At 40.7% G+C, this 71,428-nt stretch overlaps 5 protein-coding genes across 9 annotated transcripts in view; 4 read left to right on the top strand and 1 right to left on the bottom strand.

Annotated features, from left to right (window-relative positions):
- The window catches only part of si:ch211-158d24.2 (multiple epidermal growth factor-like domains protein 9), a 31,497-nt gene extending 14,183 nt beyond the window's left edge, over positions 1–17,314 (bottom strand). The window contains exons 1-3 of the mRNA XM_054611049.1: positions 16,602–17,314; positions 11,612–11,816; positions 667–806 (exon numbers count right to left, since the gene is read on the bottom strand). Coding sequence (XP_054467024.1) covers positions 667–806; positions 11,612–11,816; positions 16,602–17,172 — 916 coding nt within the window. The 5' untranslated portion in view covers positions 17,173–17,314. The remainder of the gene's footprint in view (positions 1–666; positions 807–11,611; positions 11,817–16,601) is intronic.
- A 1,753-nt stretch (positions 17,315–19,067) lies between these two features.
- On the top strand, positions 19,068–24,445 carry LOC129100705 (serine/threonine-protein phosphatase 6 catalytic subunit). The gene is made up of 7 exons (XM_054610145.1): positions 19,068–19,264; positions 20,807–20,902; positions 21,015–21,080; positions 21,188–21,329; positions 21,443–21,522; positions 22,468–22,677; positions 23,699–24,445. Exons 1-7 carry the CDS (start codon positions 19,190–19,192, stop codon positions 23,945–23,947), a joined length of 918 nt encoding a protein of 305 aa, XP_054466120.1. The 5' UTR covers positions 19,068–19,189; the 3' UTR covers positions 23,948–24,445.
- A 2,699-nt stretch (positions 24,446–27,144) lies between these two features.
- Positions 27,145–51,483, top strand: golga1 (golgin A1). Of its 5 annotated transcripts, none has more exons than XM_054610609.1 (24): positions 27,145–27,358; positions 28,179–28,477; positions 32,645–32,735; positions 34,712–34,786; positions 36,050–36,147; positions 36,228–36,260; positions 38,101–38,229; positions 38,519–38,688; positions 38,953–39,064; positions 39,192–39,275; positions 39,797–39,922; positions 40,528–40,623; positions 41,782–41,877; positions 42,111–42,206; positions 43,080–43,220; positions 43,379–43,453; positions 44,192–44,281; positions 44,426–44,528; positions 45,051–45,211; positions 45,911–46,069; positions 46,720–46,779; positions 47,222–47,446; positions 47,603–47,689; positions 48,329–51,483. In XM_054610609.1, the coding sequence occupies exons 2-24, from the start codon at positions 28,349–28,351 to the stop codon at positions 48,407–48,409; spliced, it is 2,517 nt and encodes an 838-aa protein (XP_054466584.1). In that variant the 5' UTR covers positions 27,145–27,358; positions 28,179–28,348; the 3' UTR covers positions 48,410–51,483. The 5 variants fall into 5 exon arrangements, with proteins under 5 accessions (XP_054466584.1, XP_054466585.1, XP_054466583.1 ...); XM_054610610.1 differs by having other exon boundaries at positions 28,176–28,477; positions 40,531–40,623; XM_054610608.1 differs by having other exon boundaries at positions 28,176–28,477.
- On the top strand, positions 51,202–55,890 carry LOC129100651 (60S ribosomal protein L35-like). The gene is made up of 4 exons (XM_054610089.1): positions 51,202–51,209; positions 54,331–54,342; positions 55,196–55,277; positions 55,704–55,890. Exons 1-4 carry the CDS (start codon positions 51,202–51,204, stop codon positions 55,851–55,853), a joined length of 252 nt encoding a protein of 83 aa, XP_054466064.1. The 3' UTR covers positions 55,854–55,890.
- Positions 55,891–57,099: 1,209 nt separating this feature from the next.
- On the top strand, positions 57,100–59,417 carry LOC129101363 (60S ribosomal protein L35). Its single transcript, XM_054611150.1, has 4 exons — positions 57,100–57,207; positions 57,720–57,856; positions 58,426–58,507; positions 59,225–59,417. Exons 1-4 carry the CDS (start codon positions 57,205–57,207, stop codon positions 59,372–59,374), a joined length of 372 nt encoding a protein of 123 aa, XP_054467125.1. The 5' UTR covers positions 57,100–57,204; the 3' UTR covers positions 59,375–59,417.
- The last annotated feature ends 12,011 nt before the right edge of the window (positions 59,418–71,428 follow it).

Genomic DNA, 71,428 nt, shown 5'->3' with positions numbered 1-71,428 from the left:
CTGTGCTTAAAGGGGAAATATGATGCTCAATTTCAGGTTCATGCTTGTATTTTAGGGTTTCTACTAGAACATGTTCACATGCTTTAATGTTTAAAATCACCTTATGTTTATCACACAGTCCTTCTGAATATACCTGAACTCACTCTTTCTCTGAAACGCTCTGTTTTAGTGCCTGTCTCTTTAAGCCCCCCTCCTCCTGAAGAAAAGCCCAGTCTGCTCTGATTGTCTTGCGATCAAAATACCTTTGCAAAGGTAGTTGTAAAGAGCCTACATGTGACATAGGAAAGGACACCAAATCTCCTTTAAGTCCCTTTTAGGAAGCTCTGAGTTACTTTCCAACCCTTATTTTAGAGGTGGTCTTCCTGGATTTGAACCCATGATATATTATTTCCTAGACAGGTGCTTTTGCCAATTAAACACGTTGCCTCCTTGACAATTACCATTCACAAAAAAAGTTTGATACGAAAATGAAAGCTTTTTTTGGGAGACTCTGAGCTTAAATTGAGGACACAAATGAAGGTAATATGTATGTTTTTTACTGGAACTCCTGCAACATTATTTATTTATTTGTATTAATCCTGTAACAAGTATTATGGAACACATTCTAAAAAAAAGCAGCCAGCCTGTTATATGGGCAAAACAACATTCCTCTATCCTCAGACTCACCGGACTGCGGGTGGCAGTAGTTGGTGTGGTTCTGACACTGGCAGGGCCGGCAGCCAGTGCTGCTGAAGTGGAAGAAACCCGGGTGGCATTCATCACACTTTGGTCCATACACTCCTGTCTTGCACACACATATCCCTGAGCTGTAGGGGCAGAACAGAAGAGAAGCAATCAGAAAATACAGTTCCAGACAACATTTCAGAACTCCAAGACAGAGATGTGATGTCATGGCAGCTGATGTCCAGACTGTTGTGGTGATTCCACACTTGACTTCCTGGAGGTTCTCCTATTCACCCATCTGCTTTCTAGAACTCGGTTCCAGGTATGAAGCATGTGGGGAGCACCTTGCATCACTTACAGTTCAGAGTCGTGCACACTGTTCATATCAGTGTCTCCGCTAACATGTGTTGAACATGGTGTCCAGCACCACACTGTATAAAGTATTAAAAAGTTTTCCACCTTGTGCTTCTTCAAAAAGAAAAATTGTCTGTAAAGGGTCGGTACTGGATAATACAAAAACCACGCTATGCACAGTCTTCATTTGTCCTTTCTAGAGAAGAAATACAGCCCATCAACCAACGCATGCATCTTGATCAGACGGCTTGTGAGGAGCTAAAAGGAACCACCAATCTGTCTCCATAGGAGGTATGTGAAGTATGTATTGTGGTCAGAATTCTTTAAAAAAAAAAAAAAAACCTGTCATCTTCGCCAGGAGATTATGTGTTCGCTCTGTGTCTGTCCATAGCTAATCTCACACAGCCTAATATATTTGGTGCTCATTCATGATTGTATGCTCATGGACCTCTTGTGGTTGCAGTGAATTTTTAAAGCAAATTGAGTTGACTGTTTTATAGCGTCACTGACTACGGACTCCTCACTTCTCTGAGCCGACCGGTAGCTGCTGCAAGTGATCAACAACTGCGTCAGTTTGGACACTTGCTACTTGCTACTTACAATAATTGTTCCTCTCTTGATTTGAAAGACAGCTGCACAGATTAAAATGAGAGTGTATCTGTTGTGTGAGACGGGTGAGGTGAGGGGTTAGAAAATCCTGGTTTGTATTTATTCAATCAGACATTATAGCAGGGGTTGATGCCGACCCACCTGGACATCTGCACTCTAGTGAGTTCACTCATTTTTTTTTTTTCCATTTTAAAAAAACATTTCCATGGGAAATTTAGATCAACGATTTATCTACAATTTCACATTTTGATGAGTATCTTTATCAGCATTTCAATTCATATGTTTTACATAACAGTATTATTGCTTTCAGCTGAGAAGATCTCAGGACGCTCCAGAAAAGTTAAAGCCAATGATATTTGAGGTCTTCAGCAATAATGCACACATTAATAACTTGTTTCATTTAGGAATGTGTCTTCCTCAGGTTGGATCTGAACTCTCAGCCCCCTGTATGTGGCTGTTAAACCCAGTAGATGCATGCTCATTTATACATGAGGGAGTAGTGAGTAGCAGTGAGAGGCTTTATTTCTTCCCAGTGAGAAATCAACCATAGCTCTCTGATCTCAAGGTAATCTCCTAGGAGAAGGACAGCACTCAGTCAAGCCCGATCAGCCTCGAACCCAGACAATGGACTCAGAAACATAATCTGAGGACAATAACTTCAAAACAATTGAAGCAAATCAAGAGTGACTGGGAGCACTGTCCATGAGCGTGTGCGTGGGTCTACATACAATCCTGGCTTTGTTAAAACAACTGCACTTAATGCAAATGAAGAGGCCCAAGGCGATGCTTAGTGTGGCGTGGGACAAGGCTGGGAGATCAACAGTCCTTGTTCTTCCAGCGCGCGCGCGCACGCACACACACACACACACACACACACACACAGAGACAGAGACAGAGACAGAGAGAGAGAGAGAGAGAGAGAGAGAGAGAGAGAGAGAAATAACAAAAAATATCCACATGCAGCATCATGACCCTAATGCAATCAGTCAGTCAGAGAGAAAATGTCCTACTGTCACAGAGAAAGTGAGCAATAACTCCACCCTCTCCCAGTAAAGAGTTTGATTTCAAAATGCCAACGTAACATAAATTCAGTTATATGCGGCTGCAGATGATTATCTAACGGGAAGGTCTTGAGATCAGATCCATTTAGCAATATTAATCAGCATACGTTTCACTTTGCTTAGTCCTTCTTCAATAAATTCACGACATTCTAAAATAATTAACAATGAAAAGGATGAAGTGGATATCAGAATTTTATTTTGATATTAAAAAGCCTCTATTGTCTTATTCTATTCAAGGCCGTGGGAGGGCTGGAGCTGATCCCAGCTGTCATTGGACGAAGGCAGGGTAACCCTACTCAGTCTCCTGGCTATCACAGGGCTGACATATATGGACAGACAACCATTCAAACCAACGGGACATTTACAGTCACCAATTAACCTAACCTGCATGTCTTGGACTGTGGGAGGAAGCCGGAGCCGGCCACACAGAACACGGGCCCCTCTTGCTGTTAGGGGCGGTGCTAACCCCTACTAGCGCCCCTCTACTGGTCTATCATAACTAAAAACCTTGTCTTCAATATTGGACAGATCCTTATTCGATAACATTTGGATTTGTATAACTCCACCTCATCCTTTAAACTGAAATTAAATGTGTATTTACATTGCCATTCAGCACTACACTCATTCCCACTGTTAACCAAAGTATGGCACTATAAATATAATATATAAATATACATTGTACATACTTTCTGTTTGTAAGGTATATATGTATACAAGTGTATGTTGTGTAATTTTATTTAACTTGTATTAATGTTCTAGGTATGTGTAGCGTGATGATGACCTGACCTGCCAGATGGTTTGTTACACAGAACCAACTGAGAAGCCCTTGTTGGAAACCATTTGGAAAACGACTGGCAATTTCAAGAAATACTTGGCAGTTGATTGGATGAACCATCTGTCAATCAAGCTCTGGCCAAGCCAGTGGGGAGAAGACAGAAAACCTGAGAGAAAAACCTTCAGTGATGTTGTTTGTTCTTACATGAAGAAATAGTCTCCAGCTCTGATTGAAGCGATGCTATTGCAGCCTCTATGCCAAACTCTTCAGGAGCCACCATTGTTGTTTAAATCGAACAGCTTTAACAACGTCACACCTACACCACGCCCCTAGCTGCCAGTAGCTCTGCACAGGAAGCTGCAAGCATGAAGTGCAATTTATTAGGAAATTTCAGTATCCGTAACCGCTTATCCTGTTAGGAATATGCTCAAGCCATATTCTAGTCTATTTAAATGAAATACAACTGGCCATTTTAAAGTAGGGGCCAATGCCTGGATACCCCAGAGTACAACATCTCCATCTTTGTTAACAAAGATGTCTTTTGTGAAAAAGAATGACTGGTGCAGGACGATGTAACATTTCAGCTGCTTTTAGCAGTTTGCAGCTGCACTGATGTCTACTACATCAAAATGATAATAATAATGTCAATAGTATTGACAGTGACTCTGTCTATAATGCTTACTTTTTTCTAGTTTAACGACACACTGCAATGAGGAGTGTATAATACTAGAGGTAACTTGTTTTCAGATTTTTATAGAAAGTTGTTGTTCACTAAAGTGTACGTGTTGATAAGTCCTCACAAAGTGATTGGTTGTTGCCTTAATTCACCGTGCAATTGCTCAGAAAAGTCACTTTTTTGACTCGTAATATTGGTGTTCTGTGTGAAAGTATTCATGACAAAAACAACAGTTTGAAATATACATTGACTTGCAAATTAATGGCAGACAAAGAAAACCTCCCCCGATGTGTCCATACACCAAATCATGCAGCACATCCGCAGTGAGATGTGCTGCAAGTTTGTCATCCAATATGCTGCCAGCAAACCCAGCAAGTCCAGCAGTAAACCTGCTGTTCATTTGTGCCGTCTTGGCCAGGAGGAGGGGGTTGTTATTGTTTGGTGTGATTATACTGCACTGGCCCAGCCGCTTTGCATCAGATCTGCATGTTAAGTAGGTCAGTATTACATGGGCGACAAAGCTTAACCCAATTCTGCGGCTGCCGCAGAAACGCTGGCCATCGGCTACAACATGTGTCGGATAAGAGCAGACGGTCTCAAACATCCTCCCTGTAAAAGGGAAGTGATCACCAGTTCACTTAGCAGGAGGAAAATGTTTGGCAAAAATAAACAGAGCTACACAGAGCCGGTTTGGTTGCATTGCTGGGTGTGCAGACACATCCTGACAGAGTGTGTTAAGCAACACAGCAGCACAACTTGTGATCTCTTCTCCACTGTCCTGCTGGTCCAGGACACATGCACGGACACATCCACATAGTTTTCAGTTTTCAGACAAAATGCTAACATTCCAAGTCTTGTAGTCAATAGTAATATCTGGAATGTGTCTGGTTTGCTCATTCTATAATAGATTTTTTTGGAGAAGCTTTGTCAAACATCAAGTACAGTGCAGGTAACAGGTTAGTGCTGTGTTTGAGAAATGATGATGGGACACTGAAAAACTACAAAAATGGTTCTTCAAATGAACAAATCAAAAGGTTTGGGAAAAAGGCTTGTTTAACATCTGAGCCAGAGTCAGCAGTTACGGCTTAAATTATGTGTCAACTTTCATGTTTGAAGTCTACACCACAGTGATGAAAAATGATAAATGAAAAAGATCTGGTCAGTTTCATCTCTCTTCCTCCAGTGCCTAGCCTCGCTCAGCACACAGACTGGAGGTAATGGGGAACTGCTAAGTGGATTGAACTCCATTCAAGAGTCAGTTGGGTTTAGTTGAGTTATAACAGGTGTGTGATGCTGCATTCAGTCATTGCTTGTTGGTCAATAAGTATTTCCAGTGTTACCTCCTCAACCCTTTCATCTTGTCTTTTCAGTTCATAAAAGTTAATTTTGGTCACCAAGAATGTCTTTTACAGCATTCAGTGTTACCTAGCTCCACTCTTGAGTCCTCGAGTCCACAAACCAATGGGTGACGTCCACTGACTCTGTCCTCTTCTTATATACAGTCTATGTAGCATACAAACTCATTTTCCACAATGTCACACTATTCCTTAAGGCAGAGTGAAAGCATGTTCAATGGTAGAATGCCACTAAATGAATTTACAAAAACATGACTGAATAACCACGAGGCCTTTAATCTAAGTATCGGCCCTGTTCATCTGATCACTGACACAGATGGGGCAGTAGAGTGAAGAACTGACTGCAGGTCCCCTGAGTGTGACCTTCAGTCTGGACACAGACACGTGCCTCGAAACCCCCCGCAGTCCTACAGTCCACTGCTGCTGTCGGATGACAGCAGGATGCTGCAAAGGAGCTCACTGCTTCCATTCGATCAGGCAGCAACTCACGTTCCTCAAATGAATGAATGAAAACAGGTACTGATGCTTCACAGTTTAGTTTAAAATGGCAAACCATTACTGTTCTGCAAATCAAATGAACAGACATCGTGATTAAAAATGCATTGTTGGGAATGATGCATCCACTTCAGTGACACATGATGCAGAGGCGGAAACATCTGCACCCAAAATCAATATTTCATTACATACCGTATTGTAAAAAGGAATGCCTTACAGGCAATGCCCACAGGAGCTGCCCCATATACAGTGCTGACACACATGTTATGACAGATTGAAGTGGTGAATACAGCTCTTTGGTCAAATATTGTGCGCACCGAATAGTGTGTGTCCATTTTACATCACATGATTTACAGAGGGACTGCAGGCAGAATGCCACATTATCAGCAAACAAAGAGGAGACATCTCATTACGGTTGTTAAGAACATTGAATATTGATGCAGTTACATTTCATTCATAGTGATAATGCTTATTAATTAACATATCTGTAAATGTGCTAGTCATGTTATAAGGCTTTTTAAAAGGTTAACATCTGAAATGTCTTGAAGTTGCTCAATTAAAAATTCCAAGCATAGCCATTGCCTCCACATGGCTCTAACTGTGGCAGCAGCTGAGCCAGTGGCTCGCAGCTAACAGTGCTAACAGCGCTAACAGAGCAAACAAAAACAACCTCAGGGGGAATGGGGGGGCTGGTCCTACACCTCCCCGACAACGTGTTATCAGCTGTGACAGCCATATGAGAGCGGTGTAGAAGCTCTGATAACTACTACACACAGAGAGACTTCATCCTCTGCTCAGGTAGACAATACTAATATATTTAAACATAGGTATTAGTTGTTTGCTGCTTTGAAAATGACCATGTACTGGACTACCATGGAATTCTGTTCATGGTCCCCAGACGACGAATCCTAATTACTTTGTTGACATAACATCCCCAACATCTGGGCAAAATTACAACGTGTCTGATACCTGAAACATCAGCATGGTAACTTTGTCATTCATAGCATCTTAATATGCTGCCTCAATGTTATTTTTATTTGTTTATCTTGCTTTTATTGTCTTATGAAGCACTTTAAACATTGATTTTAAACGTATATTGTACTATAACATATACATTAAAACTACATTATTATTATTATCATTATTATTATTAAGGCACCAGTATACTCCATCAGAAAAGCTTGTCAGATGGCCATACTTTGGAAGGACCCTCCCCTCACACCTTTCCATCATCAGAATTGGGGAGGGGTTGTGTCTATCAGACAATCCCACATTCACAGCCACATCAAACAGTGATAGGTCAGGAGGGGAATTAGCAAGCAGGGTTCGAATTTCAACCCTGTTTTTTTCATCCATTATACATGTATATCGAATACATTGTCTGAAAATGTATGCCCCATATCCCCATAGAGAAAATATGTGTCTTCGCCTCTCAATCCCAGCTGTTTTTCACTCTGCCTTTGTGTGTGGACTTTTGAGTTCGAGTGTGGTCAGAAAACATGTACAAACTAGTTAGTTTCTAACATTACCCGGCCCTTATTCTTATTCTGTATTTGTATGTATTCCATTCACTTAATTAGCATGTGTGCCGCAAGAAATAGACAAAAAATCAACACACATGGACCGCCAAAAGTATTTGTCCCAGAGAAAAGGCTATATATACTGGTTTTTGCAACTGCCAAAACGCAGTTTCTGAAACTAGTTGTTTGCAAACCTTATAATGTTCAAGCTCTGACTTCTAATTGATTACAGGTGTTTTCACAGGTGCATTCTGGATGCAGGTGATTGATAGTTTAGCAAACAACACACACAGGCTTTTGGTTTTGGATGATGTGTCCAAGGTAGATAACCATGTTTAGTTACTTGCAAAAAGGGTGTTTTAGGATTTCAAACTTAGTGTGAAGCAGACAATGGATGAGCTACAGGAGTTGTACCAGTTTTGGTGTCTTGGCAATTTCAAAAAACTGCTAAGTGTATTCATAACACAAGCTTGTCTTTGCCAGATGCTCAGTACATTCCCCCTATGGCACAGCTGACAGCATTATCTTGTGAAAGGTTAGTTAATAAACAACCTGAAGTGAGCTTAGTGCTTGTTTGTTCTGATGCGTGGCTGTTTCCCCGCTTGATGTTTCCACTGGAACCTCTGCTGTTAAAGAACCTCAATTTCATATTCTAACACTCAGCAGAACTGGTGGTCAGGGCAAAGCAGAGTACAAATGCAAAGTGGGTTTTATTATTAAGTGAATCAAGTCTGATAGTTTGGGGAAATTGTGTGATCCTGACTGATCTTTGAGGCTATGAGGACAAATTGAGCTTTTGGGCATTTATTCTTGTATGATATTGATGAATGACTATGCTTAATATTTCCTCCAGAGAGAAGGTGTCGCTCTTTGATCCTGATGTAAACATAGATGTTTTAGATAGCTGAAAATAAGTATTCTGGAAATATCTCCTTGTGATGTGATGTCATGTCATCTATATTTGGCCAGCTATCCAGACAGTTGCACCACCACACTACAACAGAGACTTCAAAATGGAAGGGACAGTCTTAACAGTGCTCAGTACGTGCAGCACAGTTGGAGTCACGTCATAACAAGCTATCCACAAATCCAGATCTTGGGTTTTCACAACACAAGAGAGCCTTTGGAGCGGAGCTCTGTCTGGCTTTGAGCTATATATTGTATTGTAGTTAAGTAATGCTGCCTCAGACAATCACAGCAGACTGAGTTGCACATGGGGATTGATGGTGTTTTGTGAATAAACTCTCCAGCCTTTCCCTCATGCTGCGCTGTCAGTCAGCAGTCAGGTTTGTGGGAGTGAACTTGCTTGTATTGTGAGTCAACCAACGCTCCTGACATCATAACTGGTTGTAAATGAGAATGATGGAGAGAAATCATGACAGCACACTGGCCCAGTCAGCTCTTCTCGGAGAATAAACTAGAGGGTCTGTCGCTCATCCTATGACATGAGCAAAACCGCAGCCAAAGTGCAAATGAGCAGATAGGTGCAGCTAAAGGCTATGGATGCTGCTGCTATAAACCTGCAGAGTACACTCTATTATATAAATAAGTCATTCAGCATGAAATAAGCATAAAAGACGACTAATCCAATTAAGAAAAATCTAAGACGACTAAGCCTAAACAGTTGATTAGTCCACCAACCAACTAAGAAGGAGCAGTCCTCGTCCACATACTTCTGGCCACGTTGTGCATCATGTCTTATGTTCATTGTTTTCATAGTTCTTGTCTTAGCCACAGTATCTTAAATGGATTATGGACTGTTAACATAAAAAATGAGAGCTGACCTAGAAAGTTCACCAGGTATGACGAGATGTCATGATGAAACATGCTCGTCTATACCTAGTGTGCATCTCTCTGGCAGGATGACCACAGTTAAACTCACTGTGTTCTATTTCTCAAGTACCAAGATGTCTGCAGCTGGTTGGCTCTATACAAATCACTGTATGGTTGGTTCCATTTTCCACTGTCATTGCATCAAGTTCCCGTAAGTGTGGACACAACTCAAGCACTGGGACTGGCTCAACCTCGGCTGGCTGGCTCATTACTTAATGGGAAAGAAACCTAAGCAGCAGGCCGGGGGGTATGAAAGCTGGCTAATCTGTATAACTCACGGTGATAAGCTCCAGAAGGGGCTGCGCTAGGCTAGCAGGGTTAGCAGTGGCCAGGCTGGGCTTAGAGTAGACTGTCTGAGAAGGACTGTATTAGGTGTGTCACTGTGTCAAAGCTGCCTGCACCTTCACCTACATCACACTGCGCTCCAGACACAGCATTTCAGGCTTCATAAACATGAAAAAGGACATCCTGTGTTTGCAGCGAAGGACTACACCTATTAGGTTTGAGCTTATGTAAGCTACACAGTGACGTATTCTTTCCAGAGCATGACAAAACAAATCCTCCACACATTGGACATTGACTCAAGCTTTTGAAAAGCTGCAGCATTCCTTTTCATGGTTAGAGGCAGAAGTACTGCTGCTATTTTTACCATGTTCCTAACCCACACACGCAGCTTCTTTTCCAAGTCACAGCTCTTGGGACTTCCGGAGAAACTGCATGCAAGGTCTGCTGTGTGTTTTCTGGCTTGGAATTTGAGGAGTAAGCAGGGTCTGAAGTTCATTTTGCTGCCTTCAGGGAGGCCTGCAGGATGATGGCCTCGCTCCATTGGCAGAATTAGGTTTCTGCAGGGCTAGGGTGTTATGATGAACATACAGTCTGAGCAAAGCTGAGCCCCAGAACATTTAGTCTCAGTCTTCATGAGATAACAAACACTAATTCACAGTAGACAGTCTGTTTGGCCTTGGTAGACCACAGCACCTGCTGCTAAAGATAGTCCTTCTGTCAGAAGCTGCAGACACTTTGCAGGTACATCACATATCTTCCGGAGCCTTTGTAATGAAAATCCACTGCACATATACAACCAGGCTTTACAGGAGAGATACCTGAAAATGTTCAGCAAATGCTCAAAATAAATCTTAACAGTTTGCCAAACAGGATTTGTTTCCAAGTTTAGATCACAGTGATACAATTAGCTGTCTGTTTTTCCCACGCTCTGCAGAATGCTGTGGTGGGCTGTCAGCCTGTGGTCAACCCAGTGATTCTCATTTACTGAATGCTAGGTGAACAGTTAGTGTTTGTGCGCCTGTGTTCTGTGTTGTCCAATCATCGCCTGCATTTAAATAAATCCAAAGACCTGCTTTTTATGAAACCAAGTCCAAGTTCAACCAGTGTCTTGGGTTCCAGTAAAACACTTGAATCGAAATACAGAAATAACACACAACAATGTATTAAGCTTAGCTACCATAACCATCTGTAACTGTATATCTATACATGCCTTATTCGAACTTCTATCATCTTAATCTATGCAGTTTGTTGATTCCATTTAACCACATGGTTTTTCAGCAGAGTTGTAGGGGACCCACATGCAACTACTGTCCACAGCTAATGCTAATGCAGGTGGATGGCAGGTCCTCCAAGTACTGGCTGGTTTGAAATATAATCAAAAATACCAACTTGCTTCTCAAAATAAAAAGTAATTTTCCCTCACAGACACAGATTGTGTTTTTTCAATCTCATTTGTTGTCAGATTTCATTGAAATTGGTGGAAGGTTAGGCCATATGCCAGGATCAAGCTTTATTCGTTTTTGATGTGGTGCCAGGAAAAAAATAGCATTGATGTAGTATTATATTATTATATATGTATAGTTATGTTAGCAGACAGTTTTCTATTTACACAGTATACCATAAGCATGTATTTGTATTTATTTATGTTTCAGGCCACTAAAAGGATACAGGTCCAATATTCACTCTACCTTTAGCTCCGTTATAGACTCCGCCATCTCCTGAGAATAATATCCATCTCATATGACCTAATCTCATTTATTAAATGTATAACTCTGGGCTCAGGTCAACGCGGGGTAACACTGTGGGTGTGAAAAGTGGCTAAGGATAGCCCGGGCCTAGGAACAAGCAGTGTGAGGAGCCTACAAACTAGCAAACAAATGACCTTTACCAAATACAAATTCAATCCACGAACTTTAGTATGTTGACAAAACAAATACACCTCTCCAACATGGCTACCAGAGTGTGTAGCAGGGAGAGCAGCTGACCTGTCACAGAGTTGGTTCACTGCGCCGAAGGAGTCGCAGGCGCAGGGCAGGCAGCCGCTGGTGCCGTTGGTGAAGTGTCCGTCCTCGCAGTCCTCGCACTGTAGCCCGGAGTAGCCCAACAGACATGAACACTGACCGGTGCTCGGATCACACTCGTCCGGATCCAGAATCCCCTCACCACCACTGCTGCAGTTACAAAGACCCTCTGGTGGATGGATGGGCGTGTCACAGTAAACGGGAGAGACAGGAAATGAGAAATACTGCAGAGGAAGTCTGAACAATATATGATTAGTTACATTTGATTCTACTCTGCTTCTTTTAGTATCCTCGTTTTAGTATTCTTATGCATATTTTTTGCTCAAATATTTTGCTCTTTCCTTTAAATTCAAGACTTTGTTCTTGTTTTGCATTCTACCAGCTTTATTGTAGTTTTTCTCTTAACCACATCATACTTAATTAAATATGAACCTAATTCTTATAATTGTCACTTGCACGTTTATCTGTTTATGTATGGGCGCAGCACTGGCTGATCTATGTGCTTTCATGTACTTAATTATTTGATGTCATAGAAGGGCTTACATTTATTTATTTATTGGATTATTTAGTAGGGACAGAGCACATTAATAAAACATCCCTGTAGTATGCCAGAGTTAGCCAAGAGGCTAATTTTCATCCTTAGTAGTCTGTAGGGTTTCTGATTTTTTTAAATATTAATAAGTAGCCTTTGTGCTTAAGCTTGAAAAAGTTCTGTATAAATATAACAATAGTGGTTATTAAAATAAAGGCTTGATTTATGGCACAGAGAAAGTACGTAAACCATTGAACAACCAAGGGGAAGGGGAAAGTGATCCTGTAGTCTTAGCGACAGCGGCGCCAACAATAATGACACTTGTAAACAAAACAGGGGGAAATGTTAAAAACTTGTCTATTAACACTTTAATTAGACCCATCTAACAGGGAGAGTTAACACAGCTCAGTATTCTGTTCCAGTGGTGTTTAAATGGTTAGAATGTGTTTCACATTAGTATCAATGTAATTTCACATTAACCAGTACGCCTAAACCAACACAGTTTCCTGTTTTGGTGTTGCATTCAGGCTTGTTTACCTTTGCCCTTTGAATTTGCGTAATAGAATAAGAGCTGCACTGTGTTTGGAAATGGAGAAGTCATTATGCTTCTCTAAAGTACAAGACTACACTATCATACTAGAAACTGCAGCAATGGTCCCATAGACACATGCTTACAGTCACTCAATATGTGTAATGTCAAGTCTTCGCCTGAATTGTGACATAACATACACTTTCAGGGCTGAGTGAAGAGAAATGTCATTAGACGGTGGGCTACTGTGACCATACCAAGGAACGGTGACGCTAGGAGCAAGCAGCCTTCCACTATCATTGGCTTAAAGATGCCGGGTCCATTCACAGTCTTCTTGTATCATCGGCCCCTGGGAGCTGCCTAATACAAAGTGAGAGTTGCTAATTATCTTTCCTTGTCCATATTCCTCTCACCAACCAAGGAATTTAAAAAGGTGTCATGAGCCTGCTTCTAGGCCTTTATCCTCGGTTGTACATGATAAAAGGGGACATATGACGCTCATTTTCAGATTCATACCTGTGTTGGGTTTCTAAAAGAACATCTTTTTATGTTTTAATGTTCAAAAACACTTTTTTATTTCTCACACTGTGTCTGAATATACCTGTATTCACCCTTTGTCTGAATCGCTCCATTTTAGTGCCCGTTTCTTTAAGCACCCCTCCCAATAAAGCCCAGTCTGCTCTGATTGGCTTGCGGGAAAAATATGACACACCTTTTCGAAGGTAGTCAAAATGAGGCCTCATGTGACATAGGAAGGAGAGCCAAATCTGAGTAGCTGGTTGAATCACATGTTTCCTGATTCAGGAAGTTCATAACAAACTACCTGGGTTATTTTACGTCACAGTTTGTGGGTTGGTAGGGACTCGTGATTACAAATGTATGTGCACAAGGAATGCACAAATGAGTTCTTAATCATATGTCGTCTTTAATGCTTTTGAAAGGTCCACACTGGCATCAGCTCTGTCTTATACTATTTAAGACGGTAAAGTCTAGCTGAGTTGTCAATGGAGGATTTTGTACAGTTCAAACTGGTGCACTCAAAGAAACCAGACGATATAATGACAGACATGGATGACCCGTAGAGTACAGAGTGGCTATCTATTATTCATCTGATCTCAGGTTAGGTGTGGTGCGTGACGACTGAGCGCCTGACTGTTTCCACTCTGAACCCAGCAGTCAGACAGATAAGAGCTGCGAGGGCAAAATAAGAACGCTTGTCATATACGGATACAGATAGATTAGAGAAAAGGACGGCTGAATGTTAAAGCATTTCTGTCCTGGCGTCCCACTCAGATTAATCTCCTCTTTCACTGCTGCTTGGAATTTTATGTAACTGAGAAAGGCCTATGATTATGCAGGCCTGTGGAGTTTACTGTCAGGCCCTTCGCTACGGCCACGTCCACTGAAGAAGTGTCGACCCCGATCACGCCTGAGAATGTGTGAGATGAGGTGAATGCATATCACCTCACGCAATGCAGTCAGGCCTCCTCTAGGTGTGGGATATGGGCCCTATGGGCTGATCTGTTCAGCCACACAACAGGTTTGATGTGGATTGGACTGGAACTGTGCGTAGTGGAGAGAGGAGGGGGGGGAAACTGAGTTCACCTCTCTCCGATCTATGTGACTGCTGTAAAGCGGTGTGACAGCGTGGCTGGTGTTCAGACACAGGCAGCGGCAGGCTGTACAGAACAAGCCATGTCTCAAAACTCTTCTCTTGCCCAATCCGATGTCGCCTGTCTGAGCTGGTGCAGAGAAAACCACCGCGGAGGAAGCCAGCACGCAAACAATCCCTGTACCTATAATTCTGTTTGGGCGTCAAACCACATTATCAACTTTCAGTAAATATAGAGAGATGTTTGTAAGGCCCTCTGAGGCAAATTTGTAATTTTGGGCTTAACTTGAAATGTTAAAGTAAGGAGAGCACGTGAAAACACAACTTATGTCTGCCCTGCCAGAGAATGTATACTGGTAGCTGGGCGAGGCGTTGGACCAGGTGAAGCCTTTGTTGATGTGGTTTTACTGTGGGTGGCCTTCACACTCAAACAATGGAGGTTGCTGAGGTTCCTGGAGATGCTTTCAATGAGCTATGGTGAAGCTTGTTTGTATGATCTCACACAAGAGTGCAGATTTCATTGTGACTTCGGGGTCCAAATGAATGCTCATAAATAACACTGACAGATTTACGAAGGGAACTGCCTGAACACGCCGCCATTTTAGCTCAATTCATCTGCAATACTGACCCAAGACACTAACTCCTGTATGTAGATTGATAGCAACGGTTATTATCATTATTGATTAATTTGCCTCGTTTCCTTGTTTGGTCCATTAAATGGTCGAAACAACCACCACAATTTCCTAAAGCCCATTGTTTTCTTGTTCCTTGTCAGTCCAAACCCCAAACATATTGAGTTCACTGTCACGTTAAGACAAAGAAATCTTCACAACTGAATAGCTGGAAACGATGTTTTTCCAACCAGCAATTTATGATTGTAGCACCAAAAACTAATCCTCCTCCAAACACTGAGATTAATGCTGTCAGTAAGGAAGGACACAGTGGGGAGAACAAAGGGTCATTGTCAAAACATGACTGGATTGAGGGGCCAGCATCAGTGAGAAAAAATAAAAAAAACAGACTTTATTTTTTTTTTTTTTTAAAAAGAACATGAACTAGTACATGGCCTTTTAAGGGAGGAAATAGATTTTGCAAAAATGATATTGCCAACTGTGGCCAGCTGCTCGCTTGTAAATGGCACAAGGAGAATTTTCAAAAATAAACTAGAATATGGCTTGAGTGTACCTTCAATTAATTGCACTTAATGTTAATTACACATTTTAGACTAAACACTTGACTTCAACTGAATTCAGTCAAATTATCTGTCTTGGCACAGAAACCAATATCTTACCATTTCTGCCTGTTCTGCTTGTTACATCTTAATATTTTAGATTTACGTTTGCGTCATCATTTTTGAAGTGAAACAATATCTGGACATGTCTGCCTGTTTTTAGCTGTTCTAATTCACAGACTCAACATTGTAATTATATATATTTTTAATGTATATGGCCCACACTCCCCACCGTTTGGCCAACCCTGGTTTAAAACATGTTGTTTAGGATGAATGAATAAGCTCCATTTTGGACCACAGAGGCAGAGCTGCTGTGTCGGCCTGAGAACAACACATCCACATGGATACCCTGATGTGTGAGGTGTGAGAGGAGGGGCTCCTCTGTCATTGCTCATTCATGGCTTGGCCTGCCTGGCCATTTTGGTTGAAGGGCCTTGTTCTGTGTATGCCATGCAAACAACAATAGCGGATAGAGGGGAAGCAGCTATTTGAGCAGCTCCTTGTAATTCCCCTGTCAATATCAAACCCGTGTGGTGTAACACAAGAGGACCACGGCCCTGTGTGTGCGCTCCGTGCACCGACGGATCGGATACATTGTCTGAACAACAACAGGATCCACCGTGCATCCCTTCATAGCCCCCCCCTCTCCCAGCCCACTGTAATATGTGGCACACTCGTCCTATAATAAAAGCGCTCTGGAACATTGGGCTACATTGTGTATTGATGAGAATATGATTTGGTGGTTTCCGGGATGTTTTTGAGGGCTACACCGTGGAATCTGACGGCTTCCCCATGGTAGCAATCTGGTTGATTTGGTCATTCTCTGCGTCAAAAAGCACCGTGCGACCACCCTGCTCTAAATCAGACATGGATGTGTCTTTCACGGACTCGTATTCTTAACATGAATGTGCTAAAAAAAAAAAACATGCAGCTCTTCAGTTACCCCCTCCTATATTCTAAAGCGTCTTTTACTAAATACAATAAAATAAGCTTGCTCTTGTTTTCACTGTTCCTGGTAGCTAGATTTTATTGGAAGGTAGCGTTACTCACCTTGACTATTCTCTACAGAGGTAACCGGTGTGCCGATGGTATCCGCTGCCCAGGCGTCGTTTGCTGTGCGCTGGGAAACCATGGACACCATGGTCTGCAGCATTTTCTCCGGAGCGAAAAGTGATGTTTGTGCATCGGTGGATCGTTTGCGTGCGCCGGTAGATCTGGAAATCGGCGCTGTTCGTTCTTCTTTGATGGCTGGAATTATTCCGGTACGAGGGGCGGCGGTAGTAGCAGAAGTGGTGGTGGTCAGGTCCGCTGTTGGAGGCTGGAAGGTGGTTGTCGTTTTAGTTATAGGGCTAGTAGTGGTGGTGGTAGGGCCGGCAGAAACAATGGCAGGCGGCGGTGTGAGTTCAGTCAGAGGCCCGAGAGCGAACCTGCTCTCGGGTACAGTACGAGGCATGTCGGTGTGGAAGGTCTCCCAGGTGTCGGAGGCTGAGCCGGGCTTCCCGGAGAGTGGCGACGCATCGTAGGGACTGATGCGGGGAGCAGCTTCAGAAAATCCAATATATACATAGAAAATAAATAGCAGAACCGGAGATATGTACATCATTAAGGACGTTAACCTCATATTCACTTTCAGCTCTCCATGTAAGCCCCAGTAGTGGTCTCTGTCAGACCTTTCCCTGAATGGACGCGTACTCCACCATTGATGTCCCCGGCGGCGTACGCTGCTGTGTGTTGCCCTATGAACCACAGTCAACACTTCACCTGCTCCGCAACCTACCATGAGCCGTCCGAGAGTGACGTACTCCTTAGCCAATGTGAGCGCTGGAAGAACGCCTCCTGGCGCTCGCTCGTTCGCTGGTTGGACAGCTATAGACACCCTATAAACCACAATATATTGTAAATTATCAAACGTCCTCAATCCTCTGAAAATGATCAAAACAGTACCAGCTCCATTAAGAGAACAACTTGATGAATCCTATTAAGTAAAGATAGTGTGCCGATAAGATAATATGTCTGTGGCAGTGATACAGTCATATCTGTGCGCCTAACAGCCCAGGTATCCTCCTCCATATGGAAATGCTTGGGGGATGAATGTTCAGTGAAGGCTCCATAATCTTTGTCTATGCCTGCAACGTCCACAGATTTCATTGTCTACGGTTTCACACCCGTGTCTTTACCAAACTATCCTGGAATCGCTCATTTTAAATAGTTATCAATTGTCATTGACGGTTCGGTTGAATCGGAAGTGATAGAATGACATTGTTTCTTGGTAGGTTAGATGGGTTAATTCATTTAAAATATAAATATATCTAAAGCAATTTCTCAAACAAAGGCCCTCTTTGTCGAATCTATACACACACAAAAAAAACAAACATATGCAGAAATGACAAAATACCTCACATCAAAAGCAAACAATTAATCAGAACTACATAAACTATTCTAAAAATATATTTTTGTTTCACAGCTTAACAAACACGTTATAAAGAGCCAACTGCACATGTGCTGAATATAAAACACTTTTATTTAGAGTCTTTGGCTTTTTAAATTTGTAGCGTGTTGTAATTACAGATGAAAAAAAAATGCAATGTGTTTATTCTCATACTCATACTCATAACAGTACCACAAACAAAGACTTTACCAGAAGATGGCATGAACATAGTTACTATATTATATTTAAAACAGAATACAGTTTATTTTAATTACTATACTCAAGTTGTTGAGCACACCAAAGAGTAAACCTGAATCTTATTTATGCGCTTTAAGCTCTGTTTTCTCAGTGAACTAATCAGTTACAGGTGTCTTCACAGGTGCATTCTGGGGTGGGGTTGATTGATAATATGGTGTGGTATTTCGATGGCAGAGTTTAGGAAACACCCATTGCAAACAACTCATACAGCCTTTTGGTTTTGAATGACGTGTCTAATATAGATAACCGTGTGTAGTTATTTGCAAATAGAGTGTTTTAGAATTTCAAACTTCGTGTAAAGTAGACAATGTGCTTGAGGTTTTATCATAATAAATAAGCTGCATGTGTTCGTGGTTTATTGTAGCCTACTCTCTATTGTAGCCTATTGTACTCTCCGGTGGTCATAATGTGAGGTTGCATCGCTGTTTAATAAAATAGTTTGATTTGTAATTGTATTGTAGTCAACAATATAATTATTTCTTCCTCTTCTATTGTTTCCCTGTCTTCTTAACCCTATCTGATAAAATTCTGCTTTTCTGCTTCACTGCTCATGAAGTCAGAGCTGTATTGTTTCGAAAAGGGCAGTTGCAGTTTTTCACATGACCATCACCAGGAACCCTCTAGAATATAATAACGGAAATGATAACTGTCATACTGGCTTTCAAGTCAGACACAGTTAACACTTCCAGGGGGAACAATGAAAATAACACTTCCGCAAAAACACTTTCGACGATTCACTGTTTATGAATGGGGGACATAGGTTAACTATATATCTTCATTCAATTAGTGGTTCTGGAGTTGCAGCTTGGTTTTCAATAGTTTAGCTGTCATAAATGAAGCGGAGAAAGCGCCATTAAGGTCTATTGGGTAACACAGCCGATAGATGGCAGTAGTGAGACACTCGCTCAGTTGTTGCAGGAAGTAGCGCATGACGAGGATCTAACCAGGCACCATGGCGCCTCTGGATTTGGATAAATATGCAGAGATTGCAAAACAGTGTAAATACCTCCCAGAAAATGACCTCAAGGTAAACGTGCCTTCATAAATATGTTTTGATTTAAAGCATGTGACGAGCTCGGTATGTAGTAAACGCGTAATGAACTGTTATGGAAAGGTTAGCTAGCCAGCTAGTAGCGTTAGCCTGCTGACTTCCACTCTTGGCCAGGAAGTCAAAACCGCTCAAATCATGTGTTCAGTTTAGCAACAACAGCTAAATACGAGAACAACAAAGAGAATGAGGATGCGATCGAAGCAGAAATGAGAGTGACCTACCTCGGTGTCCACGACCTGCTGACGTTAAAATGACCACATATCTCTATTGACCTGATGATGCTGATTGTCATGATGGTGGGGTGACAGTTGATTGTCTATAATCAGTAGGGAGTGAAGTATCTGCTGCATTTGCCACCATCATTTATGGAAAGACTGAGACAGGCCTGCTCGACCGCAGGGTCATGGACAATAACACACGCACCATAGCTCTGGCGTTTTCTAATAAAGTCGTATTTAATGCCCTAACCTCACATTGCACCGTAAAAGAAGTAGCTCAGGAAGTTTAGAAATCATTTTTTCTTTTTTTACGCCATAATAAAAACTTGTTATTGTGGGATACTCCTCAATTAAGATGTGAATGTTCTTGTTAGTAAGCATATCACTTATTTTGTCCAGATTTTGAATAGAGTTTGGCATTACGTTTTCTCCTTCAGAGAGACAGCATTTGATAGTAGGTATTATTCTAACAATACAATTAATATTAGAGTAAATGTGGCCCCATATTTACTGTAAGTAGCTGGATTGTAATGATTAAGATCATTCATCACTCTTTTGTAGCATGCGGTAAATATAGACTGAATATATAACAGGAATACAGTGTATTTATTCTCATACGTATAACAGTAGTTTTGAATGGTGTATCTAATGTAGATAACTATGTGTAGTTTTTTGCAAAAAGTGTGTTTTAGAATGTCAAACTTTGTGTAAAGTAGACAATGTGTTTATGGTTTAGCATATCAATATATAGTTAAGTGCCAAATTTTGTTGTCTTGGCAATTGCCAAAAATGATAGCCCTGTAAATCTAGGAGGCCAAAAGCAATTGGAAATATTAGGACAAGCTATGTTAAAGTCATCATAATTCTCACTGTTGTTGACACAAGCCTGAAAACTTCAAACTAACCGGACTGTGAATACACCTGGATTGGCCTTTGTAAGTCATTCATTACAATCCAGCTACTTACAGTAAATATTGTGCCTACTGTAATATTTACTGTATCGTTATAACACTACCTACTATCAAATGCTGTCTCTCAGGAGGAGAAAACGCAATGCCAAATTCTATTCAAAATCTGGACAAATAAGTCAACGGTTCAATGCTACATGATTTAGTGGTTTCAGTAATTGTGCCACAAGTACAAGTTTCTTGGTCTTGGCAATTACAAACATGTTTGTGCTTTTCCCTGACAAGAAGAAGATTTTCATCAAAGTCATCACATTTAAAAGCACTGAATGCCAGTTCTGAATGATGACTGACTCTATGTCTGTGTTTTGTGTTTTGTTTTTTCATCTATACAGAGGTTATGTGATTATGTGTGTGACCTTCTGCTGGAGGAGTCCAATGTCCAGCCGGTTTCCACTCCTGTAACAGTCTGTGGGGACATACATGGACAGGTATGAAAGAAAGAGAAGTGCATTGCAGGAAACATTTAGTTTCCCCTAATATTGCTGTCGTACATATACAATGTAATGCCTTAAACTAAAGTTCTTTCTCTCTGTGCCTTAGTTTTATGATCTTTGTGAACTCTTCCGGACTGGGGGACAGGTTCCGGACACAAATTACATATTCATGGTTGGTACATTGAAATCAGTTTGCACTTGAGAGGGATCAGTCTTAATTCATTCTGGTCAACTGACGTTTTGGCAGCAAGTTGTTAATAAAACCTCCGTCATCTGCAGGGAGACTTTGTTGACCGAGGATATTACAGTCTGGAGACGTTCACTTACCTGCTGGTGCTGAAAGCCAAATGGCCCGACCGCATCACTCTTCTTCGTGGAAACCATGAGAGCCGACAGATCACACAGGTTTATGGCTTTTATGGTGAGATTTGAGTTATGGCAGTCAGATGACGACTGCATTATCACTGACCTCACTACCTGGACTTTAATCACACCTTTCTGTATTAAATAATTTGGTGCTTATTTGTCTTACAGATGAGTGCCAGACCAAGTATGGGAATGCAAATGCCTGGCGTTATTGTACCAAAGTGTTCGATATGTTAACAGTAGCAGCTGTAAGTATTGAAGTGTTCCTGGGCTTTGTGTTCATTTGTTGTCATTTCAAAGCGAAGATTGATGACCTGATAAATTACATTTCTTCCTGCTATGAAAGCTTGGAATGAGGCTCAAATTTTGCTATTTCTCAGAAGAGAGCAGCTGAACAACATATGAGCAGTTAGAATTAGTTATACATTCCGTATTGTTTTGAATAAGTATTGTAAGAAAGTGCTAATATTGTGGCGCTGCTGATATACATAAATTTGTCAAGCATCGCTTATGAAGGACAGGATGGACATGATGGGGGTTCACTTTTTAAGATCTTAGGATTTACATATAAAATGTTAAAGATAGCAAAACTGGAACATTCTACCACAAAAAACTTCTTGAGTTGGACCGTTTTTTATTCACATCTACATGAGAAATACATTTCCACTTCATTTTGCCTGTTGTGAGTATTCACCCATCCACCTTTATCCTTAATCTTCACGTTTCACTCCATTAACACCACCACCACATTTTTTAGAATCATCCAACAACCATGTCACATTGTATGCTGTTTAAACTCAAAAAATGAATCTTCACAAATATTACTTTTTTTTTTTGTACATAATGAACAAACAAACTTTTACGCTGAAATATGTCAACACTGATCCCTGTTGGCTAATTGTTGGTATTCTATCAGATCTGGGTTTAACAACATCTCATGTAACAGCTGATCATTACTGCGTTTTTCTTAGCAAACACAAAAATGAGAGCAGTTTGATCTATTATATCTGTCCATGCCGCTTACCTCAACATTGGTAATTTCACTGTTTTTCAGCAGACGTGTTGTTTGTCTTACATCAATAGCACAACAATCCAATGTTTTTATTTTATAAGGTTTGTAGGTCTGTAACCATTGGCCAAACATATTAATAGTTCATATGCGATGCCCTAACTCTTCTATTTTGTGTTGTCAGCTGATGGACGAGCAGATCCTGTGTGTCCACGGAGGCCTCTCCCCAGACATAAAAACTCTAGATCAAATTCGAACCATTGAGCGGAACCAGGAGATCCCCCACAAAGGAGCATTTTGTGATCTGGTGTGGTCCGACCCTGAAGACGTGGACACTTGGGCTATCAGCCCCAGAGGAGCTGGCTGGCTCTTTGGTGCAAAGGTCACAAACGAGGTAGGTTGCTTTTACTTTCATCAGGTTACATCAGTACACATGTACTCAAAGTACTGATGTACTCATGTAAAGGGCAAAGACACTAGGATTACCAGATACATACCTATGTTCCTTTATTGTCATTTTACAATGCAGACATACAAATGAAAGTACCAGGAAAAAAGATAGTGTTTCTGTGAAGGTGCACTAGGCAACATTTTTATGTAAAAATATCTCTCTAATATCAGTGCAAAGGCACTTTTACCTTGACGCATGGCGTCCTAAAAAATAGACTGCGTACAAGAAAAATTTCAGTCCGCTACATTGGGGCATTTATTTTATTTTATCCAATGTAGATTTTCTTTTTTCTTTTTTTTTGTTATTCTCATGCATTGACATAAATTCAGCCAATTCAGCCAACAGCTTCGTGGCAACCTTACAATGATAGTAGAGCACCGTCGTAGATATAACGTGCACTCCAATACACATACTACCATGCTATTTAGTATTCCAGATATATAACCGTGATTCAGCAGTGAAAACTGTTTAAACAGAATAAGACACCACAGTGTAAAAATTTAACCTCCACATCACCTGGCCACAAGTGAAAAGACACTGTTCCTGTAAAGCCAGGTAGGTCTTTATTCACTTTTACAACCACAGAAATGTTACGTTTAAGAAACGTATATAACCTTCCAGCCTGTCCAAGTAACGAGCATCATCACTACTACACAACATTTAAATGTGACAAGCTCCAAATCAACTAAACCAGCCTGATGGATATCCGACACCATTGATCAGAGGCTATGGAACAGAGCTGGATATATGTGGGACCGTTGTCAGAGCTGGCCGATGCTACGCTATGATTGGTCTGTGTTTGAGGACGCGACAGAGTGAAGGGTATATTTCCCATCACTGTCCTAGGAGTCCCCAAAGAAAATAAGGTGATGAGTATTCTCGCTGGCTGTGTTTTTCAGTTTTTCAACATTTTTCTCTTTCTCCCCATCTTTTGTTTCTCTCTATCTTCCAAAAAAACCTGCAGTTTGTTCACATCAACAACCTGAAGCTGATCTGCAGGGCGCATCAACTTGTCCACGAGGGCTACAAGTTCATGTTTGATGAAAAGCTGGTCACCGTGTGGTCGGCTCCTAACTACTGCTATCGCTGCGGCAACATCGCCTCCATTATGGTCTTCAAAGACGCTAACACAAGAGAGCCAAAGCTCTTCAGAGCAGTGCCTGACTCTGAGAGGGTCATTCCACCTCGAACAACAACACCCTATTTCCTGTAAGCACATTACAACCAAAAGAACGCAGCCATTTGTTCAGTGCACAGATGCAGATTGGGACAGTGGCATCAGCACTTGTGAACCCGTATGAATTTCGTATTGTACATTTAAGAGTATTTACAGTGCATTTCTTGGTGCCAACTGTCAATTGTTATTCCCACTTTGGCATTTAATGTTTTTCTGCAGCTTAGATCACGCTGAGATATTGGAGTTTAATCTCAGCAGTATCACTGTTGTTGAAATGTTTTAGAGGAAGGATTAAAATGACACAGTAACGTTCATATTTATAAATCTGGATTTTACTTTACTATAGAGATTTACTCTGCAGAACAAATTGCAGGTGCAGTGTTATATTTTATTTTGTTATGGATGTGTATTCAAGCTGGGTGTTGGATAATAAAGCTCAGAACGAGCAAAAAATTGCATATATTCTGACAAATTTCAGTGGTGTTATACACTTAGTGTTATCATGTGATCTAATAAATGAACATGTAAACCTGAGAGGTGATGTGTAAAATTTGACAGTATCCATTTGTTAAAAATATCTGTATTGTTAAGCCTGTGGTACCTTTGCTGTTATTTCCCGATATAGAATCAGTTCTTTTATGATCATTATTCTTTTTGTGTGTGTCACCATACTGTTTTTAAATAAAGAAAATTGTATAAAGTTAAACATCATTACCTGGTTGACAGGGCAAAAACAACCCCATGCTTCATCATAAGCAATAACTTATATTTGTGGTAAATAACATTATCTTCAAACTTCAGCCCATTCAAGCATAAAAACAATGAAAAGAATTTGATGGTATTGTTATGAGATCATGTCTACTGTGTGTTTAAATTAGATGATTTGCCTACAAGATAGTTATTGTCTGTTTTGTTGAGGAAATTAATATCTTCATTCACACGTGAGCAGGACAAACAATACGACTATCACAGCTAACTTGTCTCATGATTAGATTATTAGAACTACAAACTTGCAGTTGGTATGCCTCCGCCAAACAGTCAAATTGCAGTTTTTATCTATGAGTTATGGTCCAAAAACTTTTGACGTAACAGGGACCTTTAACCACAAAAATTCAGTTCATCCTTGACACCAAATGGACATTTGTGCCAAATTTGAAGATTTTCCCTCCAGATTTCTGAGAGATTGTTTTCACAGGAATGATTCGGACAGACAACCTGAAAACATAATGCCCCGGGCCACATGATAAAACTCATTATGACTTTCATTAGTGACCACACAGGAGCACCTGTTGAGCTACAGCAGTATCATGATGAATGTAACATGCTCTAAAGTGTTGGTGTTGCTTGGTAAGCGGTGTCTGCAGCCTCTAAGGGGCTTTTCTAACACAGGGGTCGTCAGGCTATCCAGAAGGTTGTTTAGGGGCCATCTTTATTGTAACACAGGAGTACAGATGAAGCATGTTATTATTCCGTTAGAGCACAGACAGATAATAATGGTTATAACAAAAAAAACACAAAGATTGGTTATCAGATCATTGAAGGGCCGGTGCAGCTGGTCTGCAATCAATAGTTAAGACAATAAGGCAGCAGTTCACACAGTCATCTGTATTTACTTTAACAGAATGATCCGTCTTCTCAGCTTTTTATAATAGATTTATAGAGAACAAAAGAGACCATGGAGAGCTTTTCATTTGAGCTTAAAAAAACAACCAAATAATTCATTTCTGAAGCCTCATGGAGAAAGTGAATCTTTTCATTTCAAAGATTTTATAAATTATATCATACCTTTTAAATCAGCTGTCTTGCCTAAGCCCTTGTAATCACTTTTTCTAGTAGCTACACTCAATATTCCGAATGAGTTTTCTTGTTTTGATATTTGTGAATGTTGAATGTAGAAGCCCAAAATAGAGTTTGTCCCAATTAAAAGGAATTTTTGTCCCCAATATCCTCACTTATCCTGTGTAAATTGTGCGCCAAAGAGGCCTAACCCATGTGGTAGTGATTGGCTTCTTGGGAGCAGGAGGATATAAAATATCTTATAGCTTCTATAAGGTTGAGCTTGATATCGTCCATCGAAAATCACAAAATTTTGTCCAGACTTCTTCTGGAATGCAACAAAAGCTATAGTTATAATTATTTTACTTTCCCCATTTTTGTTTTATGCAGGTGCAACTTGTTTATTTTATTCTCCTGGAGTCCCCTGTATAGTCTTGAAATGACTTAGGCCCCAGTAGGCACTAATTACAATTTTCAATAGGTTGTATTCAACACCTTTTACTCTTAACATAGAACTTTTTTTTAATCAATTCTTTTCAACCTTTTTTTAACTCACAAAGAGCACTCTAGTGCACTGCATGTTTTCAATTCCTCACTTCTGCTGTTCCATTAAGTCTTTTGCTTTACTTTATACATTAAGCCGTTTTGAGGTCTGACAAATCTTTTTAGGCATTCATTTAATAAACAGTGAGTTTTTTGGTTCACTCTTTTGAATATAAATATTGTATTTGTTTTGCATATGTTTCCCAATACTTCCACACAGTAAGTAACACAGGAGCAGTACCTTGATTTACATGTGGTTTCCAGCACAAGTGAATATGTATTATCACTCCCAGACATTTTATTTAAGTCAATCTTTCTATTTTAACATAATTAATCATGCTTTTTTCTCATATGCATTTTTATCTCACTGTGGAGTATAGCAGAATATTCACAGGTTTCTGGTAAAGATGTACCATTCCCCTCCGCTTTTAACTCTATTTCATCATCAGCATAAACTGTTCACCTAAGACTTTTCAATAAGCCTACATGAGAGCATTTGTTTTTTGCACAAGCTTTGGTTTGTGCAGTTTTATCACATGGCAGTTCAAATGACACTACAATGGTGACAGAAACATGCACCAACTAGGGAGTAATCTCTATAGGAACCAGTGACGTCGTTTCAACAGAAAATACACATATAGTTTCTCCTTTCAGTACACAGAGTGAAATAGAGTTTGTCACACTGCCACTATCTGAGAATTATCAGGTTTCTAAGGACACTCCGAGTACAGTTACTTTAGGGAGGGAAACCTCCAGCATGGGGCATTTTCTCTGGCAGTTCATATTTGTTCAAAAAGCAGCTCAAAGGTGACGTAGATAGTGTCCACGCATCTGCGTGCCTGAAACTTGCTATTACTGTTGCGCTATTGCATGTTGGCTACGTTCTCCCAATCTGCCCAATGAACAGAGTCGCTGCGCCTGACGTCATCAGTCATCTGTGTTGGGTGATTACGTGTAGCTGATCAACTAGCAGCAGCAAGCTAGCTTGTCAAACGAGACGGGATTTGTTAAGAGCGAGTTCATATCCGCCGCCACAACGATAGCTCTTCATTGAGTGTACACAGAAACGTGCAGACATTGAGCATTTTGAAAAACGCCACGGACTGATACTTTGCCGAAGTTAATATGGTAAGAGAAAGGCGGACTTCAGTCAACGAGCAAGCTAACGTCAGCTAGCATCGCCCTGTGGTGGTAACGTTAACTCTCATTGTTATGGCTAGAAAGAGCTAGCTGGCTATCTGTCTGTCAAAACATAGTCCCACAGTGCAATAGTACATTTCCCAATGGGAGGATCACTGAGGAGAGACAACAGACAGAGCTTCTACTTTGCAGCTATGTGTGATCTTACTCATCCACACATAAGCAATAGCCTGATTTGGTGGTGTGTGTAGTTCAGCCACGGAAACTCATTTAGTTACAAACTCAGAATCTCTCCAATGCAAACATTTTTGATGAATTGCATTGTTATTCCATGATACCAAGCACATACTCAACTTATACATATTGAGGTTTGTTAAGTTTGCATTACCTAAGACCTTCATACAGACATCTGCTTTGAGTAATACAATTATCAGCAAAATATTGGACAACTGGGAGAAACATTTAGTCTCCCAAGCCACAGTGACATATCAGTTTGACATACACAGACTGTTTTCCCAGTGAAGTGTAATTTATTTTAGAAAAAGACTTCTGACTTAATGCCAGGTTCTTTGCGTGAGCGGCCTATAGAGTAGACAGACTGAACAATCACAATTAAAATGTTCTAGCATTTGTCTCTTATTAAGATGCCAGAATAGCCTGTCTGTTATAAGATGATAATAATGGATGCCAAAAATATCTTGATCTTGTTTGTTTTTGCTCTCCACAACAATGTGACTGTTGCAGACAAGAAGCCACTTTTATCCATCTTGGCATTTTGATAACTGTCTCTGTTCCTTTTTTCCAGCAGTAGCAGGATGGAGTTACCAGTACAAACTTGTTTTGAGTGGTACTGCATAAGGACGCAGCTCTGTTTCAAACCTCAGAACAAGAAGCCATAAACTGTATGCATCGTTGGAAGTCACTTAAGTCTACAGAAACTGCAAATTGCACTCAGAAAGACACACTGAAAGGAGAGACATGTTTGCCAAGTTGAAGAAGAAGATCGCAGAGGAGGCGGCCACTGCACCTCGGACTGGTGTTCGTATACCGCGCACCATCAGCAAGGAATCCATCACGTCGATGGGGGCAGACTCGGGGGATGACTTTGTAAGTACATTGTGTAATCATCACCAGTCACTAGCTTAATGTTTCAAAATGTTTGCATTGGGTTATCCAGATGGTTTGGTGCATAATTAACCATTGTTTGCATTAGTTTATTGGTTTTGTTTTACTATACAGTCTAAAACCTCGGTGTCTAAATTGTCACATCTTTGTGGTCCAACCCACAGTGGGAAATAGGGACAACTTTTAGGAATCGAGAAATGAAAATCGATAAAAGTCTTGTTGAAGATCAATGGTTTTTCTTTATTTTATTTCTACATTGTAGATTAATATTGAAGACATCTAAACTGTGAAGGAACACATATGGAATTTTGTGGTAAACAAACAAATGCTCAACAAACCAGAATATGTTTTATATTTTAGATTCTTCAAAGTAGTTGATTGAGAAGGTGTGTCCAAACTTTTGACTGGTACTGTAGTTGAGTTACGAACTATTAAATATTAATCTGTAAGTAAGTAAGTAGTGGTTATACTTTTTCTTGACTTGAGAACAATTGAAATGCCATTGGAGGAGTTTCTTGGCTATCATGAAGACAAATCAAGCTGTTGTTAATCCAGTTACTGGAGTGGAATGTTTATTCATCTATGGGGAAAAAAGATAACTCATTTGATTAATTGATTATAAAATATAATCAAAAATCCATATAAAAGCCTGAAAGCTTTTTTTTTTTTACAGTGCCATTTTCCAGTACTCATGGTGAAAAAAGAAAGATTGCGAATTAAATAAATTCTCTTGAGGAAGTCATTGAACATCACAGTATTTTCTGAACGGGTCAGAGAATGAGAAAGTAGTAGGGTTTTATTTTTCAACTTCACTGTTCACACATTGATTTCATTCCACTTTTAGTCCAGCCATTATGGAAAATAGATGGAAAAACAATAGTGAAAAACAATAGTGATCAAGGATGAATTTTCTCTCATGTCATTTTTTTACTCTGAATTAGTTATGGAAAATCACAGAAAAGTGCAGGAACTTGAGGTCAGTGCCATGAGAGGAACCGTGGCTTGCTTTTGAAGACGTCACCAGTCAGGCAGTTCTAGGTAACAGGGCTTGGGTGTGACTGACATTGTGTTATATTGAATGTATGTAGGCAGGATACTGTGTCACTCAGTCTCCAGAACAACCAGTCTGACATGAAGCCTTGTTGATTCATTTCTATTGACTCATGGCTCACTTAATCTGTTTGCTTCTTGTGGTTCCTGAGCTGCGCATTTGACCAGTTTCAGTGGATGCAGTGCATGCAGTGATATTTTATGGTTTTGTTGATCTGTTCGCGTTTGGTTATCAAGAGAAATGTAAAGCTCTTTTCTTTGGAGCTGGGTAGTGCGATCACTGACAGAGAAGCCGGACTCCTGAGACTGTAGTGGCGTCTCAGTTGCACTCTGCTAAATTATTGAGTGAAGTCACTGAGTAGCAATACTGCCAACTAACATTGAGTTCCTGTTACAAAAAAATCCGTTTTCACTCAGTTCCTGGTAAATAACTTGGATAACCTTTCAGGCACTGCTAGTGATTTTCACTGTAACACATGCACCACATTCAGGAACATTTCATATTCATTTTAATCTCACTTATGTTTTTTTGACAAGTGAAGCCAATGTGGAAGAGGTTTTACACTTGCATTCTCTCTACTGAGTTGCAAAAATAAGACTGATTGTATAAGATAAGATAAGATAATCCTTTATTAGTCCCGCAGCGGGGAAATTTACAAGATATAGAAGTCTCTGAGAAAATGACTCTACTTCTCTCTTGATTTATTCCCTCAGTAAACATTGTAAACATGAGTTTATGGTCTCAATCTCTAGTTTCAAGTCTTCTTCAATACAGCAGGATGTTCATTTAGTAAATTATGGTCCATTTAGAGTCAAACAGACCATAAAGCAGTGTATGCTTTAGGGCGGTTTTACTGTGATTGACAGTTCGCTGCAGCTAACAGAACGGCATACCGCATCTCTACGCCTCTCCTCTGTATTCCAAATATGGTACGTTACGTTCACTGGTTGCAAAAAGCACAATAGCAACAGTCGTAATTCAAGGATGGTGAAGCCCTTAGCTGTTCTACTGTGCCTCTGATTAGCTAGAACGTCTCTTCGTTGGTTGGGTTGGCTAGGATTAGGCATGATGACGTGAGGGTTAGGGTAAGAATAGAAAATCTTGACTAGTCACTAGATCAGAAACCAGCCAGTTAATACAGCGATGCTACCTGCACTGAAAATTACAAGTTACTGAAATGCTTTGAACACACTTGATGATTTCTTACTGTGAAAGAGCAACTTTAAAGGATATACAGTGGGTACGGAAAGTATTCAGACCCCTTTAAATTTTTCACTCTTTGTTTCATTGCAGCCATTTGCTAAAATCGAAAAAGTTCATTTTTTTTCGCATTAATGTACACTCAGCAACCCATCTTGACAGAAAAAACCAGAAATGTAGAAATTTTTGCAAATTTATTAAAAAAGAAAAACTGAAATATCACATGGTCATAAGTATTCAGACCCTTTGCTCAGTATTGAGTAGAAGCACCCTTTTGAGCTAGTACAGCCATGAGTCTTCTTGGGAATGATGCAACAAGTTTCTCACACCTGGATTTGGGGATCCTCTGCCATTCTTCCTTGCAGATCCTCTCCAGTTCTGTCAGGTTGGATGGTGAACGTTGGTGGACAGCCATTTTCAGGTCTCTCCAGAGATGCTCAATTGGGTTTAGGTCAGGGCTCTGGCTGGGCCAGTCAAGAATGGTCACAGACTTGTTCCGAAGCCACTCCTTTGTTATTTTAGCTGTGTGCTTCGGGTCATTGTCTTGTTGGAAGGTGAACCTTCGGCCCAGTCTGAGGTCCTGAGCACTCTGGAGGAGGTTTTCTTCCAGGATATCTCTGTACTTGGCCGCATTCATCTTTCCTTCAATTGCAACCAGTCGTCCTGTCCCTGCAGCTGAAAAACACCCCCATAGCATGATGCTGCCACCACCATGTTTCACTGTTGGGATTGTATTGGGCAGGTGATGAGCAGTGCCTGGTTTTCTCCACACATACCGCTTAGAATTAACGCCAAAAAGTTCAATCTTGGTCTCATCAGACCAGAGAATCTTATTTCTCATAGTTTGGGAGTCCTCCATGTGTTTTTTGGCAAAACTCTATGCGGGCTTTCATATGTCTTGCACTGAGGAGAGGCTTCCGTCGGGCCACTCTGCCATAAAGCCCCGACTGGTGGAGGGCTGCAGTGATAGTTGACTTTGTGGAACTTTCTCCCATCTCCCTACTGCATCTCTGGAGCTCAGCCACAGTGATCTTTGGGTTCTTCTTTACCTCTCTCACCAAGGCTCTTCTCCCACGATTGCTCAGTTTGGCTGGACGGCCAGGTCTAGGAAGAGTTCTGGTCATCCCATACTTCTTCCATTTAAGGATTATGGAGGCCACTGTGCTCTTAGGAACCTTGAGTGCTGCAGAAATTCTTTTGTAACCTTGGCCAGATCTGTGCCTTGCCACAATTCTGTCTCTGAGCTCCTTGGGCAGTTCCTTCGACCTCATGATTCTCATTTGTTCTGACATGCACTGTGAGCTGTAAGGTCTTATATAGACAGGTGTGTGCCTTTCCTAATCAAGTCCAATCAGTTTAATTAAACACAGCTGGACTCCAATGAAGGAGTAGAACCATCTCAAGGAGGATCAGAAGAAATGGACAGCATGTGAGTTAAATATGAGTGTCACAGCAAAGGGTCTGAATACTTATGACCATGTGATATTTCAGTTTTTCTTTTTTAATAAATTTGCAAAAAGTTCTACATTTCTGTTTTTTTCTGTCAAGATGGGTTGCTGAGTGTACATTAATGCGAAAAAAAAATGAACTTTTTCGATTTTAGCAAATGGCTGCAATGAAACAAAGAGTGAAAAATTTAAAGGGGTCTGAATACTTTCCGTACCCACTGTATGCTCTAAACGCTCCACTACAAACAGGATAACTGTTAAGTCCTTCCTAATGCTCTCTCTCTCTCTGTCTGTCTGTCTCTCTCTCTCTCTCTGTGTGTGTGTGTGTGTGTGTGTGTGTGTCTCTGTGTGTGTGTGTGTGTGTGTGTGTGTGTGTGTGTGTGTGTGTGTGTGTGTGTGTGTGTGTGTGTGTGTGTGTGTGTGTGTGTGTGTGTGTCTGTGTGTCTTCAGGCATCTGATGGCAGCAGCTCCAGGGACGACCTGCCCGCCCAGCTTCTCAGAAGGAATGATCAGATCCGGAAGCTGGAAGCCAAGCTCTCAGGTAGACTGAGGTTAAGCAGCTGTAGCTCTCAGGAGAGACCTGTATCTTGTATCTGTCAGCAGTAGATCCTATCATAACTGTTGGATGATGAGATATCAGAATTCAAATCCAATTCTAGCCATTTCTGATCACCAAGGCTGAAGCGCTAATCAAAAATGTCCCTGCAGTGTTGATAAATATATGACACTGATTTATTTTACCTGAAAATTATGTCATAAATTATAAGTTGACAGCCTTCTGGCTTCTAAGGCAGCTGTGATGTCCATTTTTTAAAAACTACCTCTTTTCTCTGTCATACTAACAATAAATGAAAGCACTTTGGTTTATAACTACCAGCCACCGGAAGCACCCTTCTAGAAAAACATTGCACTAGGGCAGCACCTAATGATTATCTTATTATCCATTAATCTAACTATTATTGTTTTTATTGATTAATCTAGCGATCATTTTTTATTGTTTTAAAGATTATGTCTTTTAATTCCCATTTAATATAACGAATGAATTTACCCCAAATAAATATGATAAACTTGATTCATATTTCAATGTTTTGCTCAATCATCTTCTCTCAAAAACAACAATACAGATGTTACATGATAACAGAACCAAATCCATCAGAAAATCAAAAATCAAAAATACTGGACCTCAAATTCAAAAGGATGCTGTGACAAATTCATTTAACCACTGTATGTCATAGCAACCCTATCCCTGAACAGGAGAATGACTGAAAACTTAAAACGGATACGACATAGATTTGCTTCATCCCTGGAATAATATGCAGTTAAGATAATCAAATGCATTTTTGCATCAGCATGGGGCAACGATTTACAGGCTGTAACAACAGTCTGCATTGGTACTTAAAGCCCTTTTCTCACTCATACATTTCCGTTAGAGCAAACATAAAATAGAAATACAATATCTTGTCTTTCTGCTGTTGCTGTCTTGACAAAGTGATTCAGGATGCTTTCACTTAGGGAAGTGTTTTTCAGAAGCAGTTGTACTGCTGTGATATGCCATTTCCAATTTGTAGAGTATGCGGAGCACCACAGTGTTGGGTAATCAAGGAATTCATCGACTTATGGCACCAGCCCTACATTGCACTCATAACAGGCATACTATTGGATAAAACACTGGTCTTGATATTCAAACTTAATTGCCTGTCTATGAGAGAGACTCGTTGTGTACAGCAAATGACATTGAATCCGTCCTGCCTCTGTCATTAGAATCGAACTTTCAGTGTTTCGGTCTTTGCCCGACTACAAACACTTCACACTCTTCAGTCTGTCAACAGACTGTGTTTTTGTCATTGATTCAGATTCAGATTCTAATCTTGATTGAGTCCCTTTTCCAATAAGATGGTGGCAGTTTATCAGAAATGACACACTTGTTAAACAGCAATGTATTAATGCCAAGTTAATTGTGATATTGTTAAAAAAATAATTTGTCATCTAAATTTACCACAAAGTTTGAAACCTAAAGCTCTGTTTTAATGAAAGGAGGAGAGTTGATTTCTCTGTGAACCTAACCAGGCTCTACACATTGTCTCAGATTGAATATGATAATTTATTGCTGTTTAGATTTTTCTGGGTGATGTGTTTTTCAATGGGACACGATCCTGACATCATTGAAGTTTTTCCTCCTCTACTAGTGTAATAGCTTTTCTTTCCTTTGGGTGATTTTTCGACTTTGCACCCTTAGAAAAGGTTAAAGGTTGCACATTCTCATGCTGCCTTTTTAACCAGTATGGTTTTCTCAGATAAGAAAATCATTAATAGTTTTACCTTCCATTATTTCTCAATCATGTTTTCCCTTTTGCTTTCTCCCTTTCCTTTTGTTCACTTTCTCTCCTGCCTCCTCTCTTTACCGGCATCTGCCGGTTCCTCCTTCTTTGTGTTTTGTGTGTGTGGTTGTGTGTTGGTGTACGTGTGTGCGTATGTACTGTTGATACCCCATTCCATCACCCTACTTCCCAACACTAGACTACGCTGAGCAGCTGCGAATTATGCAGAAGACCAAGGAGAAGCTTGAATTTGCATTAGAAAAGCATCAGGATTGTACGTACCTCTACTCTCCTCCCAATTAGCTTCCTTTCTCTCATCTGTCTATCTGCTGTAATAACCATCACCTGGCGAATCATTCCTTCCTCCCATGAAGATGATCTGCTTGCCAGAAGCTAATATCATTGGCTTTGCTTTGGGAGCGCTGAATGCTTCCTCCTTTTGATCTAGAAATCCACCCTCAAATCTCTTCCACTGCTAGTTTTTCAGCACATTGATTTCAGACTTATGTATGCATTGTCTGTTACTTTGTTCGTGTAATCACTTTCTCACAATTTGCCTACCAAAGATTTTAGTTAAGGGTTTCTTTGATTTCCTACAATGCGTGGTTACTGGTTCTGAAGACATGATTAGCCTGGTGTACGTGTATTAGAATCATAGACTGTATGATAAAGATATAGCTCACTAGCTACCCTAGCTCTGGTTGTGAACATTAAGAAAAAGATTGCAGCCACATGTCTTAAAGCATTCTGGTCTGTTGGGCTTACTGCCAGTGGAGAAACTGGTATATCTGCCATCATGTATTTTTGATCGTCCAGAAATAGGAAATATCATATTTCCTACAAAAATGTGCTCACAACAAGGTCAATGGGTTATCTTGATTAACCAGCTCCTGATTTCTGGAAAAGGACATGACTGTTGAGTTTTTCAAACGTATTTTTGGGCGCTTTGAGCACCATAAGCCAAGTGCGATCTAGCCCATTATATTGGAGAGAAGGCAGACATCTCTACGGCTTATATCTCCCAAACTAGGCAACTCGCACTAAAACAATCTAGATTGAGAAATAGCACTGCAGGTAAGAGAAACAAGATGTATTTTTGATTTTGGCTCAACAGTCTCTTTAGTTCATGGTAAATATACTGATTATTAAGGTTAATTCTCAGGTATCAAGAATAATTCTATCTCCAGTTTGTTGTTGGTTCTATCTGGTACTGAAGTATTGTGAGTTGTAATGAACAGTGCAGCTTCAACAGTATGTAGACTGAAGGGTGGATTTTCTTTTCACTTCACACACAGATATTGCAGTGTTAGCTTTGATAAACTATGTTTTCAGTTTTTGTCAGTTGCCATGCATCGCTTGTCTTTGCCTGTCCTTGCTTTTTGGATGAACACACTTCTTAATCAGACTCTTAACCTTTCACAGCTGCTAACGGTGCCATTATTTGTGCTATTTAATATTTCTGCTCTCTCTTGTTGCATACAAACCTCCGTATGGTTTCCATCTTCTCCTTTTTCTCTTTCTCACTTTCACTGCTCAGCATCCATAAAGAAACTTCAAGACCAGAACGAGTCTCACCAGGCCAGCAGAGCCAAAATGGCAGAGGGCATGGCTTTAGCACTGGAAAAGAAGGATCAGGTAGATGCCACTCTGTCTCACTATCGTCCAGACCTGGTTTGTGGCTTGTTAACTTATTTCAGTCTTTCCTCTACCTGCAGGAATGGATGGAGAAGATGACTGATGTGGAAAAGGTTAGTCTTTAAATAAATATCTTTGGTGGATTTCAAATAGTAAGCTTTTTAAGGTAATATTGACAAGCTTAAAATGTGACTGTTTCCCACACCTTAAATAAACCTTTTCCACCAAAATTAGCATGTATATGCCGTTTTATAAAACACAAAAAACCTGTTAAAAATATTCGAAACACTTCTGTCCCATTGCCAGTAGACAAGTATGACTTTCTGTTTTCTCTCTGGTGTATCACGTTTTGCTTTCACGAACGTTCTGGAAAACAGGGCTTGTAAACAGTAAAGATGTTATGGAAGTTCTTTTTTTTTTATATCTCTTACTTATTAAGTCACTTTCAAACTCTCCAACCAGAGCTGCTGATTGTTGGACTAACATGATGAATTGTATTTTGATTCTGTCAAGTTTGAACTAAATGTTTTAATACGGTCATTGAGGTAAAAAAATGTATGTCTGATCGGAGTCTGGTAGCTTTGACGAGAGCATATTATTGTATGTTTTGTATGTTAATTAATTATATTAATTGTCCAACGCGCATCACATAACATCGCTCCCAAAAAGGGACAAAAATTTGCAAATTTACCATGGTGTCAAGTAATCTGCCCATTGGAGCTGGTGCCGATAAATACCTGTGACTACTGCAGAGTCATTTGTCCTGGGAATGAGTGCAGATTGTAACCTTTCCCACTGAAGACAAGAGACTCAAGGCCTTCAAAAACAGTGCAAGACTCAAATGGGGTGCTTTCACACCTAACCTGTTTGTTAGGGCTGAGTGTAACTTGCAGTTGGTGCGTTTGGGCTGGTGCGTTTGGGCTGGTAGGAAAGCTGTCCGTTGAAGTCTGATGCAGACTAAACCACCAGATTGAGATCCCTTGAAAAGGAGGGTCTCAATCTGGCTCCAGTCAAACCTGTGTGGTTTGGTCGTGGTGCGAAAGCAAAGCAGACCAACCACAGGATTTAAGTTTAATCTGAATGGATTCTGCATCCATATTCAAAACAGATTCTGCACTCGTATGCTGTTCTGGTTTCCGTTTGTAGTCAGAGTAGTATTGATCCCATTGGAGAGGGCTTTGGTTGAATGCAGGTAAACTTTGGTCGAAATTGAATCTGGGAAGCCACCAGCCATCGCATGTCGATGATGTTCGCTTTTTAATGGTTTAAAATGAGCTTGTAAACTGGCTACTTGTCATACAAACCAGCAGTATAACTCTTGTCTCAACTCCAGTGTCACATCTCAAGATGCTAATCGGACTGGCCTGGAAATCTGCTGGCAATACCGGAAGCCCAGATATATAGCCCCTTGTCTTTGGGGAGATATTCCTGTGCCGATGAGAGGGTTCCGGGGCAGAGGATGTTCTATGTGTACAGGTTGTAAAGCCCTCTGAGGCAAATTTGTGATTTTGGGCTTTATAAAATAAAATAAATTGAATTTAATTGAATTGTCCCTCAGAGGCTTATCTGCTTAGCTGTGTGTGATTTAGCACGAATTTAAAAGCTATCCACTGATTGTGAACGATTTTGAAAGCCATCACATGATCGAGGCTAAAAGGGACATATAACCTATATTTTTGCAAGATCATCTGACAACCATGGTGTCACGTATGTCACCATATGTTTGCAGGGACTTTCTGTGACATGCCAGAAGGTGAAAAAGAGTACAACTCTAAGTGTGCTGTGCTTGTGTCCTACTCTTTCTTTTTAAAGTACATGAAACGAGTGACCAAAGCCAAAGGGGAACAACGTGTTTTTTCTGCACACTTAAATTTGGTTTCTTGAAACCTGCTCATGTCACGAACATGGAAAATGCACGTGTACGTTCACGGTATGACTGTTGTATTTGTTTAGGAGAAGGCTTCTCTGTCAGCCCGGGTAGAGGAGATGATGGAGCAAAGCTTAGCACTCTTCCAGAAAAGGGATGACCTGGATGAACTGGAGGGCTTTCAGCAGCAGGAGCTGGCTAAAGTTAAACATATGGTGCGTACATATGGAGTTGGATGGCTGGATTTGCAGCATTACTTAAAAACTGTGATGCAGTTTGCTACCATCCATTTGTTATTTTGTGATTAAATTGAAAAATTGAAGGTAGAAAAGGTCAGCTGTCATAAAGAACTAAGCTTTGGAGTAAGGGCAAACTGTGAGCCTTGGACAGGACAGGCTAGTGTTTGAGAAGCACTTAGTTTGAGTGTGATTTGATTTCACTTGGGTTCGTAGCAGTTAGGTGCATGGTATGTTCTTTGAGTACAATTTATTTCCCATTCATCAGTTGCTGAAGAAGGAGGAGCAGCTAAGCCAGCGTGATCAGGAGCTCCGGCAAAAGGAGGCTGAAGTTCAGTCGGCAAAGCAAGGGCTGTTGGAGGCTCGAGGGAAAATCCAGACTCTGGAACAGCAGCACGAGGAGAGCTGCAGTCTCAACTCTGAGCTAGAGATAGAGCGGTGAGAATGAACGAACTTTTCAAAACACTTATTTTGGTCTCTTGGTCAAGCTTCTGAGTCCGCTGTGCTGTCAGATAGTTATACTTACATAGACAAATCAGTTTTAAATAGCAGCCATATCCCCAGCAGTTACATTTGCCTGTTAACTTTAAAGTATAATTCACACGCTTCTCTGGGTGTGTGATAGGTTTACATTTGTTGTTGAACTATGATTTTTGTGAGAGAACACCATAAGACAACGTGCATGTGATTGAATCTGTACAGAGAGGAACTGCTGCTGCTCAGAGAGGAGGCAGACCAGAAGATCAGGGAGCTGGAGAGACGATGCCAGGAGCTTCAGTCAGTAATCCAGCAGGTCTCTGAGGACTTCCAGAGGGTCAGTCCAACACAGGCTACACTCGGACTACTCCTTTACTGAACTTATGAACCGTAGTCTTTCATAAATCACGTTTCATGGCAGCTATATGTGATTTAAGTGAGTTTGTGAATTGTTTGTGTTTCAGTCACAGAGTATGGTTTCAACTTTAGAGAAGTCCCTCCAGGAATTACAGACGGAGCATGACGCCCTGAAGTTGCAGCAACAAAAGGTCAGAACAAAAGCCAATAGAGACTCTATGTTTATGGTGTATATATGTGTACAGCCTAGAATTGACCATTACATTCTGAATGACTTGGCTTTGAGAGAGTCAGGGAACCGCACAAGTTAGGGCTGTCACTTTGAGTGACTTCAAGCTCAAATAAGAGAGGACTAGGGATGTCCCAATCAATCTTAAAGATCAGTTTTGGGGCCGATCAAAGCATTTTTTTAACTGATCACTATATACTTGCATGAACAGCTGTGAGAATAATGTTTTTTTTCACATTTTCCCACATCTGAATTCTCATGGAAATGTTGAAATAGTAACGAATATTTGTAATATTATGGTGTACAACTTCAGGTATCTGTGGAACTCCTCAAGCATCAAATGAGGAAATATTCAAGAGTTTGTCATTATTATGTGGAGCAAACAATAAATAGTTAGTTTCAAATATCTCTTCAGGCTTTTGGACTCATAAATATTAACATTCAGCTGGAAGCTAGTTTCATGTCTACCCTTGACATCATCAGGCTGCTGTAACAGAGGTGGACAAGGAGCGCTTGTTAGCGGACCTTCAGAAGAAAGTGACGTCTCTGGAGAGACGGCTCCAGGGGAATCTAAGCCAGGACGAGCATCTACAGGAGCTTCTCCAGGAGGTGAAGAACATCTAGTAAAGGGCTTAGTGTAGGAACCTACTACCATATTTCATGTGGCAGATGTTGAAAGATTCCTTCCACTCTGTAATTTATATACGATGAATGTATATACAGTAGTATGTACATACCAAATTAATAACTGTCTAACATTCAGCTATTTGAGACCAGCTCTACATTTCTCAACAGTAATCTTTCAACAAAATGAAATCAATAACATAAAGGATGAAGTCAAAAGTCCCGTCTGTCTTATATTAATGTTTATGCAATAATGAAAAATGAGCATTGTGTTGTGTTGGGGAAAATGATTGTGATAGAATTTATTGGATCATTTTACTGCTTTACTGCATTTTACTGTGTTTACAAACAGCATTGGTGTGAACACACATTTATTATTATCAGAAAACATTTTAACTTGATTTAGTTCTTGTCTGTGTTTTTTTTTGTCAGTCTCTTTATAGAAACTTCTAATACATTTAGTTGAACATGTTAATATATATGTTATGCTCAGCTTACCTTAAGTTTATGTCATTATGTTATGTGCCAGTTCAAGGGAATGGCATAGAAACCAAACCACATATTAATCAGTCCATTTGTTGCCCTTTCAGAAGTCCAGCGTGGAGCAAAGTCTGGAAGAGACCAGAGCAGAACTGCTGGAGGTTCGGACAAACCATGCCGATACTGTCAGCTCTCTGGAGACTCAGGTAAACCGTTCACTGAACCCAGACCTATGTAAAGCCCCTGAATCTATTGCCACCAAATCTGCAAACCCATGATCGTAAATATTTGTCTTCACTTTTTTTCTGCCTGGACCATATCGTCCCATGTTTTTGAGTTTAACCGACAAATGGAGACAACAATGTGTGAAATTGGTTCAGTATTATTGTCTGCTGCAGACAGTAGCTGCTCACATGCTGCAATGTAATGCTATGGGGCCAATCTGGCACCTTCATTTACGTCCACTGAAAGCGTTTGTTTTTGCAACTGACTCAGATTGTTATTTTAATCGTCTGACTACATTATGGAAAGAACCCTACAGACAAATAGAATGATTTTCTTTACTATTCGCTCGGTCCTGTTTGTTATTATGTCCAACCAAGTCTAGGCTTAAATCTTGAGGGGGGGGCGCATCTTACCAGAAGACAATGATGTCTTCTGGTGCCAGCCAGACAGAGTTTGTGATGTTGGTGTACAGAAAGTGAAGCTTAGTGTTATCTTAAGGATTTTCAATGTCATGGCTGAATATTTAGCCATCCACATTTCAACAATGTGGAGGAAATCCTGTAAATATTTGAGCAAGAGTATACAGATGAGGAGCTCCTACATACATACATACATACATACACACACACACACACACACACACACACACACACACACACACACACACACACACACACACACACACACACACACACACACACACACACACACACACACACAGAGAGAGAGGATCAAGTTAAGGTAAAGAAATCTGTTTTATTTCTCTGTAGGATTTGTTCCATAATTTGGTCAGACATCTAAAATAACAGTCTGAGCCTGTAAGTGAAGGTAATGTTTGGCAGCGTCAATGTAACATTACCTTCACTTACAGGCTCAGACTGTTATTCACTTTCCCTCACAGCTCATTTTGAGGCTGCTTTCTGCAGCGTTCTTCTGCAATACTGGAAAAATATCAGAAAATGTTGTCCCCATTAGTCACATAGACACAAAAACATGGAAAAATAGGGTCCAGGTTGAAAAACACAAATACAAAGTAACCCTTTAAGTTGAATGATAACAGCTGTAATATTTAGTCATTGTGCTGTCTCAGCAAAGGTTACAAATCAGTGTGTCAGCTGTGTGTTTCTTGTCTGATCTAGGTATCCAGGATGAGCTGCAGCATTACTGAGCTGCAGACCCTTCTCCGACACAAAGACGACTCCTCCAGAGCCTACAAAGAGAGAACAGACACACAAGTAAGCAATTAGACTCAGAAAAACAAATAGTGAAATTATTAAGTGCCCCCTAATCAACCTCAGTAATGACTGATGACATTAGGCAAGGGCCAGGGCTATCTTCTATATGTATGATATACTAATATGTCCTCACGTTAATCCAAAATAAATGGATTTCTGATGAGTGGCTGATGATGTTGCTCACAGTTTGACAGACTGGTCACGATCAGTCATTGTACTACTTTCTGATTCAGATAGCTAACTTGGAGCAGAATGTTCTGGAGACTAGTGGGAGACTGAAGAGTGCAGAGAACCAGATCACAGAGAAACAGCAGCATGTGGATAAACTGGTGAGTACCACAACAGTCAAGAGACAGAAATGGGCTTGATATTTCCCACAGTGGCTGTTAGAGGAGACAGACTTATCACTGACTCAGCAAACTGGGGAAAATGTCCCGGGAAAGTACACAAATACAGCTTTCCTCACCAAAAAAAGAAACATGAGTAGGAACTATGGATGCAGTTTAAGCACTTTCCTCTATTAATCTAGTATAAAAAGTATAAAAAGTACATATTTCAGTTAGAAATTAACACAATAAATTATTTGAAATCAAATTACATAATGTCATTACTCAACAAAAATATTACTACAGTTTACTTTGGTGTCATCTGGTGGTAAAATCAAGAATGCCACTCTTGCAGTACACTTCGTTTTGCAGTTGTCTTTTTACATTATGATGAGTTTTGTTATTTTTAAACACCGTTGGTGTTGGTTATGAAGAATTGCAGTTCAAGTCCAGGAAGTAAAATGTTAAAAGCAAACCTTGATGGTAGATGTAGTCGATTAAAGCAATACATTTCTCAGTGTGTGCTTATTTGACTGAGAAATCTGAGTTGGAACATCAATCCTGCTTGCTCTTTCCATGATATCTAATGTTGTATGTTCATAACTAATGTTTGGGAAAAACACCATATTCACTTTTGAGGATAGTTGGTTGTGTGTTTGCATATAACATCAGTTATATGTTATATCAGTTATTGTGTGCAGACACAATATATTTGTTTTATATATTACAGTTTTTGATACACAACCTGTACCCCTTGTATGATATATAACAGATAATGAAGAAAGTTATGTCTCTACTGACAATCTTTTTGATGGGAACATATTGATGTTATTTTGTAAACATTTGTTTAACTCTGGATTTCTATGTTTTGTTTAGCAAGCAGAGTGGAGTGCAGACAAGGCCTTTCTGGATCAGCAGGTGTGTTTGATACAGCAGCAGAGTCAGGAGAAGGCCGGCCGCCTGGAGGAAAGCATCACATCTTTACAGACAGAAAGACAGAGGCTGCATGAAAGAATGGTATGTTCTGATTCTCATTTTTCATCTGTATCACTATGCACTGGGCATGCTGTTACATTTAGAGGCGTTGGTATATGTAAATATGTGTTGCAGTGAAGAGATAGCACCGTTTGCTCCATGAAGACTAATACTTTCCCTTCCTTGTTCTTATGTTCTAGGCTGATCTGGATAAGCAGAGGGACGAGGTAACCTCCACTCTAAGCCAGCGGACAGAGGAGCTGGAACAGATCAGGGTACGATCCACTACAACACACTGATTTTGTGTTGTATTTTTAATGCCCATATTCACATTTCATCAACCTTTAAAAGCAGATAATTCATATTCTTTTGTGACCTGAAACGTCAAATGACGTTTCAATTTTTGAATGATTAGAAAATTGCAATTCAATTTTTTATGTGACCTAAAGTGGCCCTATTGTGCTTTTCCACTTTTTCCCTCTTCTTTAATGTGCTATATATATTTTTGTACATGTAAAAGGTCCATAGAGTGTAAAACCTGAAGTCCACGCCTAAAAAAGTAACTTGAGATAAAAAATATGCACCTGAAAAATAGCATAAAACCTGTTTAAAGAATGCCTGAACAAAAGGAAAATTAGGACACTATTTACACAGCATTTTCATTTTCAAACTTGTTCAACATTTGAATATTGTCCATGTCAACTGTATAGCAGGTTACGAACTGCAAAACAGATTTTTTATTTTGATATGTTCTTAGAACGCGGATATGAGTATGTGAACATTATCATTTTCCATGAAGTCATCTATGGACTTCCATACATGACCTTACACATTTAACCAGTTGTAGTTTTCACATATTGTGATACAGCTTCACTGACTCATTATACTTTGCACTGACCATTAACCAATTTTGACAGAACAACGAGTAAATATAGAGGTCTCTCAAATATAAGTGTTCATAATTGAAAGCAGAGTGTAGTTGAAATCCTCTTGTCTTGGTCTTGGCTCCTCAGGTGGAGCTGAACAGTCGGCAGATAGTGAGCACGGAAATTGCCAAAGCTCTTGAAGAAACCAGACGACAGAAGGAAGAGCTGCAAACACAGGTCTGTAGGCAAACACATCATGCAATATCCACAAATAATAGAGTGAGAACACCAACATGTGGTCCTCAGCTGGATGTCATTCTGTGTGTGAGTATGGAAGCATGTGCTGTGTAATGAAAAGTGTTTGCCTTTGCTTGTTGTCAGGTCGGAGAGCTGACCACATCTCAACAGACCTCACAGCAGGAACTGGCTACGGTCACTAAGACACTAGCACTGAGAGAGGAAGACGTCAAAACACTCCAGAATGGTACACACACACACACACACAATTTTCAAATCATTTAGAAATATTGGCACCTGAAGTTCCCGTGCTTTCATTTTGTAATCATGAGTTTAAGTTCTCAAAGCATTTCTTCTTTGTGAAACAGTAGTTGTTTGTTTCTTAAATGGTGGACTTAAGTCTAACTAAATATCAGCTTACCATTTCTGACACATTTGATGATATGAGATTGTATACTGAATTTATTGAAAATGACATTCTGTGTGAGGCCTTAGTGGGCAGATTTAATTTAAATATGTATTTAATTCTTAATGTATAATTTAAGTTTTTTAAAAGTTTTGGTTGGATTAACATAACATGATGGTCTCAATGTTGTTCCAAAGGCTTTTGGGGCTTGACTAGACTCAAAATATCGGTGGAGCTGTGAATCACTCTGCATATTCTATCAGTACAAAAGAGGTCTAAAATGTAATATTTTGGATTGTGAATTTTTTAAATAAACACAAATGTTGCAACTTGTTCATAAAGTAGTTGTTTTGTGTGTTGCAGAGGTGCAGTGTCGGCAGGCATCACTGGTACAGCTGCAGGAGGAGGTGGAGCAGCAGCAAGCCCAGTTTGAGCAGATGGAGCTGGACAAAGACTCCCAGCTGATCAGCCTGAGGGGGGAGCTGCTCAACCAGACGCAGCAGTTAGATAGCTGCCAGGCGCGGGTAAGCACTCACACACACACAGTCAGAAATACCTGGGCCATATGGCTTACAAATAATATCTATATATGTAGGTTATGCCGGGATATGCAATCTATAACTGTATATACCCTTTGATGCGTATGATCAGACCAGCATAATCCTTCTAGCAACCTAATCTGAACACTGAGGTAGTCTACCATAACTTTAAAGTCAGATTGCTCTTTGGAAATGTATTTTTTATTATTTACTGCCTGACTTATTGAATGAATGTGAAATTGCCGATCACATTCCCCCAAAAGTCACTTCTATTTTGAAGTCAGTATTGTGTTCAGCGTTGATGCAGCAAGCACATTTAGTGTGTTGTTTGAGATGTTAAGTAATCAAACGAAGTCATTGTCTCTCGCTCATTGTCCATCACACATAAATACACACCAGGGAAGACCAGTATTCCATTGGGAGCTTAGGACTAAAGTTTGACCTTAAAATTAAGTGTCATAACATGTATTGTTTTACATTTGTTTTTTTATGTTGTACGGCCAATGTGTTGTCACCTTTGGTGCTGTAATAACTTCTTATACATTCATTTATTCCCCGCATCAGTTTGCTCTATTCCTGTTAACATACAGAGTTCTTTCATGTCTGGTAACCTATTTTGTGCTACAGCTTCTCATTAATGGAAGATGAATTAATGGTCAGTGTGGTTTGGTATGTGTTGATCAGATCTCATACCTGGAGGTTGAGGTGGAAACCTTGACAGAACAGCTCCACAGCCCTGAAGTGTGTGAGGAGGATCAGAACGGCAGTGTGACGGTGGATGATCTGGATCACATTCAGAAGGTCAACAGAGAGCTCGAGCAGCAGCTCTCCGACAAGAACAGGGTCAGTTACCTTTACACCCCCAGTATGTTGTCCTTCTAGCTCTCAAACAGTAGCTGCACACATACATGTGTTTTTTAAACTGTGAACTAAAGGATATGACTGTACGTCCAGATTGCCACTCTGGAGACAGAGGTGCTAGGGTTTGTGCTAGCTGAGGGTTTGAGTTGCTACAGCTCCACAGTGATGTGAGGGTCCTGGGACAGAGGATGTCACATGTTGTACAGATAATAAAGCCCTCTAAGGCAAATTTGTGATTTTGGGCTATTCAAAATAAACTGAATTGAACAGTCCGTCTTCGAAGCTGGCGCTGCTCTCCTTCCAGTGAAGTTGTTTCCCAGCAGTCGGGATTGAGCTGATGGGACTGCTGGTGTAATTCTGCCGGTGTAATTCTGCAGGTGTAATTCTTATCTCATTTGTGCTCTGATAAACAGAAATTCATCAAATTCAGTGACACATGTTATATTGATATTTTTCAAGCTACTGTAGCTAGCTGTCATCAGATCTGGCTGTTGTGTCTCCCGTTTTTAAATGATGCAGTGGGGGAATTAAGGCTCAGACCTGGGAGTTACGATTAGATAGAATCTCCATATCAGCTCCAAGCAGCTACATTAGATCACCACACATACAAAAACATTGACATTGTTTTGCAGACCATCAAGCAGCTGCAGCAGAGACTGGCAGAACTGAAGAGGACGCTGCAGAAGGAACTGGTGAGTTTTCCTTTGCTCTGAAAATATGTCTGTTACTGAACAGTTCTTGATAAGGGTGCTAGTCCACCGTGTTTGAAAAAGACGAATCCAGCAACCAGACCTTCATGTCCTGTTCAACAAGGTCTCACTCTACGGCATCCCAACAGTGAAACACAGTGGTTACACCGTCATGCTGTGGGGGACGGGTTCCAGCAGCAGGGGCATGGGCGACTGGTCAGGCTGTAGGGAATGCTGAACAGAGCAACCTACATGGAGGTCAGGTTTTGGACATGAGACTGGGCCAACTTGAACCCAACCGATCTAAAATCTAGTTTTCACTTTGTTGCTACTGGGTATTGAGTGTAGATCGATGAGAAAAAAATGTGAATTTAAACAAATTCTGCATCATAACAGAATGTGAAAGAAGTGATTAATCCAAGTGTTTCCTTCTCGGTCCCCATAGAAGCTAAAGCCTGAGCCAGAAGCTGAAGGGAAGGAGAAGTTTACGGAAAGCCGAGCAGAAAAACAAGAGAGGGTCTATACAGACCCACTGCCAGCATCCACCCTGAGCCCCCCGACCTCCAACACCACGGTGACCAACACCTCAGACCTCAACGACTCTCGAGAAATCAACTTTGAGTATCTGAAACACGTCGTACTCAAATTTATGTCATCCAGAGAGGCTGAGGTAAGTCCTCAGTGCCCATTTTTTAGGTGCCTTCAATTCAACACCCTACAACATTTTGTGTGCAGCTCTGTAGGTCTGCCTGGTTTTTAATGACTAAATGACTGACCCTGGTTCTGTTACAAACCCAGTCTGAATCAGTATGTCTTGCTCTGTCAGGCATTTCAGCTAATACGAGCTATATCTGTGCTGCTAAACTTCACTCGGGAGGAAGAGGACATGTTGAAACAAACTCTGGAGTACAAGGTTGGTATTTAGTCTGCAGCTTGACGCACTTCATTTCAAGTTCAGACAGAACACTTCTGTATGCGTGGGTAGAAAATAGAGAAGCATCAATCGATCCGCTGGCGATGTAAACCGTTTAAGCAGAGATCATTTTGAGAAAAGTTGATCTCTGCTTAGAATAAATATTTGAAAGTAATACAGAATGCATGAGTGCCTTATTGTGTATATGCCATTGGATTTTTTTATTTGTAATGGTCACCTGGTACCTGAATTCTGTGTGTTTTTTTTTAATGTAAACTAAGATTTTCCCCCTATAAATTGATGCAGAACAATTCACCAGAATGCAGGAAATTAAGGTTCTTTTGCTCCAAAATTTATTTTATATTCAAAGCTACTGTAAGATATCTGGTATGCGCTGCCTTTGTCACGATTGAGCCAATGAGTGAAACAGTTTGCCGTCTTGGTTTGGACCACTGCCCTTCCCTGTAGTGAACTTATTGAATATATCCATTTCTCTTCAACGTGATTGGTTGATGCTTGTATTCGCTGTGCAAAAGCTCAAACTGAAAAACATATTGACTTGCAAATGAATTGCATGAAAAAAACACCCCTGTCTTCAAAGGCCTTTTTTACCTGGTGACTGCTATGTTTGTGTTCTAGATGTCCTGGTTTGGATCCAAGCCTTCTCCCAAGGGTACCATCCGCCCTTCAGTCTCAGGCAGTTCCCCTCAGTGGAGCTGATGAGCATCAGGAGGAGCTGAGGTGATGGAGATAAGGGAACCTAAGGGCCCCCCCAGGAGGAGAAGGTCCCTCTGCTGTGAGCAGGACTCTAGCTTTACACACAGAACAGCCTGCTCTGTGTAGGAACTACTGTAGTGTTCTGCTCTGTGTGGGAACTACTGTAGTGTTCTGCTCTGTGTGGACAGAGAAGATTTGCACAGTATGCTCATAATCAGATAATGACTTTTAAATGACATTATTTCCTTGTCACTGGTTAAGGCAGACTTTTGGCTCTATGTTATAGAGGGTAAACTGACACACATTTATTCACACTGGAGTTTTCTTCCCTGACATATGACACAAATATAATGTTTTCAATTCTGTGAAAACAGCAAAATGGGAGTTAGCATGTCAGAAAATGAGACGCAGCATCAGAAAGACTCTACCCAGATTCAGAATAGTCACCTCTGTTTCTGTCGGAACAAAGAACAATATGACTCGATGTGACTGTCCCCACTGGACAAATGTTGCAGCATTGCTTTCTGAAGGACCTTTTAGCCTGTCACCTGGTTAATCTTTATATTTAAATCACAGAGGGCTTCTTAATGAAAATGACTGGTACAGGTTAGCACAGCTGGTTTGGTTTCAGTGAGGCCTGATAGAATCTGCCAAATGGACATAAAATGTTCACATTTATGTCAAAGGATCTAAATATGTCTACATTGCGAGTTTGAAGCCCGTGGAAATCTTCGTGATAACATTGAAAGGAATATGTGTGTCGACTTTGTTCTGATGGCCAAGGAATGCAGTTTAAGACTACTTTACAAAGCTTCTAGCACAATCGAAGGAATACATTCCCGGCTAGAATTTATGTCAAACGGCAACCCCAAATTCAAAAGTTTTCTTGAGACCTTAGCGCTCTGACATTTCACCATTTGTGATTGATGATTAATGATAAGTCATGATTAATTGTGTAGAAAAGTTGGGAGTGAACGTTTAAATGAAACTTGGGTTTATTTCTCTTCAAAATTACATTTTCAACATATTTCTTCATACTCATTCTGTGGTAACACCAGGATCTCGCTCTCATTGGGATCCGATCAGCCAGACCACATGCCGAGGTGGTCTGGCTCACACTGAGTTCAGATCTCAATGAGGTGTGGACGGCAAGTGGACCCAATCCAGATCACAATCCAGTTCATCAAACGTAGATTTCCATCATCTTCCCCCCACAGAGGAGTTCCTCTACTGAGGAGAGCAAAGGGAGGAGAGGAGGAAAAGAGCCCTGCTGTCTGAGACCTGATACTGCTGATTAAACACAACCCTCCAGGATTTAGCTGCTTCAAAATAAATGCTTTTAATTAACAAAATAACTGGGGACTTTTAGTGGGAAGAATTTATAGATGATTAAAATAGTATATCGCTGAATTAGCAGAGCAGAGCTTTGTTAGCGGCTGACTTTCAATAAAAAAACAAGTCTACTAATATTGCAGGGAGGAAGGGTAAGCAGCAAAAATAATGTAATGTAATTATAGGAAATGTATTTCTCAACGTTTTACAGCCGCTCCTTTGACCACTACAGATATCCGGTCAGGATGCTTGCATTGAAGTGTGAAGTTTGGATACACTCGGGCGACAAAACTGAGTTGCGATCTGGTGCATCCTAACACACGAGTCGCATTGAAAAGACTGAAATCCCCAGCACTAGATGGTCCGAGCTACGGTCTGGTACTGATTTTTTAGGTTCATAAGAGTATCGCAGTTAAAAAAATCTGATGACAATATGTCGAAAATGATATACAACATATTTACATTTATAAACGTGAAATTTGAAAAAAATCCCTTAAATTTGGTTATTAAAGAGTTAGAACCAAGGAACTTGTCAAAATGTGATACACTTGCCAGTGCTCTTTGGTAGACAAAGTACAGTATGTATTGGTGACCTACCACTCAGCATGCATGCTGACATCAGCCGTCTGTAGTTCACCAGCTCATTTAAATGGGTTGCAAAACCTAAGTGCTTGGCCATTGGACTCTACTGCTGGGAGTCGAGGCCCCCGGCAGATGATCCTCTCCAGTCCTCCATCTGTCCTCTGGATTGGCAGACCGTAATCTAATCATGGCCCCATCCTAAACTACCTGTGGGATAGCATATACGGAGCATGGAAGTGCTGCTCTGAAAGCGGAACAGAAATGGCTGCGTAGCCTGCTATCTGTACTCACAGACTGACCTTTAACACCAATATGAATGATTAGACTATGCTTGTCCATTTGGATAATATAACAATGTGATATAATAAGTGAATGCTATGTAAATGATGACTGGAGGACATGCCCTACCTTTACCTGCCTTTGCTAATGTAAATGAAAGTACATTCCACATGTCTATTTATATAGAGAAATATGTACATACTGTATGCATTGAGAACTTTATAAATCATCGGATGTAATTTGTTTGATGTGACCAGTTTGCAGTATTTATCATCATCAGACTAGAACCCATTTGTGTTTCCTCCTTGGCCTATCACCCATTACTTTCATCCTTCACTTCATGAGGCTTGTTTGGACATCAGTGGGAAGCCCAGGGAATCTGCATGTTGGCTGTTAAACTGCACTGTTGAATCGCTACAGTAGCCTGGTCAGTCTTTTACAATTTTCTTGATTCTGAATTTGTATTCTTTCCAGTTATATACACACAGCAGCAGTGTTGCACAGGATCTTATCAGTCACAGAAACAGAAACTTTATTTTAGGTCAGATTGTTGATTTTCTGCTGTTTCAAGTTGTTTCTGCTGAAAACATCTGTATATAAGGATGCAGGGGTACATCTTCAGATGCAGACCTGTCATCATCTTGTGTTTCCGATGACAAGTAGCAGACTGATGTAGACACCCAGAATCTGCTGGGTAAGATATTATCTCCATGAGAAGCGAAAGAAACCATGAATGCACTTTTTAACCCCGATTCTGCTGTGTTACACCCTGAAACACAACTGTAATCACTACAGCTTTGCTGTCATTTTCTTTTCATGATTTAACTATATCTGCCACTGCAAAGGTTTCCTTTTACAACATTAATTAATAATAAACCTGAATATTAAAATCACTCATCCTGCCTCCAAATCCTGCATAATTGATGCAAATGGTAAATGGACTATACTTATATAGCGACCACTTAAAGCGCTTGAACACTTAATGTCATCATTCACCCATTCACACACATTCCTACAATGATTGCAGGGGCTACCATGCAAGGTGCCACCTTCACATCAGGACTCTAACTAACCACTCACACCCATTCACACACATTCCTAAAATGATTGCAGGGGCTACTGCCACCTTCACATCAGGACTCTAACTAACCATTCACACACTGCAGGTTCAGCCAACGGTAGCAGTGTCAACAGCTGACTTTGGTTGAGAGACGGGTACACCTAGGACAGGTGCTGCCAGTCAACCACAGGGCTGACACATGTCTGCGTTCCAATACCTATACTATTTAGTATGCCAGAAAAGGGCTATTCTGACCCACAATCCTCTGTGCAGCATAAGCAAGAGGGTCAAAGGTCAAGGTACCATGTTTTGAGGAAGTAGTATGTTCCAACTGAATTCATACTGCATGCAACAGCACGTACTTAGCAAGGTCAGCTTGAGTTTGTACTAAAAGTAAAAAGAAGAAATATGCCATTTGGAACGCAGTGAGAGAAAAAAGCATCCTGGAGAAATCCAGAGAAAACCCTCCAGACTCCACACAGAAAGGCAGGTTCCCACTCAGAACCTCCTTGCTGTGAGGCAACAGCGCAAACCACTGCACCACAATGAAAATACTCAAATAAAATTGTCCCTTTTTTTTCATTGTAACACCACAACCATTCGCAGTTTGTGGTTATACTGATATTGAAACATTTAATTGTTTTGTTTTTATTGCTGATATGTATAATAGCCCATTTTTTGTGTATTTTTTTTTTTTCCAGTTTGGGTGAAAACATTTGATTGCAAAATGTAGAGCACATACTACGTAAATGTTGCCATATTTTGACGTTCAGAGCATAGGAACCAAAGTAACCCTTTGATTGAGTTACGTAATCAGCTCTAGAGGTAAAATGCTCTTCAGTTCGCCTACCAATCTGGCATCGGGGTGGATGACGCTGTCATCTACCTGCTACAAAGATGCCTTTCTCACCTGGAAAAGGCTGGAAGCACTGTGAGAGTCATGTTCTTCGACTTCTCCAGTGCCTTCAACACCATCCAGCCTTTGCTTCTGAGGGACAAGCTGGAGCAGACCGGGGTGGACCACCACCTCACTGCGTGGATACTGGACTACCTCACCAACCGTCCACAGTATGTGAGGTTAAGGGAGTGTGAGTCAGATCGGGTGTCCTGCAGCACGGGGGCCCCACAAGGAACCGTTCTGGCTCCATTCCTCTTCTCCATCTACACATCGGACTTCAAATATAACTCTGCTACCTGCCACCTGCAAAAGTTCTTTGACGACTCTGCAATCGTCGGCCTCATCTCCGCCGGCGATGAGAGGGAATACAGAGAACTGAACCAGGACTTCATAGGATGGTGCCGGCGGAACCGCCTCCAGATCAACTCTGGTAAAACCAAAGAGCTGGTGGTGGACTTCCGCCGGGGTAAACACTGTCCTCCGGAACCAGTGAACATCCAGGGACAGGACATTGAGATTGTGCAATCTTATAAGTACCTGGGTGTTCACTTGAACAATAAACTGGACTGGACTAATCATTCAAATGCACTGTATAAAACGGGTCAGAGCAGACTCTATCTGCTGAGGAGACTAAGGTCCTTTGGAGTGCAGGGAGCACTCCTGAGGACCTTTTTCAACTCTGTGGTGGCATCAGCCATTTTTTTATGCAGTGGTCTGCTGGAGCAGCAGCATCTCAGCAGCCGACAAGAAGAGACTGAACAAGCTTGTCAGGAAGGCCAGCAGTGTGCTGGGGTGTCCACTGGATACGGTGGAGGTGGTGGGAGACAGGAGGATGATGGCCAAGCTGTCATCCCTGATGAACAACACCTCTCACCCCATGCAGGACACCCTGGCAGCTCTGTGCAGCTCCTTCAGCCACCGGCTGCTTCACCCCCGGGTGTGAAGGAGAGGTACCGCAGGTCCTTCCTTCCTGCTGCTGTCAGGCTGCACAACCAGCTCTGCTCCCAGCAGACCACATGACACATGACAATAAAAACACTGTGCAATAATAGTTAAAATAGTTTTTTTTTCTGTCTGTAAATATTATATTTCAGTTATTGTGTTTTTCTACTGTTTTTATTGCTTATTTATAATACTTTTTTTTTAAATTTTTTTTTTTAGTAAGACAAAATTTTTTTTTTTTTTTTTATCTTGTCTTTCTTTACTATGTCTCTTGTGTGCACTTTAACTCTATGCTGCTGTAAGCCTGCAAATTTCCCCGCTGCGGGACTAATAAAGGATTATCTTCAAAAAAGATTCAAACTTGCAACACTGAAGTGCTGCAGAACGGATAGGGTAGTGACATGCTTTTCCACGCTGCACCAATCAGCGGCGCTGTTTTGTTTGACGTCAAAGTGACATTATAAACCACGAAGAAGAAATTCTCCGGAAGCTACTTATTCTGAGCACGCGGTGCGTCCGGCCTTTCCAACAGGGCAGCGAACAGGAACATGGTGAGGAGCGCCATACTCGTCCATTAACTATGATTTTACGACGTTTATCTGAACTAAACCGATTGGATTACATTTTAAAATGTGCAAGTTGTTTGAGTTAGTGGGGAGTTATACGTTTGCAGACTAACCACCTATCTTTCATGGTGATTTTACATGGTTTATGTTTAGCTGTAATTGGATAACTTGCTGACAGCAAACCAGAAACAGTGTCTTACTTTGATTTCTGTTCATTTCAGCTGTGTTGTCTGCAAATCCATTGCCAGAGAAGGAGAACCTGAAGAAGTTCTACAAGGTGAGAGAAACCAGCTACTTTGTGAGCACACATGAAAACATCTGTATGGTTCTCTAGTCGAAGATGATACTTGTTGAGCTGATGTTTTGCTGATGCATTCTCAACTGCTTACCAAAAGACTGAGACTTGAGAGGACCTGAATGTTCCTGTATTCAGAACTGTAGTAGTTTGACTTTTACATGCTCCAGGTTCAATAAATGCAGTTTGAGTTTGGATAGTCAGAAGTCCACTCGGCACTGCAACGACAAAATAAGGAAGAAAACTGCAAATGGCAACATTTTAAAATGTGCAAGTTGTTTGAGTTATACATTATCAGACTACCCACCTATCTTTCATGGTGATTTTACATGAGTTATGTGTAGCTGTAATATGCTGACAGTAAACCAGAATCTGCTGTGCTAAAACAGACACAGTGGAGAACTTTGATCTCCAGTTCATTTCATGAAAACCTTGTTGTCTCTAGTCGAAATGATACTTGTTGAGCAGAGTTTGACTGATCATCAACTGCAGACAAAAAGGAGAACTGAGAGGACCTGAATGTTCTATTATCAAGGTGAGAAGACTGCACCAAGTCCGATATATGTATGATTGTATAGTATAACATCTGCAGAAACAAGCTAATGACGTATGATACTCCTTCAAATTATGTAAAATGGGGGAAATTCGGGTGTTAGTGGAGAGTTGTACATTATCAGACTACCGAATCTATCTTACATGAGTTATGTTTAGCTGATGCTGACATAAACTCAGAATTTTGCATGATTTATGTGTAGCTGTAATTGTCTAACTTGCTGACAGTAAACCAGAATCTGCTGTGCTAACAGTGTCTTACTTTGATCTCCGTTCATTTCAGCCGTGTTGTCTGCAAATCCATCGCCAGAGTCCTGACTGTCATCAACCAGACACAGAAGGAGAACCTGAGGAAGTTCTACAAGGTGAGAGAAATCAGCTACCTTGGATTGTAGTAGCCCCCCCCTCAGTGAACACACATGAAAACATCCGTATGGTTCTCTAGTCGAAGATGATACTTGTTGAGCTGATGTTTTGCTGATGCATTCTCAACTGCTTACCAAAAGACTGAGACTTGAGATAACCTGAATGTTCCTCATTATCAATGACTGAAGACTGAACAAGTCCGATATATGTATGTGTGTGTATATATAACATCTGCAGAAACAAGCTAATGACGTATGATACTCCTTCAAATTATGTAAAATACTTGTGACAGCAGATTACTTAAACTCTCTGGATCTTGTCAACAGTTGCAGATTAACTTTACCCTGTCCCTCACCTATGTCCCTTTTTGTTCTGACCAAATATATTTTTTCAGCTCAACTGAAAGTTCATTTAATTTGTTTCAGGGTAAGAAGTACAAGCCCCTGGATCTGAGACCCAAGAAGACCAGAGCTCTGCGCCGCCGGCTCAACAAGCACGAGGAGAGTCTGCGGACCAAGAAACAGCAGAGGAAAGATCTCCTCTACTCCATCTGCAAATTTGCAGTCAACGTTTAGAGGCTTTTTCTATTGACAAAATAAAATCTGTGTAAAAGACAAATGGTCTGTAGTTGTGTTTTGTTTTTTTTCACGAATGTAGCAATTTATTCTTAGTTCACACTTGAACCACTCATTTATATACACAAAGAAAATATGATCAATAATGGATGAAGGTTTCTCCATATCAACCAGCTTGACCTGATAAATGGTGACACGGCCCACTTGGTCCCAACCCAATCATTAAGGTGTCATCCATAAGTCTGTACAATAAATGTTATTTGGTGATGTCTCGCAGTGATCTGGCCTGTGGGCTGTCTACCGGTCACTTGGTTCAGTCTGTGTGTGTGTGGGCCCACTTACAATAAATGGCCTTTTTTCTTTTTTTTCTTTTTTAATTGGCTGACAAAACCTTAATATAATTTTGGAAAAACAAGGACTCATCCTATAGATGACTGTCTGGTCAGACTGAATAGTTAGAAAATCAGATCTGTCATGAAAAAAACAAGACTTTCCCAAATGAAACCCAAGGCAACTTCCAATATAATGCAGCCAATGGGATTTTACTACAAAGAGCAGTCATGTCGACTGTCATCTTCAAGCAGAGGTCATATGTTCCACAACATGAGTGATCTATATGCTGAAGAATCCCTGCATATTGGTTTATAAAGGAGACCCTACAGACCCTGGGGACCCGTAACCAACCATCTCAGAACGATACGCACAGGTAATATAGAAAGCCCTGTCGCTAGACATTTTGTCCAAAAAAACCTTGACATTCTGAGATAGAAAAGGAAATAAGCATTCTCCGGTAAAAACTTATAAGAAAGCATCTTTTGATATCAACATTTTATTTGTTTTGTGTGCCACGCTGGATTACATCATTGATTTTGATAAACATTGTTAACGCTGTATTACGTTTTTTAAAATTTCTTCGGCTTTGACTATTAGTTTTCTGTGACATCTAACACCGAATTTGAAATCCCCCCCGCTTTGTTTTCTGAGGGTGAGGAAGTAAAGTCTTTCAAAATGTTTCTCGCTCTGCCAACTACTTTTTATTTTTTAACTTATATTTAAATTAGAATGATGTTTTCTTAATTATGTTTCCTATAATCATACCATTTGTGATATACTTCATAATGGAATTACAGTTCCGGTGATTTCGTGTACACCTTTATAATTCTTGACTTTTCCATAATGCTTTCTGGGTTGATACACGCTGTATTCGGCTTCTCCACGCTCCACCGATGTGCGGCGCTGTTCGTGTGACGTCGAAGTGAAACACGGAGCAACGAAGAAGAAATTCTCCGGAAGCTACTTTTTCTGAGCACGCGGTGCGTCCGGCCTTTCCAACAGGGCAGCGATCAGGAACATGGTGAGGAGCTCGACACTCGTCCATTAACTATGATTTTACGACGTTTATCTGACACAAACGCCATTTAATCGGTGTTATACAGTTACATAAGCGCGTTAGGTATCTGTTCATGCGTGTGTTGTTAAGTAGACCGCTAGAGAAATGTAATAAAATGTTATATTATTGAGCACTGCTTACGACCGACGGGGCTTAGCCTAAATGCTAGCCGTAAGCTAATTGGAACGCGTCTGGTTATTGATAGCCTGCTAACTGAAATGAATGTACAATATTTAAAGATGTCTTAAAGCCAATCTATCTTTGCAAAAAACTATTATCTGGTGATTTGAATTGGTATCATAATGTTAAGCTAAACCGGACGGATAATGTTGCAAATTGATGATGATACCGGTCTGCTAACCATAACCAGCTGCGTTAGCTTGTCTGACTCGTGTTGGGAAGAGAAGCTCAATGAGTGGGGATACCTTTGATGGCACTATTGTCATTATTATTTTTTTTTTTTTTTCATGGTCCAGGCCAAGATCAAGGCTAGAGATCTGCGGGGCAAGAAGAAGGAGGAGCTGCTCAAGCAGCTTGATGATCTGAAGAACGAGCTCTCCCAGCTCCGTGTGGCCAAGGTTACCGGTGGAGCCGCTTCCAAGCTCTCCAAGATGTAAGTTAACGTACTGGATGGCAGCGGTTTAACAGCACTCAGGCCCACTGTCATACTAGTGGACCAGGTGGGCCCAGTTTTTTAGATGACTGTCCCTGGCTATATGCTCGTGCTACCTATGAGCGCTATCTGTACAGAGCACCGTGGTCTAAGAGTCAGTAGGCTGGGAGCATCATTGATTAGCTGTCTGCTCATGATGTGAACGTCCTGCACATGGTTCAAAAGGTTAAAAGTAAGACAATTAAATGCTAATGTTAAATGTATGTATTCAGAACTGTAGTAGTTTATGACTTTTACATGCTCCAGGTTCAATAAATGCAGTTTGAGGAAGAAAACTGCAAATGGCAACATTTAAAAATGTGCAAGTTGTTTGAGATAGATATTCCTTTATTGATCCCATGGGGGAAATTCGGGTGTTAGTGGAGAGTTGTACATTATCAGACTACCCACCTATCTTTCATGGTGATTTTACATGATTTATGTGTAGCTGTAATTGTCTAACTTGCTGACAGTAAACCAGAATCTGCTGTGCTAACACAGTGTCTTACTTTGATCTCCGTTCATTTCAGCCGTGTTGTCCGCAAATCCATCGCCAGAGTCCTGACTGTCATCAACCAGACACAGAAGGAGAACCTGAGGAAGTTCTACAAGGTGAGAGAAATCAGCTACCTTGGATTGTAGTAGCCCCCCCCCTCAGTGAACACACATGAAAACATGTCCGTATGGTTCTCTAGTCGAAGATGATACTTGTTGAGCTGATGTTTTGCTGATGCATTCTCAACTGCTTACCAAAAGACTGAGACTTGAGATAACCTGAATGTTCCTCATTATCAATGACTGAAGAGGACTGAACAATTTTGTTATATAACATACAATTTTGATATGGCTTTTTCCTGGGGTTGCTAATTAAAAAAAATACCTGCAGGAAAAGCTCTTTTATGATGTATGATGATCCTTCAAATGATGTAACATGAAGCTCAGCTATCATGGAGCTATCCATTGATTTTTTTTTTATTGCATTCTTTTCAAGAGTTTGAAAACATGATCTTGATAAATGAGTTAACAAAGATGACAGATGATGAATAACAAAGATGGATAGTAAGGAATCCCCATAAGTATTTCTTATGTACAGCAGATTACTGAAATGGGACTGGTAGAGCCCTGCTCTCTGCTTGGGAAAGCTCCTCAACCTCGTGGTTCTCTTTGAATGTCTGAAATATAATATTATACTGAAAAATCAAATTTAAAACTCTGGATCTTGTCAACAGTTGCAGATTAACTTTACCCTGTCCCTCACCTATATCCCTTTTCATTCTGACTAAATATATATTTTTCAGCTCAACTGAAAGTTGATTTAATTTGTTTCAGGGCAAGAAGTACAAGCCCCTGGATCTGAGACCCAAGAAGACCAGAGCTCTGCGCCGCCGGCTCAACAAGCATGAGGAGAGTCTGCGGACCAAGAAACAGCAGAGGAAAGATCTCCTCTACTCCATCCGCAAATTTGCAGTCAAAGCTTAGAGGCTTTTTCTATTGACAAAATAAAATCTGTGTAAAAGACAAATGGTCTGTAGTTGTTTTTTCGCCCACTGTACTGTTTTATCAACAGTTTCTCAATGTATTGAAACAGCGACTATAGGAGTGAAACCAGCTTCCATATCATTTGTCCTTGTCTAGTCGGTCTCATTGATATAAAAGTGAGGAACAGCAGCGCTTGATGTAATGACGAGCCTTCATTATCATGCCAAGTCCATCATCTGCCAAGTAGCTCTTAGTCTGTAGCTGTCACTACTTAATTAAACATTGTCTGTTGAACTACACTTACCCATTATTCAGTACCTTCATATGACTTAAGAGATTTCTGAATACATATGCAAGCATCTCCTTTCCTACTTTATTCATAAAACTGGTGAAGCAATGTTGACATTCTACTAAGTTTTACTGATTTTTAAAGCTGTGACGGTAGGAAACCAGTGATGTCCTGTCCTGATGGAGCCTCACACCTTGATGATGCAATGTGAGAGAAGGATGTAGTTTATTACCTATTGGGATATAAGGTAGAATGTTGTTTCTTTCCTGTGGAGAGTTATTGAACTAAAAGAGTCAATGGGGTTGAATAGAATCTCATCTCTGAGTGTTCTAAGCAGACCACATGGCATGCAGCAGATTATAGAACATTACAAGAAAATACTTAAAACTTGACTCTAGCTCAGACTTGAGACTTGACTTGGACTGTAGTTTAAAAACTTGAGACTTGACTTGGAGTCTAGCCCAGAGACTGAAGACTTTACTTTTTTTGGGGGGGTGTTCGGGGAGGCATTTCTGATTCTCTCTTGATTGTTATACTGTTGTTTCTGGGTCAAATACTCTGGCATCATTATCATGTATAAGAATAGATTTGGATCTCATAATTTTAAAGTGGCCTGAAACAGCTCCATTGAATTCTCTCCTTCACTTCTGTAACTTTATGAGGTCATAATGTTACAGAAGTGATGTGAAACTCCTTCCAGCTAGTTTGGCCCTCAAACAACAAAAGATGGCGCTGAAGCTCCGGAGGAAGAGTTTTTTTAAATGTGAAACGTTGACCAATAACATTCATTATCAGAGAGAGGTGAGAAGAGGTGCTGCAGGACAGCCAGGATGAGAAAAACAAGGAGGATTATGAGCATTAACGCATGTAAACATGTAACTCTAACTTGAGATAAGAATATGCACCTGGAAAATATAATAGGGCCTGTTTAAGTATCAGTTCCCCAAAAACTTCCCCTTCCTAGTCATGCAGTAGTTTTAGTTTTATTTGTCCAGGTTTTAAGATTTGTAAATGGAACTGTGCTTGTTCTCAAAGGAATGCTCGGAATGGCAAGCACCTTTATTCTAATTACTTTCCTCCCATCACCAAGCCGTCAGATGCTCTTTGGTTACATAACAACACACAGCTTGTCACTATCTTGTGCACCGGTGCACACCGACACCATGAGCCTTCAGACGGTCCTCATGGCGCTCTTAGTCTGTCTTACCACGTCGTCCTCATCTCTCTCCCCTCATTCGAGCTCCGCTGGGAAGTCGGGCTGCTTCAAAGTCAACAACTGCAAATGTATCATGAAGGATGGGAGCGGGGTGATAAACCTGAAGGCCATGGGGGATGCAGAGGGTTTCCTGGGCCGTTTGAAGCCTGTGTCAGCAGAGAAGCTGGCGGTCGGTGCAGAGATCCTGCTGTCCTTCAGCCCCTGCCAGCCCTTCTCCCAGCCAGAGGACCTGACAGGAGCGGACTGTACCAACGTCGCTGCTTGTCTCATCGTCAGGTAGAGTAGACACTTAACATCATATGATCTTCACACTGAAGCAAGATATGTGCTTCTACAGAACTTTTCCATTCACCCAATCCCTGTCACTTCTTTATGCAGCCCTCTCTGGGCCTCGCTGGGCATTATGGCTCCCTTCACTTCTCACTTTTATTGCTAGAAGTAAAGAATGAAGGTATTCCACACAATTGTTCTTTGAACACGTGGGACATTTGCATCATCAAAGCTAAATCTTGACACTCAGTTCTCACTAAATATAGAAGAAAAGGATTTATCAGATTTCAGATTCACACGGCTAATACTTGTCAGTAAGAGCAGTTCATGCTGGCTTTGTTTTTCTCTTCAGTAGCTTGTTGACTTTAATCAAAAGAAATGTTTTTGTCTTTGATTGTGAATATTCTGATTCAGAACACTGATCTGTAAAAACATGTTGAGTGGTTAAACCAACAGTTCTGAATGTGAATTTGCTGTTGAAGTCAAGTTTCCTCCTCTCTGGGTTTGGGGAGGGTCAATGTTTCTAGTCAGACGTCTTAAATCCAGGTGAAGGCAAAGGCACAAAGACTTTATTTGATACATTATCACATACGCTTGTTGAGTTTGTTAGATGGGTTGTAGTTCTGCCTTGGTTGTTGGGGTAGAAAATCTGCTCAGAGCGTACACATCTTTTCGCCTCATTATGTCGTCTTAGTAGGGAGGAGGACTGGACCAGGGAGGGCTGGGATCTGTTCAGATGTAGGAAGATCCTGTAGGTCAACTTTTTGTTAATAATTGCCACTACTCCTGGCTTTTGACCGTGTTCTTCAACATTTTAAAAGTTTTCTGTTGCCAAACCACCTCATCTGCCTCTTATATGGGGTCATAATAACTCAAGTTACCTATTGCTACAATGCAAAGTAATGCAAGTAAAGCTCAGTGTAATTAATGTTGAAGTTGAGAAACAATCCTTAAAAAAAATTAAAAAAATGAGGTTGAGTTTTAAGTCATCAGATACCTCTGGTTGTGGACATTGGTGAAAGTATTCACCTCCTGTATTCAATTAGAGGTACCACTACCACCCGTAAAATACTCCTTTACAAGTATAAGTCCTGCATTCAAAACTTACGTAATGAAAAGAAGTGGCATCACACCTCAAGTAAAAAAGATTGAGAACAACTGGCTTAATCTTTAACAAGGCATTGTTTTTTTTATAAGCTTATCATATATGTGTTTGTTCATCTTGATTTAAAAGTAACTATTAGTGAAAGCTATCAAATATAAGCTGTAGAGTAAAAAGTACAATATTTCCTTTTGCAGTGTTATGGAGTAGAACCATGGCAACATGTTTCTGGATTGACGGTGGATAAAGTCTCCCGAGACTTACTGAACTATTTGATGAGTGTGTTTCGTTTTGTGGCCAACAGGGGGCGACTTCAACACACAAACTGAAAGTATGAGGACTTCTGTGCTTTTGGCACTGTACATTCACTGACACAATAGCAGTTGTTTTGATTGTGGTGCACATTTCACACATTGAAACGTTTTTAAAACAGTTTGTGAATTATTTGTTAAATGTGTGTGTACACTGTGTGTCTATCTGAGGGATGAGCAAGAGATGGGCTGAACTTCTGCCATGGGCCCTAAAAGTGTGGGCCCCAGCCCTCACACACATGTTTGTAGTATTGCGGCTGCTTGGGTTTGGATTAAATTCAGCATAGAGCTGTATCTTTGGATAAATGTTCAGATTCTTCTGCTCTACTTATCTGGCAGGTGAATCTCCTGTTGACATGTGATATTTTGTCATGTGAATGAACAGGTATCACAGGCTCAACAGATACATCAGCCGCTACATCAGCTATGGGCGACATGACGGGAATGAATTCCACTACAATGACACCCTGAAGACGCTGTCTGTCTCATACATGGGTGAGCTAAAACACAAAGCTCACACATGAGTCCTGTTGGGGATCATTCTGTCGGTGTCGTGTGCTGAGCTGATAGCAGTCCTCTTCCTCTCCTGTCCCAGGCCATGACGAGCAGCCCCTGACAGCGGTGCACTACCACTGTCATCCAAATCAGTCCGCCTCGGTCATCAGCCACCTGAGCCTCAGCACTGACGAGCCCCTGCAGATCTGGGTGGACAGCCCCTGTGCTTGTCCCAATGCTTGTGCCATAGGAGATCTGGGTCTAGGCACCATCTTCCTCATCATCCTCTCCCTCAGCGCTGCTGCATACTTCATCCTCGGTAACACTATGGATTATATTCCGTTTAGATACAGACAATAATGTAAGATATAAGAGTTAAGGATGAATACCGTCTCATGCTTCTAAATACTTTGCTAAACTTCATATCATCATCTTATTAAATATGATACATTGTTTTTAACTTCCCAAAAGTTTTAAAATAGTTAAAATTTAAATTGAGCTACACATGAATGCATCAGTCGTAGTAATCCAATATGGTGTTATAATGATATACTACTATCATAATAAGTACCTTTAATTGTAATACTTTATGTACATTAAGCTGATAATAACTCAGTTTGCGCAGGACTTAACTTGTACTGGAGTATTTTCTAAATGTGGTATGGCTACTTTTTCTCTTTACCACAGTGCTGTAGAGACAGAGAGACAGACGGAGCAGCCTGTCGCTCACCTTTCTCACCCCCCTTTGAATTCAACAGATAATATCTCACTTTACTCTGATTGCTCTGCCACAAACCAATGATCTCAAAAGAGGACACACAGAAGGCCCTCCAGCTGTAGAACAACATCTTAATTCCTCCTTTAGCTGCATGCCTTTAATTTTTGTTGATGGGGTTTTTGGCGTCAATCAAGGTCATGTTTTTATTTATTAGAATTTCATCTTTTTGATTTAGTATCTTATAACTGTGACTAAGTTTAAGTATAGTATCTTATAATCTTTTAATGCAATGAATTACTCTAGATTTCATACGGAATTTATATATATATATATATATATATATATATATAAAAACAGACACACAGTTTGAGTCAGTTTCTATTTGTCTGTGACCGACAGGCTCCTGCGCTCTGAGGCCTTTTGGAAGCAGCAGTGGAGTCCAGATCTCTCCAGAGCACAGTGTGTGGTGTATGATATGCTACCTCTGCACTGAGAGCAGGCCAACAAGACGACACTTTACAGACCTGACACACTGAACCATAAGCAGCTGCACGCCTCTGGAAAATTGCCAGATGTCTCAACGTGTCACGCGGATTGCCTTAAGGTGTCTTATCCCATGGAGGGCCAAGAGTCAGCGCTTGGCGTGCCCACTGTAAACTTTTACACAGCTTTTTATGGAATTAATCAGTAAATGATAAATGTCTTTTGGTTTGGTAGTTTTGCATACAATCCCTGTTGTGTCCTTATATCTAATACAATTCAAAAAATGATGGTATTTGTTAAACATTATGCAGAAAAGTGCCTTTAAAAGACATGATAATCATTTGAAATGCCGATAAGGAAACTTGCTTGCTTGCTGATGATTGAATTATTGTTTCACTGTAAACATAAAAACAAATTCACAGGCAAACTGGGTAGGAATCTACAGTTTACATTTATTTTACTAATCCCAAATATGTGAATAGAACATCCATACCAGAATCTTAGTGCTGCAGGTGTTTTTTATGGGTACAATTTTTCTTTGCCCTGTTTGGTTACAAAAATACTAAAAGATTTACACAGTTTAGTTGTATTTTATTCCACACCAATGTCTAAAAAAGTGACAAATGACAAAGAAACAAACAAATCCAACATCATCAAGCAAAGTTGATAGTGAAGCATATCAGCAAGTATGACACATGACATATGTGAGTATTAAAAACACCACCACACAAAATATATCCCGGCCATATGAGGACATAAATGCCACTGAATGTGACAAACCAAGGCTTTAGATTTATAGATATAAGTTGCTGTAGTTACTAGGATCATCACAATTGAAATGTACACATTGTAACAGGCTCCTTAACCCCTAATGTAATGCAGTATTATTTTTGGTAGCTCTCCTGTGTGGCCCCATCCTGTCTCTGCAGAGGCCCTACTTGTGAGTTTTATTTAGAAACAAACACACCTGCTCCACCAGCAGTCTTTTCTGTTGCACAAGCACATCAGCTGTTCACAGGCATCTTATTACTACTTTGTTCTCTAAAGTGGCCCAGCACTACACTCTTATTTCCCTGTAGTTTTTATTTTGGGCAGACTCTCCAACATATCATTATGGGGCCGGTGTGTGGGGCCTCCATCCATCCAGCTGCAGACCTTATCAGCAGAGGCTCTTCTCTGTCCTGCCCACATGGAGGTTCTATCTGTTGTCTGCTCTGAGCCCTGCTGTCCTCTAAACTCCCTCTATACTATGCTCAGATGGTGTGCTGCGGAGTGCCGGGTCCTGCTTCAGGTTGGAAGGATTGGAAACAACAGAGGCATTGCATTGTTTGGTTTGACCTCAGATTCCTGAGTGCTAGTCTCCTCTGCTGCAGTGCTGCAAAGAGCAAAGCAACATATGCAGTAATCAGGTCCATAACACTACCTGACTGAGATGTTTCTCCCAGCTTCCAGTCATGGACCTATCTTCTGACTGTAAGACCGTAAACAAGAGGAGTTCATAAAATTCTGCACTGTTCCTTTAATGTTAGTTATGCACTTATATAAAGTGTCATAGTATGATTACCCTGGTTCAAATTACCTTGGTATTCATTTGGTAATTGATGAAAATTGTTGAACAATATTAGGTAACCAACTCAAAATAAGTTTTTTAACTTGGAGACACATTTTTAACAGATTTCAAAACAAGGAAGGTTTAGCTGTCTGTCACACTGCTTCATCCAGCTTCCTCTAGAATACTCCCCACATGCAGCAGTCTACAGGAGTGGGACAGCCTGGACTGACTCCTTTGATAGTTGTTGCACTGATGGTAATGGCAACTGAAACTATATTAAAATAATAAGACTCCTGAAGCCTTTAAACCATACGGTGTATTTAGAAGTTTACATTACAGAACATAAAGTACTCATCAAACCTGGCCAAAGTTTCACTAGTACACAAGTTTAAATGTAGATTGTTATGAAACACACTGAGCACATTCATGAGGCCTTTTAATTTACATGACCCAGAGGCCTTTTACACGTGAACATATTCTAAATCATTTTTTTTCATATCGTCACGTACGAAGAGCTTTGTAGCCCTAAGGGCTCTCAGTGGTGCTGGAGACATTTATTCCAGTGTGTAGCCATATCTCTATTGTCTAATCCCTATTTGTGGTAATACTCCTTTTGTCCATGCATTAATCCAGAATAATATCAGTTTTCATGTTATTCATTATAAATAAAGCTGCCAGCAGGTGGGGCTTTGCCTCTAACTGTGCATGTGCTGTTTAGTGCTGAGCAGGTTTGTACAGTGGGTTTTAACTGAAAACAGCTGCCTGATGCTGCTTGAAACAAGGTTAATGAGAGTGTTGAGACTCAAAAACCAAAATGATGAGCTGAAAGAGCTCCATAGAGCTAAAGGTACTAGTCCACTAGTTGATTAAATGTTGCTGCCCTCGCTAGTCAGCGCCACAAATAATACATTGTAAATGGACTTGTACTTGTATAACCTCTTTCTGGTCTTCTGACCACTCAATGGCCTCCAGACAACGCCTCCAGTTCCAGAGTGGTCAACACGACAGTGGCGACTGGGCAGTCTACGAAAAGTCCTGATGGGAAGAAAGTTTATGTTTTCACTACTTTCATTTATTAGTTGGTTAAACTTGTATTATTCTATTAATATACACATTTAGATTACATATTGACAGATTACATATTCTCCATGCACTCAGTTTTTCTAGTTGCTTGGGAAAATATTTCTGGTGTCCCCACCCTCCAACTGACATCACTTGTGAGACCTGTTTTGGAGCTCTATGCCAGATTGTGGAAAGGAGGGTGAAAACCAGATGTGACGTGGAAGATATTACCAGAGGAACAGTTCATGAAAATGATACAGATGGCTGCTCTGACGCGCCATGGCCTCCACGCCCCAAACACCACCCCGAAGAACTCTTACCTCAAGAGGCTCATCTCCTCTGTCGGCCTCCTCCTCATCATCACAGACTGATGAAGGCAGATACAGATGGAGTTGTGAAACCTTTGCGGCACCGGGACGTCCGAGATGAACCTGCCTCTTCCTGTCGCAGGGGGTTGTTGGAGTTTCTGGGAGGAGAGTGTGTTTAAAGAGCCTGTCACAGTCAGAGATGCAGCTTTGAATTAATTCACAATCATGTTGCAGATGTCAGTAAAGCCTGCCAACGATCCAAACACTAGATCTGGGACTGGGTGATGGATCGAGCATAACTGCATCTGAAAAACTGCGTCTGCTTATCACTAGAGGATATCCAAAAGGCAATTACCCAAACTGCAGCAAAAATACAAATAATACAGCAGAAATGCAAAACAGAGCAACTTTCATGTCAATTGGCAATGGATTTAATTATTTGTTGGAGTCACCAGAAATAAGCACAGCTGCTCCTGCCCAAAGCCAGAAGAAGTCTGGATATGATTATAGAGTTTTGCAGTCAGATGGAAGCTGTTGTGTTTATGTGTGTGTGTGTGTGTGTGTGTGTGTGTGTGTGTGTGTGTGTGTGTGTGTGTGTGTGTGTGTGTGTGCTGATCAAAAAGACCTTTCAAGTGAATAGTTGTGTGATTAAACAGCAGCTTTAGTCCCAATTACGAAAGCAAGAATTCATATTAATACCAGAGCAGTCAATCCCAAAGACTGGGTCGGAATCCACAGGTGAGTCACTGGAGATTTTTTTAGGGTCGCCAAATAATTTACCAGCATTTCTTTCATTGTCTTTTATTTTTTACATTTATATCTGCAGTACAACTATGAGCCATGAGGCCGCCTGAATGTTGATATTGTTTTGATTATTGTAGTCTAGTTTGAAATTGAATCTAATATATGAGAGGAAATTAAAATAATGAGAATCTGTTGACTCTGCCTTAATGCATTTATTTGGTCTCATTTATTAAGTATTTAACATATGTAAATATTTCAAAAAACACTTTGTGATATATATACATACATATTTTGTGTGTGTGTTTTGGAACTTTGAACAAACAAAGCCATAGTAAGCATGCAATAGTGAGATATATGTTAAAGAGATAAAAAAACAAGGAGTTCACCTGCTGTTTCACTGACTGGATGTCTGAGATGGCACACAGCAGGAGCTCCGCCTTCTGGAGTGGTCTCAGGTCTGCTCCCAGTACTGGACCTGGATGCTGGTTTTCCTCTGCTCTCCAGCCTTCCCTTGAGACTGCTTAGCAGTGTCAGGCTCCCATCTCCTCCCCCTCTGCACTGTGGTGTCACCCTGTGTGTCAGCCTCCCACTGCTGGGCCTCTGCTGGAGGGGACAGCAGAGCCCCTGCACTGTGACGAGAATAATGATGAGGCCAGTTTATCATAGTGATCTTTTTGTATTTACTAACTTATATTTACATGTAGTCACCTTGCAGACCGAGAGGCTCGGGGCCTCTGGAGGACAGCCCTGCGTCCCTACAGGGCCATGGTCTCGGTGGAACCGCAGTGAACACTGTGCTTTGATACAAGTTCCTCCTCTGCTCGCTTTGGACAAACATGCTTCCACCTGCACACTCTGCCCGATGCTTCTTATAGTCATTCATCACACATCCAACATGTTTTACTGCAAAGACAGAAAAGCAAACTGTGTGACTCACATATTTAAAATCTCTGTTTGAACCGTTGAGTACTTGTTGTTGCACAGGCCTTGGTATGGATTTCAAAGCTACAGATGATGACTTTATGTAAATGGGTGTTCCCACCATTTTTGGATGTTGGAATATGGAATGAATGTCTTACATAAATAAAAAATCTTCAAAGTATCTGTTCAGAATCTGCATTGAATTTATTGTAATGGAGCTGAAACATTCCTTAACATTTTTGGCTCTGTTGTTTGAATCCACTAAGTAAAACCAGGATTTACATTGGATTCAATATGTTCAAGTAATGTGTCAACCACATGGTCTGGTCTAAGTATTTCTTAGGCAGCATAGAGGATGCTCTTATTGGTAAATATGTGGAACTTTTATCGGTGACAAAGGATGAAAGGAAATCCAACATAGTGTCTTGGTAAGGTGTTGTTGCACCACGAGCCTCCAGAACTAAGTACTTTGGACGGCAGCTTTATTCACCCAATATCACCGCGCACAGCCTTGAGGACGTTTGCAATATGTAGCCTACTGTGTGTTGTCTTGTCAGCGTACCATGTATGTCTGGTTTTGGTTGTGAAGGTTTTTAATAACAGTAATAATAAATATCCCATTGCTGGATTTGAAGGAATATCCCCGCCCTTATTTCTATGTAACTGGCAGTCAAGTTTAACCATTAGTATTTTAAGTAGGTGCAGAAAATGATATGATTGGATCATCAGAGTGTCCATAGCAATGGTTTGCTAATCATATAAGTGCTCTGCTATCAGATCATAGAATTAGATTTGTGTATTCAACAAAGCTGCGTAAAAAGCAGGTATAATGTTTACCATGTTTCTGTTAGCATGCAACAGTTAAGTCTTGAAGAAGGTGCACTTATTGCTGATATTGCTAGACAGTAATCTCTTGTTTTACATCTGGTTGTCAAGTACTTTGATTTCCTGCACGAGATTATTACAGGTTATCTTATTTAAATATCTTGGTTTTGTTTACATTCAACTCTAAAAACTAAGCACCTTTCTGAACAAATGTTTTCCTGACCATCAGCAGACACAGTCACCCACTCCCTGTACAAATCTTGTCAAATGCAAACAATGGGAATGAAGTCCACAGACTGACTCATTACCAACACTGTCAATATCATGTAGGCCTGATTGATTGACTGACTGATAACTCTGTTTTAAGTTTAAGAGGATATGGCAGATGTGGGACCATACTTCACAACAGCTCACACAGCTAGCACGTTTTACAGGCCTATTTAACGGCCTGACGCATTTTAAAGAAAAATAGAAGGCCCCTACCTCTGGAACTGATTCGGCCGTTTAGTTTCAGTGACTTGGACCAGAGGGTTATCAACAGCATTTTAACAGAAAGCATGCGCGTGTGGTTTGGTCTAGGGTTACAGTTCATTACACTGCCTTTCAGCAACTCTCCCACAGTGATACAAGCTCTGTGACTGCTCTTACCTGCTCTCATTTAGACATTCAAGTCATTCAGCAAGGCTCCCCGAGGAATCATACATGCAGATCTTGAATGAAATCCCATTTTGGAATGTTCCTCTGAACATGGATCCACACCCAACCACTGATTTTACCAGCAGGGCTGTTTCTGTAGATCCACACAGCTGTTGCTAAGGAACTGTGAGCTCACTCGCTGGGTTTGTTTGTGGTTGGTAGGGGTACTGGTACGTGTCATAGTCTTCTACTGTCATAGTTACCAGCCTGGGATTTTTGTGATACAATGGCATTATGGTTGATATTTCAACAAGGCTTTCAGGGGATGTAACGCCCTCCCTGTCTACCGTGTGGAAGAGCCACTTTTCCAGCTCAACAGTGCAAAAACAGCTAATCGAGTAAGTCAGTGTGGGTTCACATCAAGCATGAGTGGTTTATGTGACCTTTGGTGTGTATCCTCCCTTTGCTTGGGTCATTTGGTGGGAACAGTAACTGTTGGAACGCGGCAGCAGCAAATAAACACATTGAAATGCCTGTCAGTCCTCTGCCAAGAGAGCTGTGGTACAGGTTGTTAAAGAGTGAGAATGGAATCCAAACCACTGCAGTAAACTACCCTCAAATGCAAGGTCTTGTGGGTAATTTGGAGATGGATGCAGGTACTCAAACAAACATGGCATTGCAAAAATGTCTTTCTTCATGTTTTCATATCTGATACAAACACCAGAGAAGAAGAGGTATTACAGGGGCTGGAGATTTGCAGATAACAAAAAAAACAAATCCTAAAATGCAACAATGATGACTTTTACTTAGACTAAAGACAACAAAGTGAAAGCTACCGATGTAGAATTTGTTTGCCATATAGAGTGCTGCAGGAATGAGTCCTAAAACCCAGAAATGAGTCAGCATTTTTTGCACTTTCAGTTCCCTTGTCTCAAAGGCAGTGGATGTTTTTGGTTAGAAGCCTGAAATAATGTCTGTGGTTAACACACGTTTAAGAGATTTTAATGTATGTCAGTAAAATATATGAATTTTGAAGCTTTTTCGTGTCATAAAAAAGGTGGTTGCTAACTAGATTTTACAACTAAACCCTAGTCCACTGCCTAGACAGTCTATTTAGCCTGA

Source organism: Anoplopoma fimbria, chromosome 13 (assembly GCF_027596085.1).
Source record: "Anoplopoma fimbria isolate UVic2021 breed Golden Eagle Sablefish chromosome 13, Afim_UVic_2022, whole genome shotgun sequence".
NCBI lineage: Eukaryota > Metazoa > Chordata > Actinopteri > Perciformes > Anoplopomatidae > Anoplopoma > Anoplopoma fimbria.
Note: the sequence above shows the minus strand (reverse complement) of the source record. Positions and strands in the feature narration are given on the sequence as shown.

Bases quoted from the DNA above. Each gene is read 5' to 3' on its own strand.
- LOC129100651 (XM_054610089.1), top strand. The intron at 55,278-55,703 runs GTGAGAGAAATC...AATTTGTTTCAG, and splicing joins ACCTGAGGAAGTTCTACAAG to GGTAAGAAGTACAAGCCCCT.
- LOC129100705 (XM_054610145.1), top strand. From the start codon at position 19,190: ATGGCGCCTCTGGATTTGGATAAATATGCAGAGATTGCAAAACAGTGT. The intron at 19,265-20,806 runs GTAAACGTGCCT...TCATCTATACAG, and splicing joins TCCCAGAAAATGACCTCAAG to AGGTTATGTGATTATGTGTG. The intron at 21,523-22,467 runs GTAAGTATTGAA...TTGTGTTGTCAG, and splicing joins ATATGTTAACAGTAGCAGCT to CTGATGGACGAGCAGATCCT.
- golga1 (XM_054610609.1), top strand. From the start codon at position 28,349: ATGTTTGCCAAGTTGAAGAAGAAGATCGCAGAGGAGGCGGCCACTGCA. The intron at 44,529-45,050 runs GTACACACACAC...TGTGTGTTGCAG, and splicing joins CGTCAAAACACTCCAGAATG to AGGTGCAGTGTCGGCAGGCA. The intron at 46,780-47,221 runs GTGAGTTTTCCT...CGGTCCCCATAG, and splicing joins GGACGCTGCAGAAGGAACTG to AAGCTAAAGCCTGAGCCAGA.
- LOC129101363 (XM_054611150.1), top strand. The intron at 57,857-58,425 runs GTAAGTTAACGT...CGTTCATTTCAG, and splicing joins GCTTCCAAGCTCTCCAAGAT to CCGTGTTGTCCGCAAATCCA. The intron at 58,508-59,224 runs GTGAGAGAAATC...AATTTGTTTCAG, and splicing joins ACCTGAGGAAGTTCTACAAG to GGCAAGAAGTACAAGCCCCT.